The sequence below is a fragment of the Carassius auratus genome, unplaced genomic scaffold (genome assembly GCF_003368295.1).
Source record: "Carassius auratus strain Wakin unplaced genomic scaffold, ASM336829v1 scaf_tig00215723, whole genome shotgun sequence".
In the NCBI taxonomy this organism is placed as follows: domain Eukaryota; kingdom Metazoa; phylum Chordata; class Actinopteri; order Cypriniformes; family Cyprinidae; genus Carassius; species Carassius auratus.
This window is the reverse complement of record NW_020528212.1, coordinates 190685-262773: the sequence shown is the minus strand read 5'-3', so window position 1 is coordinate 262773 and position 72089 is coordinate 190685. Positions and strand designations below refer to the sequence as shown.

The following is a 72089-nucleotide window of genomic DNA, read 5'->3' as shown; positions in this document are numbered from 1 at the left end:
CGTCCCTCCTCTCACACACCCACTCCAGTCGGGAGCCTGGTGAAGGGCGGCGATTTAGGACGGGGTGCCGGTGATAATCAGGGAGGAGGCAGCTGACTCGTCACATTATATATATATATATAATGCCATGCATGGACCACCAAATATGAAAAATAAATAAATTGAGATTTATACATAATGAGAAAGCTTTCCATTGATGTATTGATGAAAACTAAGCTGATTTCTTTGATGTATGGTTTGTTAGGATAGGACAATGTTTGTTTGAGATACATTTATTTGAAAATCTTCTTTAAAATTGTCCAAATTAAGTTCTTGGCAATGCATATTACGTATCAAAAAATAAGTTTTGACATATTTACAGTAGGACATTTACAAAATATCTTCAAGGAACATGATCTTTACTTAATATCCTAATGATATATGGCATAAAAGAAAGATTGATCATTTTAAACCATGCAATGTATTTTTTTCTATTGCTACAAATATACCTGTGCTACTTTTGACTGCTTTTGAGCTCCAGGGTCCCATATAAAAACACATTTACAAATTAAAACATTTTACATATTTACAGTTTTTTTTAGTAAGATCTTTTTATGTTTTAAAATGCATCTATTTGATAAAAAATGAATAAAAAGTAAAGTAAAATTTTTAATTATGCAATTAATTCCTGTGATGGCAAAGGTAAATTTTCAGAAAAAGAAAAATAATACTGTTTAATATTTTTGTGGAAACTTCTTTTTCAGGATTCTATGATGAATAGAAAGTTAAAAAGAACAGCATTTATTTGAAATATAAATCTATATGAATATTTATAAATCTTTAAACTGACACGCTTGATCAGTTTAATGCATCCTTGCTAAATAAAAGTAGAAATGTCTTTCCAAAAAAAAAAAAAAAAAAAAAAAAAATATATATATATATATATATATATATATATATATATATATATATATATATATATACACACACACACACACACACGCGCGCGCACACACACACACACACACACACACACACACACACACAGGTGCATCTCAATAAATTAGAATGTCATGGAAAAGTTCATTTCAATTCTCAAATTGTGAAACTGTAATCCAGTGCACACAAACTGAAGTAACTGAAGTCTTTGGTTCTTTTAATTGTGATGATTTTGGCTCACATTTAACAAAAACCCACCAATTCACTATCTCAACAAATTAGAATACTACAGAAGATCAATTAAAAAAAAATTGAAATCACGCACTAAAAGTGAATTTTTCGTGAAGTGTTGGCCTTCTGGAAAGTATATGTTCATGTACTGTACATGTACTCAATACTTGGTAGGGGCTCCTTTAGCTTTAATTACTCCCTCAATTCAGTGTGGCATGGAGGTGATCAGTTTGTGGCACTGCTGAGGTGGACTGGAAGCCCAGGTTTCTTTGACAGTGGCCTTCAGCTCATCTGCATTGTTTGGTCTCTTGTTTCTCATTTTCCTCTTGACTATAGCCCATAGATTCTCTGTGGGGTTCAGCTCTGCTTAGTTTGCTGGCCAGTCAAGCACACCAACACCATGGTCATTAACCAACTTTTGGTGCTTTTGGCAGTGTGGGCAGGTGCCAAATCCTGCTGGAAAATTAAATCAGCATCTTCAAAAAACTGGTCAGCAGAAGGAAGCATGAAGTGATCTTCTCTACAAGGCTTTTCTGGTCAATCTCATACACAATCTTAATTTAAAGTGCTTTACCTACAAATGATCAACTATTTTTTAATATTGTCGATTTCTCATGGCTACACTGTATGGGAATCCTGCATTTCTTAAATATTGCAGCAGCCTATCCACAGCCTCCACAACTAAACAAAACAACTTCTCTCGAATTAATATTTTATGTCAGTTTATTTATTTGTGTTGTTAAGTAGCCCTGTAATAACTGGGATAATGTGCAGTAAGCTGGTCATTATCACCAAATAACCCCTTACAAGACACCTCTTGATCAGCCCGTCGGAGTCCTTTTGCAATAATGACCGGCTGACTACATAGATTATCCCTTACTTAGAGACGCTGCTAACTGTCAGCAACTCTCTTTCACATGCAAAACGCCGCTAATACGCTTCTCAAAGTCTAATCCAATCATCAAACCGCCCCTATCATAATGTCACAGCTTTCCTGGGGATATGCGTGTCATTTCATCCCATCTCAAAAATCCATTGTTTGTGCAACAGACTGGGATGTCAATACAAAGCCTCCTCTTTCACCCTCACACACACACACACACACACACACTGAAACTGCTGGGCTGCATCTCTAGCAGGTCATCTCTTTGATTCCGTTCCCAGAGCGTCAATGTGTGCTGCTCCTAGCGTCGGAGCATCGCAAGCACATTAGTCACCTTCCAACCTCTGCAACTCGAGCTCAGGCAGTCGATCCCATTTCAAAAAAGCCTGCTGAGAAGAGAACTGCTCGACTTCATTTCCCGTGGCCGTTTACAACGGTGACCTCTTGGTGGCGGTCACAAGCGAAAGATAGGAGACTAATCATAAAACACAAGGCGGCTCGTTGTGCCGTGGCACAGTGGGGGTAATCTGTCTCCGTGAGCGGAATAAACCCCAGCGCGTGCCGCCTGTGATGTGGATCGTCTCGCGCGCTCGACAGAACATTGACAGAATCCTGCGCGGAGCTTAAGGAAGGCAGACGAGCTCTGAAAACGAAAGTGTCCTAGAGCTGGTGGTGGTCGGGAACGCTGTCATTTCGAGAGGAATGCATCTCTTCAGTGCCATGTTCCTGCTACTGATGTTATCTACTATACCCTGTGAGGTAAGATGCCCTCGTAGCATGCGAAATACTGCTCATCATCACAACCTGTGTTGTTAATACGCATTGTGGCGAGATGCACAGTGGCTTATTTGATTATCAGTTTCTAAACAAGGGCTGAGCACTCTTATTAGCTCATTGGAGGTTAGTGGCGGAATCACTGTTGAGTTGTTTGAATAAATCACAGACGCAGGGAAGGTTTTCTAAGAATCTGGCAACTCGATTAAGAGGACGACAGCTGAAAAGTTTAGCGATGAATCACAGTTCTCAACCCCGAACGTTTCATCACAACCGGACTTGTGTTTTTTGGTTTTCGTATCGTCACAGAAGCACTTGTAAGAGCTCTTTTTGTTTGTTCGCCTCGAGTGTGAGATTTCCTCGCGCTGGCTGATGAGAGCTGAAGTGACAGATGTGAATTGAAGTGAAGGACGGCGCATTACCTGACCTGGAAATATACAGGCAAAATCAGACATGCGAAGATTTCTCACGGCTACTTGAGAGTGAAATTTTCATAGACTCGCCAAAACTACTCTTCTGTTAGTCGTTGTCGTTTAGTCGGCAGCTGTTAATTATCAATAGCCAAACTGGACCCTTTGAATTGTGAAAAGTAAGCGTTTCCTTAGGAATCACGCAATGAAAAACTATGGCCAGATTGGTCAGGACCATGGACAGCGCTCAGCCAATGGCGTTTATGTTGGCTGAAGTCGCCTCGGACATTTCCGCAGACGCACTCTGTTTCGAGTGAATTGTTAACTGTGCAACAACTTAATAAAAGCTATAACTAGCAGTGTAATTGGTAAATATTCAGTTTGTTTCAAATGCCGCTGCAATAAATAGTAGGAGAGGCTGGAGAGTGTCGTAACGGGGTGAGTTGTAATTAACCAATTAGGAATGTGCTACAGAGTGACATCATTAACATTCTAACGTTGTAGAATGTTGTAGGTCACATCTACAGTATGTTTTAAAATATAAAGATTTGGATGTAAGATAACAGGTGAAGTCATTTTTTATTATTATTATAATTTGTAGCAGAATAATGCAAATGGCTGTTAAATTAGTATTTTTTATTTTTAAATGACAGAAGTAGTGTCATCTGACTGAGCAGATGGGGACGGTTTTACAGTAAAAAAAAAAAAAAAAAAACCTACTGCATTTGCCACACTTGTAAGACAGCTACTGCACACGGTCTGTTATGTTGTTAGAGACACAAGTCTTTGTTTTGATTTGATTTGCTATTTTGTATTAGGCCTTACATGATTACCATTTTTTTTATTAGATTAGGTGATGAGATGAATAGGTTAGGGGTTATGAAATTTTTATTCTGAACAAGTAAATTTGATTACCAAAATACATTCATGAAGCAAATTTATATTGTCCATGTTATCAGTTAATACAATGAGCTATTTTGAAAGGATGTAACAGCAAAGGATGTTTGACACTAATTACACTGATTACTATTTTCTAAATTTCTGAAATAACTTAATTTGTCAAAGTATATATATATATATATATATATATATATATATATATATATATATATATATATATATATATAATGTTATAGACTCTGAAACAATGTGTTACAACACTCCCTGGTCTTCCATAAATTTGTTCACTTCTGCAAAATAAATAATTAAGGCATTTTCTTAAAACTGTGTTAGCACAGCTCTGCTGTGTTTTATCTTATTTTCAGTCTAGAACTGAAAATTATACTTTTTTTCATTTAATACTTCTAGAACTATTTCTATTATATTCTGTTTTCATTGCATGCTATGTTAATATCATGTTAATGCTATTATAAGTAAAAAAATAAATGAAAATAAAACCCAAGTGACTTCCCACTATGTGACATAATTAGAGACTGGAGATGATGCATTTGATTAGGTGTAACCTGTGTGCTCTATAAAGCAGTATGTTAAGCAGTCTGAGACTGATTTTAATATTAGAGAAAAATGAAATGATATGGTGCAAGATGTGTGCACAGTTTGCAAATTTTAAGATTTTGCTGTTACAGACATACATTAGAATATGTAAATGTGAATGCATCAGTAAAAGATATGAGAGTCCTGTAGGCATGTGCAGGAATGTATATTTCTATTTCTTCACCCCAAACTTCTTATAATTGGCCCAAGGGGACAATTTGTTGTAAGTGTTTGCATTAAATATTAAATGTAGAAGAGAAAATATGGCACCACCCATCTCCCTGATGTAGAAATGTAGACATAAAAAATGGATGAATTCTTCTGGTGTTTCTCTATCCTGCTATAGGACTACTTCACATGGGATGCAGGGAATGTTCACATGCATGGACTTACAAACTTGTAGCTATACACACAAACCTTCAGACTAACACACCCATGCAAACCATGAAATATGCAACGTTTAAATGAGACAGATGCACTTGTTTGCTCACGACTTGTGTTTGTTGAGTACCCACAATGCCCTGGGGCCCTGACAACCAGTGATACAGATGGCCGTCAACTCGACCTTGATGATCCCCTTTTATGATGGGGTTACATCCCTTGCACACTTAGCACACTTCACACGTCTGTGCATCTCTGTGCATGTGTAAATGCTCTCCGATGTGCATTGTGTTTTTAAAATAGGACAAACATAGGATCAAATTCTATTTAGGCCATAAAACTGGATAGAACTGGGTTTAATTAGACTCTGGGAAACAGAGTTTAAGCAGAATGCAGATTAGCAACAATAACAGTTTAACAAATTAAAAGCTCGTTTTGTTCTCAGCTCTCTGCGATGATTCACTCAATAATCATTAACTTGAATCAGCTCACAGACCTTTATTGCTACACTGGACGCAAATGGCATTTTTGCTTTTCCTTTTCTCGGTTCATAGCGCATTGTATTATTTATAGTCAAACCTATTCAGTCTGTATCAACAGATGTACGTTTATTAGAGTCTCATCTTCTTAATTAGTTTTGAGTGGCTGCTCGCAGTCGGGATCGGACATCTATTGACTGCTATCATTAGCGCTGTTCAAAGCGAGGGCTACGACCAGGCACTAACACGCAGGCATCTTAAAGAAACTTTAATTAGTTTATTTTAAAACATTATTACACAGATTGACATTTTAAATCTACACGCTCCACTGTGAATCACGTACTGTATACGTTGACAGCAACGAGCGATGATTCCACAGCCACACAATGACAGACATTAGCCACAAATCTGCTCGCAATCAACATCTCCATCAAATGTAATTAGCTAGTGCGTTAGAGGCAAACACGTTAGCTTAGATATGCAGCTCAAGGGGCCCACTGGATGTGTCTGATCATTCCTTGCTTTAATGGCATCACAGAGCTGTCATGAGAGCATCGGATAGCTCCTTTCAGCTGGAAGGCAGAGCGCTTCCATTTGAAGCCATCCATCAATGAAATTATCATTTTTGATTTTTTTTTAAAGGAATGATATGGGAGGTTCGGTGGACAGACTTTGCCAGGCACCAGAGACATTGAGAGATGCAAAACCATTACTTTTAGCTTGTCAAATGAGGGGGTTGCCTGTTTACTCACTATTTAGCCCTGTTATATCAAACTCTCTGCGGGGGAGAGGTGCTAATTGGTTGCGACTGTGAGACAAAACCCTCATAAGTTGATCAAAATCTGTTCAGGGCCCTATTTTTCACTTTGTTTTGAAAAATACACCGGGGTACGTGCATCAAAAGTAAATGGCTACAATTGTTTAATAAAAGTGTTTAAACGTGCAGGCTTTTGAGAAATGGAGAAGCCACTCACTGTGGAAAGTCGCCCAGCTGGAGAGAAGTGAAATAATGTGCTTCAGACCTGCTGTTCGCTAGAAATTCTCGGTTGTACTTTGGAATTCACTTTAATGCAGTCGTTTAATAATAGGCTAGGTAGGAACTGGCTGCCGCAGTCCCGAGATTTTATTAAAAGGGAAATATGAGATCAAATGAATAATTTCAGTAAAGCTGCAGTAAGATGTAATTTTTGCTCCCCCTGTAGGAGTTATTAGTCATGCGGGGTCAAGCGAAGCTTCCCCTGGATCATGTGAATGGGTGTAATTTTTTTTTTTTACAGCTAGTAAAAACTAAAATTTTGGGCATGTGAAATAATGCCCAATTCGAATAAGCAACTGGTGGCAGCATGATCCAGCCAGAATTGGCCAGGACAGAGTGTTTGCATGGCACTGGACCAGAGCGTGTCAGATACGAGCAGCTGTATCACTACTTTCAGGGCACATCCAGCCTAAAGAAATATGTGCAGTGTTCTGAATTATGATTGGTCCAGTCCAAGTCAGTTCATCTTGCCCACCAGCTAAAAGGCCTATTATACACCCATTTGATCAGATGTGAGATAACGCGAGTGAAGCTATTAGGCCTCCTTTCTAAAGTTAGCTTGGCAATGAAAATGGCCTCATTGTAGATTTTGGATGTTGAGAGACTAATAAATATCAGAAGCGGTGATGGTGCTCTTGGATGGCGGTCAGAAAAGGGCAGTGAAGCTTCAGTCTCCTATGAGATCAAGGACGTGCAGGCAGATCGGACAGGATGTGCTCTGCCAGCCATTGGTCTGACTTCCAAATGGTGAATTAGACAAATGAAAAGGCCCAGGACGAGCAGCATAAATCTCTTCACCAGAACCTTGAGCACGAACAAGAGTGGCCACCAAACCCACTACTGCTCTGCATCCTCACTAACACCAGCAGCTGTCAACTTGAAACTCTGTGTGATGTAATTTTTATCATAAAAAAATCCACTGATGTCAGTGCAAGCTGTTCATGTGAAGGCCAGTTTTGCGTGCACAAACAACATCACTTGTGCGAGTGATCTGAGCGCTTGAAAAGAATAGTCCCCTAGATAGTGTGGATGTGTGTGCATCTGTCCACGCTCATGGTCAAAGGTGTATAGGTTGAAAGGCATGCATGCTCAACTGTGTGCAAGATGGAAAATAGAAAATGAAGTATACCTGAGCCTTAATGCCCCACAATTAGGGCTGGGAATCCAACATCGATTCCAATTCCAGAATCGGATACATAAAGGGGTAGTTCACCCAAAGATGAAAATTATGTAATTTATGACTCACCCTCATGTCGTTCCAAACCCATGAGACCTCCGTTAATCTTCAGAACACAGTTTAAGATATTTTAGATTTAGTCCAAGAAGTTTCTGTCCCTCCATTGAAAATGTCCAGAAAGGTAATAAAAGTCGTGGCCTAATGGTTAGAGGGTTGGACTCCCAATCGAAGGGTTGTGGGTTCTAGTCTCGGGCCGGACGGAATTGTGGGTGGGGGGAGTGCATGTACAGTTCTCTCTCCACCTTCAATACCACGACTTAGGTGTCCTTGAGCAAGGCATTGAACCCCCAACTGCTCCCCGGGCGCCGCAGCATAAATGGCTGCCCACTGCTCCGGGTGTGTGCTCACAGTGTGTGTGTGTGTGTGTTCACTGCTCTGTGTGTGTGCATTTCGGATGGGTTAAATGCAGAGCACAAATTCTGAGTATGGGTCACCATACTTGGCTGAATGTCACTTCACTTTCACTTTCACTAAAAATATCTCCATGTGACATCAGAGGGTCAGTTAGAATTTGTTGAAGCATCGAAAATACATTTTGGGCCAAAAAGAATAAAAATTATGACTTTATTCAGCATTGTCTTCTCTTCTGGGTCTGTTGTGAGCATGTTCATAACACTGCAGTAACACTGCTGACGTATGACGCTGCTGACGTGTTTTCTGGTGCGCCCAATGACAAAGAAAACACGTCAGCAGCGTTGTGAACATGTGAGAAGACGATGCTGAATAAAGTCGTAATTTTTGTTATTTTTGGACCAAAATGTATTTTCGATGCTTCAACAAATTCTATCTGACCCTCTGATGTCACATGGACTACTTTTATGATGTTTTTTTTACCTTTCTGGACATGGACAGTATACATTACACACAGTTTCAATGGAGGGACTGAGAGCTCTCAGACTAAATCTAAAATATCTTAAACTGTGTTCCGAAGATGAACGGAGGTCTTATGGGTTTGGAACAACATGAGGGTGAGTTATTAATGACATAATTTTCATTTTTGGGTGAACTTCAAGGTCAGGAATCAGATACTTGTACTTGAACTTTAAGGTCAGGAATTAGATACTTGTTGTAAAATTAAAATTTTAATTCCGTATACTAATGGATGTGTGCACTTTTTTCTTTTTTTTTCATCTGCCATGACCTTGTTCACTAATCTAGCGGTTTAAGGTTAGAAGGGATATAGCTAAAACTACTGGGCATGCACACATCTGTATAGCATGTTTTGTGTCACACTGCAAAGCAATAAAGTAATTTGACATTTCAAATAAAGATTTATCAGTTACATCGATATGCCAGTAGGTTGAAAAAAGCCTCTGTTAAAATGTATTTATATTTGAACCATTCAAGAGATTCGTTCAAAAATGCTGATTCATCCAGTAATTAAACAAGTAAATCTTGAGTGAGCCATTGAATAATTTATTCATAAATTACATGTGATTTTTATTTAGTTGAGAGAACCAAACACACACAAAAAAACCTGGAATTCAATAATTCATAAATAGCCCCCTTTTTTCTTGTCATTTTTTAATCACATTGGATTTGAAACCGGGAATTGAAAATAATCGATTAATGGGAATTAGAATAATAAGAATCGAAAATTGGAATTAACAAAATTCTAATGATACCCAACCCTACCCATACCCATATCCAACAATAAAGTTGGGGTCAATATAATGGTGCTGTCCTTTGGATGAGATGTTAATCTGTCGTGACTCTCTGTGGTCATTAAACATTCCAGTGAGTGTCTCAGAAGATTAGGAGTGTTATCCTGGCTACATTTGCCATTTGTCCCCGATCAGGCTGACCAGATGTTCCCTATTTTCTTTGTACAGTTCGTGTTTTTGGTGACTAGTCCCTGTTTTTTATAACCAGTCAAAAACAGCCCACAAATTCCTGAGACTCACTGAACAGAAGACATTTAAAAAGTAACTAAACCGCTAGTGACTTGTCAAGTTGCTGTGCTAACAGGGGCACAGAGAGGACAGAAGATTATATAAATGATTAAAATAGCTTCGTAGTTATTGCTTGCCAGTGTCAGTTTATTTGTAGTTTGCCTCATTAGAATCATGAAATAAATAATTAGATGAAGTACATTATTTGAATTCATTTAGTTTCATTAAGGCCGGCGGTCAGCCAATATCGAGCCATAGTTGAGTGTCTGTCGGCCTAGTTTTTGAGGTGTGTTCAGCATCATTGGCATTAGTTGGACTCCCATCGGCAGCTTTCTGGCCAATTGAGCATTTTGAATGGGAAGAGGAGCCCACTGGTGAACAAGATACGATTTTGATTAGCTGATTAGCTCACTGAACCATGCGCAAGGAGAAAACTGCAAGTGACGAAGGCAAGCAAATGGCAGAATCATTTATAGAGTATACATTGATGAATGCCATTTAGAGAAATATGAGTGAGCATGATAAATCATGGCTAACCATAATACTTCATTTATTTAATTTATGGCAAAATAAAAAATGGAAAGTCCTCCAACTCTGACGTCCGACTTGAAAGGTCCAGTTTTCATTTCAGTAACTGATCACCTCAGTCTGCTGTAGAATATAAATAAAAGAAACTACTAACTAATGCAACATGACCTTCCCTCCATCCTGTGAGTGTGTGCTTTTGCATATGTATGTGAGGGCACACCTGAGCCATGCAACAATCACAGTGGCAGGTGGACAGAAAATAATGTTAATATTTTCATATGCGACACATGCAGGGGTGTCTGCTTAAAATGATACTATAGCTGACATCATAATAATGTCACAGGCAGCGTATGAGCTGCACTAATAAGCAATGAGTAATGAATAAACCCTCCTCCCTTCGCCCACCTTCAAATGTTCCCATTAACATTCAGTTGTAAGGCATTACAATCAGGGAGCATACGCGGATGCATGGCTAGATGAGGCGATTGAATGGCACAGCCTACACTGAGAGGTGGCTGATTAGAAACCACTGATGAGTCTGTATTGTGTGTGGCACAGCGGAGGGCCGAATGTGGGCAGAATGCATGCATGCGCGTGTGTCTTTGTGATGCACATGTCCGGTGTGAACAGAGATGCTACTGCTGTGCGACTGTGGAGGTGTTTGTGTTGTCTGCAGGAAAGAGGGACAAGAGAAGTGTGAGATTAGATTCTAGGTTTTGTTCCCTCGCATGACAGTTGTGCGAAAACCCGCTGCTATCAATATTTATTTATTTATCCACATAAGAGCAGGCTCACAATGTGTGCTAACACTTCTGTGGGTCCTCACAAACACGCAGGCCTCAACTAACAACACAGAGCTGTTTAGATTGTAGTTGCGAAGACCTACAAAAATGTTAGCATTTTAACCATTGTGGTTTTTGATTTATGAGTAAAATAAGGTATGTTGTGAATAGTTCCTATTTTAACATTTTGTTATACAACTTAAATTACACAGTACATCAAGTGTGAATATTTAAACCTTAGTGTGCTTTAACCCTTGTGCTGTGGATTATTTTGTCAATGTTAATTTAAAAACAGACGCATAAACTCAGATTACTAATGCCAACTACATGTATCAGTAAGGCTGGTTAATTTTGACTGTGAATAACAAGGAACGGAAAAGTCCCTATTTGAGCAAAGTCAGTATGTTTTAGACCAGTGGGCTAACATTAAGTAGCATTTTTTTAAACATGAGATTTAAAAATGGAAGTTGCTACAATTGGACCATAGATCTTTTTAAACCCATGTAAAATTCACAGGGCAACTTAATGGAAATCAAGCCTTCGGGTTGTCCTACAAATTTACATTATCAAGTCAAGTCACCTTTATTTATATAGCACTTTATACAAAACAGATTGTGTCAAAGCAACTGAACAAAATTACTTAGGAAAACAGTGTGTCAACAGTGCAAAATGACAGTCAAAGGCATTTCATCATTGAATTGAGTGATGTCATCATGCAGCTCAGTCCAGTTTAAATAGTATCTGTGCAATAATTTGCAATCAAGTCATTGGTATCGCTGTAAATGAAGTGTCCCCAACTAAGCAAGCCAGAGGCGACAGTGGCAAGGAACCGAAACTCCATCGGTGACAGAATGGAGAAAAAACCTTGGGAGAAACCAGGCTCAGTTGGGGGGGGCAGGTCTCGTCTGACCAGACAAAACCAGCAGTTCAATTCCAGGCTGCAGCAAAGTCAGATTGTGCAGAAGAATCATCTGTTTCCTGTGGTCTTGTCCTGGTGGTCATCGGAGACAAGGTCTTTACAGGGGATCCGTCTCTGGGGCTCATCTAGTTTTCCTGATCTCCGCTGTCTTTCAGGGCAGTAGAGGTCCTTTCTAGGTGCCGATCCACAATCTGGTCTGGATACGTACTGGATCCGGGTGACTGTAGTGACCATCTGATCTGGATAAAGATTGGATCTGGTGGCTACAGTGACCTCAGAATAAGAGAGAAACAGACTAATATTAGCGTAGATGCCATTCTTCTAATGATGTAGCAAGTACATTGGGTGTTATGGGAAGTGTTCCTGGATCCGGTTTACCTAAATAATGCAGCCTAAAAATCCTTTAATGGATTTGGATATTAGAAGCATATTAGTGTGTTATGTGTAAGCCAGGTTAAAGAGATAGGTCTTTAATCTAGATTTGAACTGCAAGAGTGTGTCTGCCTCCCGTACAATGTTAGGTAGGTTATTCCAGAGTTCAGGCACTAAATAGGGAAAGGATCTGCCACCCACAGTTGACTTTGATATTCTAGGTATCAGAGTTTCGAGAACACAGTGGACATGGAGAACTACAGTATAATGTAACAAGAGCTCGTTGAAATACTGAGGTGCTAAACCATTCAGGGCTTTATAAGTTATAAGCAAGATTTTAAAATCTATACGATGTTTAATAGGGAGTCAGTTTAATGTTGACAGAACCAGGTTAATATGGTCATACTTCCTGGTTCTAGTATGAGGCTGCTGCATTTTGGACTAGTTTGTTTATTAAGCGTGCTGAACAACCACCCAATAAAGCATTACAATAATCTAACCTTGAGGTCATAAACGCATGGATTAACATTTCTGCATTTTACACTGAAAGCATAGGTGATAATTTAGATATATTTTTGAGATGGAAAAATTCTGTTTTACAAATTCTAGAAACGTGGCTTTCTGGGGAAAGATTGCTATCAAATAGCACACCTAGGTTCCTAACTGATGACGAAGAATTGACAGAGCAGCCATCAAGTCTTAGACAGCGTTCTAGGTTATTACAGGCAGTTTTTATGTCCTATAATTAACAGCTCTGTTTTTTTCAGAATTTAGCAGTAAGAAATTACTCATCATCCAGTTTTTTATATCGACTATGTATTCTGTTAGTTTTTCAAATTGGTATATTTCGCTGGGCCATGAAGTAATATAGAACTGAATATCATCAGCATAACAGTGAAAGCTAACACCGTGTTTCCTGATGATATCTCCCAAGTGTAACATGTAAAATGTAAGGAGTAACGGCCCTAGTACTGAGCCTTGAGGTACTCCATACTGCACTTGTCTGATACCTCTTCATTCACTGCTACAAACTGATGGCGGTTATATAAGTATGATTTAAACCATGCTAATGCACTTCCATTAATGCCAACACAGTTTTCTAGTCTATGCAAAAGAATGGTGTAGACAATAGTGTCGAATGCGCTAAGATCCAATAGCACTAATAAAGAGATACAACCACGATCAGATGATAAGAGCAGGTAATTTGTCAGTTGTAGGAGAGCAGTCTCAGTATTATGATACGGCCTAAATCCTCACTGGAAATCCTCACAGATAAAATGTTTCTCTAAGAAGGAATATAATTGTGAGGATGCTACCTTTTCTAGTATCTTAGACAGAAAAGGGAGATTTGAGATTGGTCTGTAATTAACTAGTTCTTTGTGGTCTAATTGTGTTTTATTTTAATTTTTTTGATGAGAGGCTTAAAAACAGCCAGTTTTAAAGTTTTAGGGACATATCCTAATGACAATGACAAATTAATAATAGTGACTTTAATAATTAATAATCTCTGACTTCTGGAATCACCTCTTTTAGGAGCGCAGATGGAATAGGGTCTTACATTCATGTTGTTTGTTTAGATGATTTAACAACTTTATACAATTCTTCCTCTCCTATAGTAGAGAATGAGAGGACCTGTTCCTCATACTTAAGCTGACAGCTGCATGGTTACAATTTTATGTCTCATTAAGTTCATAGAGTCATTACTGCTAGACTGTTGTGAAATGTCAACACTTGTTGATGCTTTATTTTTTATTAATTTAGCCACTGTATTGAATAAATACCTGTAAATAACAGTGTCAAGGTCCATAAAAGGTATGAAAGTCGTCGTCAGAATACTCCATCTACCATCAGACAAGCAATCTGTGTTATAAGAAGCGACGGGAACACTTTTTGTAAGCGAAAAAAAAGTAATCTTTTATCAAGTAATTCTTTTATCAACGGTCTCCTCTGTGTCACTCCATAACACTGTGCTGTGTGTGCTCTTCTATGTCATCCACGCCACAAGGTTTCTACGTGTATTTAGCTTTGATTTAAAATAAAACAGCGCATCCTTGTGGCATGGAGGACACAGAAGAGCATACCCAGCAAAGTGATATGAAGTGACACAGAGGAGATAATGGACAAAGGAATTATTGAATTAAGTTGTTATTATTGTTTTCTTCACTTACAAAAAGTGTTCCCGTCGCTTCATATTACCCAGATTGCATGTCTGATGGCAGATGGAGTATTCTGACCACGGTTTTTCATACCTTTTATGGACCTTTTAAGAATATCTTCACTTGTGTTCCAAAGACGAACTGAGCTTTTACAGGTTTGGAACGAAATGGGTAAGTGGGTAAGTAATGTTAAGTGATTAATGACAAAATTTTCATTTTGGGGTGGAGTAACCCTTTAAAGTGTCCCCCCAAAATAAATAACAATTCAATAAAATGTTTCTACATTTAGTGCAGTGAATATTACAAGATACAATGGAATTTTGTTTGCTGGTGGGCCAATAAAAACATCCGAAAAATAGATTGAGCCTGCTAATCTGATTAAATCTCTCATTTTGTGAAAACAACTATTGTCATTCTGTGTACAATAATCATCAGACAGTCTGAGAACAGTCTGAGGCGACCATTTAAATAATGGATTCAGTATTTCTCTTTTACTAATTACTGGTAATGACCGAGTTTTTCCTCTCAGTGTTTCTTTCCATTTTAATGTGAGTGTACTACCTTTTGGGGTAAGCAGTGGCAAACCTCAATGAAAAGTGAGCTATGAAAGGCTCTCAGAAGCAGTTAGTGAGGATTTTATGAACATCTGCTTGATGATTCTTTGACAGGTGTAGGGGCATTGCGGCAGGATGTTTGGGTAAATTTGTGAACTCTCTGTGTCCTGATTCAAACCTGGCCCAAGGACCAAACAGGAAAAATATCTTCCTCATTTGCTAATTTTTCTACCTGAAAGCATGTTTGTCCTGGTGTGACACCACACTCCAGCAGGGCTCAGGGGAACAACGGCCTGAGCTGACCACTCCAGGTGTCTTGACTGAGCTTTTATAAGCCTCTAGGTGCCTTTTTTGAATGTCAACGATTTGCAGATGCCCTTGTTTGACTATCCCGCGGCCTAATGGAGCACCTAACAACGCGTCCTTAGATGACAGCTTGAGTGAAGGGTCTGTTTCCATCTCGTTCCCCAGGCGAGACCCCCAGGCTCTACTCTGCTGCAGAACGCTGTAACATTAAAGCGCTACAACTCAATCCGACCCCAAATATCTGTCACTTCCCTTTAACGAATGGCAAAATAAAAAGCCACGGGACTCTGCAATTTCACCCCGTGAGGAAAAAAAGAAAAGAAAAAAAGCACAGCGTGGTCGGGTTGACATTATTAAATTACATTTAGTACAGCTGGTACATGAAATTCTTCTTTTAGTTCTGCTGAATCTGTTCCGTCACCCAAGCGGCAGATTAACAGAGCATCCTGTTCAAGCAGCATGTCATCGTTTCCTGCCTCTCTTTGTGTCGGGCTACGGCTCTGTCTGCTTGGTGGCGTGAATATCAGGCATGCGGTATCAGGTCTGCTGGGCTCCCTCGGCTCTGTGGCCTTGACTCTAAGCGAATGTGACATTTTTCTGACAGCCGCGAGAGCAGCCAGTGAGAGGCCCATCCTCCTCTGCTCTGGCCTACTAATACTGTACGCCACCGCACATCTTGACCTAATAAAACACGTGCACAGATGTACCCTAACTAGACAACACACAGCGAGCGAAGGCAGGGTCATCTGTGACCAGTCAAAAGTCTCCAGGAGGTTATCGTAATAATGGGACGGTGGGGATCTTGCATGGCCGCTTTGCGTTTGCCAGACGTTGGTGTGTTGTAGTAACTACCTTCTGACCGGTTTCCTGTGCGACCTTGCTTTCCACCGCCGAATGAATCTTTTATGAGCTCTGCAATGTGGGTTTTCGGTGTGGGAGATTGGAATATAAATATGGCAGTTGCACACAGGGCCTCAAGCCGTGTGATATTAAACTCTTTATGCTGGGAGTGTGCTTGATGCGTGTCACCTGGCGACATGCTTCACATATATGTGTGGTGTGAACCATAAACGTACTTATTTTTATGCATAAGGCTGCTTTAGAGTGATGGAAAGATTTCACGATTTTCTTTAGCAGTGGTATCTATGCAACAGTCTCATTTTAAAATAAAGCAATCTGCTTTTCAATTTTGTAACAGAACAATGCACACTATAATTTGCTCTCCAAACTCTTAGCAACAAGGCTTGACAGTACTAAATATATTGACAACGTGTTTTAAGCCTACTATCTCTTTGGTGTCTCATTTGTGTCAGCCTGCGTTATGTTTTGTACTACAAATAAATGTGGCCATCTGCTCGCGATAAATTAAAATTTGATATATGATGGCCATCGATGGCAAATGTGACACACTGCAAGGGTGCAAAGCTAATTAAGAGTGAACTAAATGTGAAAGGTCACATTTACACTGTCAGCCAGTTCCGCTTTTGTTTGTTTTCATTAATATCTGGCACAGATTGGATCTTGTTGGATGCGTGTAAACAGCAAAAACATGTTTTCACATCTGATAGTTATCTGATGTCATCTGAAGTTTTCTGCATGTTTATGTGACACATACTATTCAAAAATACAGTAAAATATAAAATATAATACAGTAAAAATGTAGCAATATTTTTACAATATGAAATGACTGGTTTCTATTTGAGTATACTTTCAAATGTAATTTATTTATGTGATGGAAAAGCTAAATTTTCAGTATCATTACTACAGTCTTCGGTGTCACATGATCCTTCATGATGAGAAATCAGTCTAATATGATGATTTGCTGCTCAAGAAACATTCCTTCTTATTATAAATGTGGACAAAATGGTGCTGCTTATGTTTTGTGGAGTATTTTTTCAGGATTCTATGATGGATACAAAATTCAAAGTTTTTAACACCAAACTTTAAAAAAAGTAAGCGAGTAAATGATGACAGAATAATGCACTATTGCTTTTTTGGAACATTTAGAACAACATTTTTGAGATTGAGAGCAATTTTTATACAAAAATACAAAAAGGACCTCAGCAATCTCATGTGAGTCTCAATTTAATCTCAATGCACTTATTCATGAAACAAGTTAAATAATTTTTAAAGTAAATCATAAGTAAAATGGGAAATTTTACGTGAGATTTATATAGAAATTCACCTGACACCAGACCTTTGGTGTGTGTGGCAGAAACAAAATGATTTTATTTTTTCATTTTCTTTATACTAGCAACCCATTCCCAAGTCTTTTTTTCTTCCCTTGATTTCTCTCTTTATTTTATCTCCCCCTGTCCCTGTTTATTGTTTTTCAGAGCATATTTTTCCTCTCTGCACCCTCAGGTGTGACAATGCAGAATCTCCTGCAGAAAGATAACCTGTCAAAGAGAGAGAGAGCGAGATAGAGAGAGATTTGAAGGCAAGAGATGCAGATGCCGTAGAGGGAGAGAAGCAGAGAGAGAGGAGATTATTTTTTTATCGACATGTTTGTTCTGCCATAAGACAGACAGCCAAAGAGATACGCTGGCCACTCTGGGTGCCGAAGCTGTGGCAAACTCTGATGAGGAAATGTTCGTCCCTCTGTGGCGGTGCTTAAAAGCAGACTCAGAAGTAGAATATCTGCAGTGGCTACACCTGAGCCAGGCCCTGTACTGAGGGAATTCCTTTACAGAAACCAAGAAAGAGAAAGAAGGAGCCCTCATTTGATATTCTCAAAGATATCAAGCCTCTCCTGTTTCCACACAGCAGCACAACCTGCTCGCTCTGATACTTACTCCTGGGATTGACGTGGAGCACATGAAGTGCACAGACATTACATGTTTGAGGAGCAAGTAGCTGATGCCAGCACAGGAAAAAAACTTGACATGTCCATGCTGTAAAACATTTCCACCTGATTCAGCCTTCACTTTAAAAAAAATTGTGTAGAAACAATTTTTACTCAGGAATTGCTAGTAAATTTGACAATAAATTACAATGTGGCAGTAACTAACGCATTGAATTAAAAGTGAAATTTTGAAGAAGACTGAAATAGTATGTTGCTGTAGAATGTACTCCAATAATCTGTTTTTTTATTCATTCTTGTCTAGTTGAATCTTGTAGAACTTAAATGGAAATATATACAGTATAAATGAGCCATTCTACAGAACTGATCCAAAGTCGGAGTTGGAAATGTCTTGAAAAAAAAAGAACAAAATAAAAATCATCATCTTTTTTTCAAAAATGTGTGCATGTATGCAAACTGTATAATGTCCAATGTACACATTTCTAGTAAATGTGCACTTACATACTCATATGTGACCCTGGACCACAAAATCAGTCTTAAGTGCCAATTATTTTCAAAATTTATAGATTTAATAAATTTAATAAATAAGCTTTCCATTGATACATGTTTTGTTAGGATAGGACAATATTTGGCTGAGATACAACTGTTGTATTTGAAAATCTGGAATCTGAGGGTGCAAATAAATAAAAATACTAAGAAAATCGGCTTTAAAGTTGTCCAAATGAATTCTTAGCAATGCATATTACTAATAAAAATTAAGTTTTGATATATTTACTGTAGGAAATTTACAAAACATCTTCATGGAACATGATATTTACTTAATATCCTAATGATTTTTTGGCATAAAAGAAAAATCAATAATGTTGACCCATACAATGTTTTTTTTTTTTTTTTTGCCTATTTCAAAAAATATACCCCAGCGACTTAAGACTGGTTTTGTGGTCCAGGGTTACATATTGTGTTTTCAGAAAGTGTTGAATATTTGTTCTCTCCCTAAATTTGTCATTACTGAAACTACTAATTAGAAGGGTTACACTGACCTATTAGGATTTTGCTTACATCTACATTGTAATATATATACATACACACACACACACACACACACACACAATATTTAACAATATTTCAAGTGTAATCTATGAGATTTGTTGTATTTTGAATCCAATTTTTCTTTGTAAAATTCATTTTGATCATATTTATTTCAAAGTGAAGGATTCATTAGTTTGAATAGATATTGAAACAAAAATCATAACATCTTAGTTGATAATTCAATATACTTAATGTTTGAAAAACATCCCATGTTTTGGTATGGTCTGCACTTTTTTTGGTAAAAAAAAACTAAAAAAAAACTAAAAAAACTCCACCAAATGTTATGGTAGTGGCGATGTTAGATATTTTTTAAACTAGTTCAAAGATGCTAATCAGCACATGGTTATCCAGCACAGTTCTGAACAGTGGTACACATATAAAAACTAAATGGTTTCTTAATGGAAAAGCTGTTATGGATCTGCACAGCCGAATCCCTCCATAACTTGCACAGATTTGCAGAAAATTCACGTCTTTTGACAAATAATTTACATTTAGTTGCATGCATATTCCCAAATATTTATTATGTAAGCTTTATGTTACACTTCAAATAACAAGGGAATTTAAAGTAATGTTAATAGTAATTAGACAGTCTGCAAATTCATTAGCTTGGGTATGTGGAGAATTTGCTGCATTCATTATATGGACCACATGGCCTTTTAAGATGTGGAGGTTCGGTTCAAAGTAAAATATTCTCCATGTTTGAAATGTTCTGACTTCTTAATATTCTTTAGAAATGTTTGTCCTTCAGTCAGGAATATATATTAATTTAATGTAAGAGATGATTCTCTTCATTTCATGTGAGAGATGATACTTTCATCAAATTAACTGGACCATTTTTTAAAAAGTTAAGGGTTGCAAAACATTCTTTTCAGCTGCACATCCTCGTTCGAATATTTCAGCACCTCCAACCCCAAAAATCGTCTCGTATTTCTGTCAGATATACAGTTTTAATAAAACCACAATATCATAAGTAACTTTAAAGACCCTATGAAATGAAAATACGAGAGGCCATCTAAATGCTAATGCACTGCTTATTGAACCGTCTGATGCATGAATTATTAAATCACAAAGAAAAAATAATATTTGTTTTACATCAAAACTTTGTAAACTTTTTTTATACATTTATTATTTATTTTTATAAGTAGTACAGTTACACGATTGTGCATTATAGTTGACATCCTACATGTAATATAAGTTTAGACAATAACAAAATAATGAGTACTGGAGTACCTGAAGAACAGTGATCAACAGATATTGATTAAAGATCAAGGTAACTGGTGCTTCACCATTTCAGTCAGCCATGTCAATTTTTTGTCATAAAAAACACAATGACATATATTAGAGAGGAATTACAGGATAACAGGAAAGATAACATGGCTCTCCAAACCAATTCTTAGACTGGAAGTCTGTAATGGTTGGCTGCAGTACCTGTGATAACCTGCTGTGTTAGAAGTGAACTGTAGCAACAGAGTCATCTCTGTATTAAAGGGGAGAAATTATTCTGGAAAATATGTGTTACTTTATTTATGTTCTTAAAAGACACTTTCCTGCTAATGCACTTCACAAAGCACCTTTCACTAAAATGTGCACGTACATCATTCAGTGCTAAACTAAGAGATACCAACTAATAGATAGCAGCCCAAAAAAGCAGCAGCATTCATAATAAGTATTCAGAGCAGAACGTCCAGTTTCTTCCTGCAAGCAGTCAGACTTATGAACGGCTGCGTCTAACAGCTGTATAATTTATAGATATATAAATCTGAACAGAAATTGAATATTTGGGTGAATTTTAATGACTTTGAGTCATTAATTTTATCCGAAATCCAGAGTCTTCACCAGCCCATACTAACAGGGGGGTTTTGGGAGCCTCAGTAATGATTGAAATCAAGATTGGGAGATTTGTTCCCTGTCAAATCGGTAAGGTTGGGGGGGGGGGGCACAGGGGCATGACACTGCTAATATCACATTTTATACGGCTGGTCTTTTGTAATATACTTTTATTTAATTTTTTATATCCTGTAGATTTTCTTGTTATGGTGTAAATCAGTGGTTCCCAACCCTGGTCCTAGAGGCACCCCAACACTGCATGGTTCCCTCTGACACACCAGTTTCAGGTCTTGGAGTCCCTACTAATGAGCTGATGAACTGAATCAGGTGTGTTTGATTAAGGAAACATGCAAAACGTGCAGTGTTGGGGTTCCTCCAGGACCAGGGTTGGGAACCACTGGTGTAAATAATCCAGTTATACTATAAAAAGTCGAGGTCTGTTAAATCACAACACAAGCGCTCGTTTCTGCTGCTCCACTCCTGCACATTTTATATTGTTCTGTTTTACACACAATGGTGGAACGCAAGACAAATCGGTTAATTTCAGTGCTGAGCAGGGGAAGAGTGTGTAGACGTGCTGAATCCATAATCCTGCTGAAGGGATTCTCGAAAAAATAAATGTGAGTGAAAAGAAAGAGACAGAGACAGACAGAGAGAAATAATGACAGAAGTTGGAGAGAATGTGCCTCTGGGGTTATTATCTTAAACATCCTTATAAAGAACAGAGCAATAATTAGAGCCCTATCACTCTGTCACTTTGATTTTATTTTGCTGAATAGCACTGGCACTCCTTACAGTTTGCTTTTAATTAGAATTATATTGTTAAATCGATACTTGCACCACAAACTTTTAACAATAGTGGGTGAATGTGTCTTTTTACTGTAGGAAACGGTGTACTGAAAGGAGAACCAAAAACAGTGGTGTGTGATGGACTTGTTTCCATGTAAAAGGCATAGACTTACCTTACACCAAGGTTCAAACTCTTTCTGTTTTAGTGACAAAATGATCTGTGTTTGACCCTTTCTGTATACAACCCTTTCTGGAGGTGACATCTTAACACCACGTTCGCATTTCTGAGATGCGCACAGTTAAAGTAGACAATGTGCAAAGCACATTCAGATCACACTTTAGAATTCAATTAATGTTTAATTAACCAAAGTTTAGTCAAACTGGCAACACAGACTAACCATTGCTATGTAAATTCAAATATGTTGATTAGAACTTCACTCCCTCCTTGTGCTTATCTAACAGTCGAATCAGTCTAGCAATTCTTTTTTACTATTTTAGTAGAATTTCATCTTTGTTTATAAGTCATTATTTGTAAAAATCACTATCAATCAATCAATTCCAGAATATAATATAATATACTTTACTATATATATATATATATATATATATATATATATATATATATATATATATATATATATATAGCTTTTACTAGTGCTGTCAAATGATTAATCGCATCCAAAAGAAACATTTTTGTTTACATAATATATGTGTGTACTGTGTATATTTTTATGTATACATTATATAAAGACATACATACAGTATATACTTTTAAAATATTTACATGCACAGTATATATTTATATAACTTATATATAAATATATTTAATATACAAACATATTTTTCTGAAATATATACATGCATGTGTCTGCAATTATATACACATAAAACACAGTGGACACATATTATGTAAACAAAAACTTTTAATTTGGATGCGATTAATTGCGATTAATTGTATGACAGCACTACTTTTTACATATTTTGTATTGTTTTATATATATATATATATATATATATATATATATATATATATATATATGAAATATTTATTTAAAATAGTTAAATATGCATCAATATAAGTGAGCTACTGTATTTTTTTCCCCTTGCTTCTCCGAGAAAACGCCCATGGAGGAGGGACAGGGAGTGAAATCGAGTATGATAGGGATCCTCTGATTTGATGAATGAGGCGACTGTGATGCATGTGACATTTCTCTGAGATTGAGCTTCAAGGCTTTGTCTCCCGCTGATTGCCATGTTCTCTGAGCGATATGGCTTCACTGCGATCCAGAGGTGCAAGAAGAGCAGTGGAGGAGAGAAAATACTGACACAGACAGACAAAGGCAGAGATTAGATTTAAGCAATGACAGCATCCAAGCCATTACGATGCATGATGGACAAGTAAAACCCAGAAGAATTCTTGCAAAACAGTCGCTAGCACATGCAGCGTGCCTGATCAGGGCTGTACCACTCCCTGCCTCGCATGCTGCCATCTTAATTCTGAGCTTGTAGCAAGCAAGGACAGGACAGATATGTCAGCACTCTGCCAGACTGGGGGGGTGAATATGTCTGCCGCAGGAGGAGGCCCCCCCAGCCACTCAGACGCCCTCAGAATCTCTCCACACCTCTCTCCCGCAATCTGGCTCGTGAAGCCGTGGGAGAGGAGAAGGGAGAAGTGGAGTTTGACAGGAACAGAGACAGAGAGCTCCTCGCAGCCTGACATACACATTTTTCTCGTTAGGCTCGCCGGGGATCGATGGTTGCAGTTGGGCTGATACCTTTGTTGGTGCTCGAGCCCTCTGGAAAGCTTTATTAAAAACGAGTGACTGAACGGATCCTCTGCCTGTCTTTATTTCTTTAGCGTGTCTGCCAGTTTTGCGTGTGGGGACTATAAATGGTTTTTAGTTGTAGTTAAAGCAACAGTTTACCTGAAGATGTCAATTACACAGCTTAATATCATTCTGTTAATACAATGTCTGTAGTGCTCTTTTCCATACAACTGAAATAAACACTGGGACTGCTGAAATAATAATAAAAATATCATAGAAGTGGTCCATTCCAAGTCTTCTAGAACCATACAATAGCTTTGTGTGGGAAGAATATGTTGATATGGATTGAAAATATTACTGTCTACAGAAGTTTGCAAATCTCATTCGCTGTTTTACACTGCTTAACTGCTTAACTTAAGCTTAACTGTCACTGGTAGTGTTGTTTTATTATAATTTGTATATTATTATTCATTTGATATTTTTTATTCATATTTTGAACTGACTTTAATTTCTCTTTTTTTTGCTTTTTTGTTTTATTTAAAAAACTTGTTTATAAATGTTTACATTTATTTAGCTTTTTGATTTTGTTATGTGCTTTTGTCGTTTTATTATTAATTAATTAATTGTTACACTATGCATTTTAAATTTGGTTATAATTATTTACAACAATATATAATGCACATTATGAACAATAAAGCAATATTCACTTTAATAACACTTTATTATGGATTATACATAAAGGCTTTAAGTGTTATGCTTTTTTTTGTCTTTATTTATAATTTAAATAACTTTATTTTTTTACGTTTTTTCAGTTAGTTGGCAAGGCAATATTTAATTGTTTTAGCTTTAATAATTCTGGTCAAAGGTCAGTCTATGCTTTTATTGTGTAAAAAAATGTCAAGGTGTTTATCAACAGAAAAGCATTTGAAATAAATAAAAAAGGGTGAAAAATAATTTTGAACCCCATGAGGGAAGTAAATCAGAACAGACAGTTAATTTTCTGGTGAATATCCCTTTAACTGTGCGTTACAGAAATGTAATTCATGCAGACATATTAAAAACCATATTCAGTAAATCAGTAAACCATTTTCAACTTTATTTCATTTACATAAAGTAGAATAAATTTAATGGATACTGCACTTCCTAATCCTCTCACATATTCACAGAAACAAACCCCATGCAGGTTTGACCGAGGTTAGTCATTAGACTAACATATTTAACAAATGTACCACACCAGTGCTTCCAGTTTACTTGATGCTTCAAATTACCAACAGACCCTGAGAGGGTGTGCAAACAGACATCTATTAATGAGGAAAAATGGCATGAAGTGTAACATATTAATAAAGGGAAATTTGTCTCCAGGGAGGTCTCATTTCACATTCCCTGCATTTTTCTGAATGGATTAGCAATGTGATAGCATGCTACGGAAGCAAATCCAGGGTCTCATTGTTATGGGCCATGGCTCTTCACCTAAGTGCACTGCTAATACACTGAATAGAAATGTAAAGCTACAGGAGTATTTGCCTGGCATTTGAGAAATCTCAAATTGCTGCTTACAACCCTGCAGAAAAGACCAGCTTAGACTAGCATGAGTTCCCATGCCGGATCAAACTGGTTTATGCTGGTGAAACAACACACAGTAGTATAAAACTTTACTGGGAATAGTTTTCTAGGAAAACTGGTTGATTAAAGAAGTTTTAGATGTTAAGAAGCTTGGTGGCGTCCCAGCATCCCATGATCTGACATTCAATGCAAAACATAAGCTGGTGACCAACTATGCCAATCTTTCCATGCATAGTTTTAACAGAAACATCTGTGCAATAATTTATTTGGATATTTTTATATATGGGATAATCTGACTTTTTATGACAAGACAATGCAAGTTCAGGTTGTAATGTCATCGGACATGAATTATCAAACACATTCATGATGTTATGATGATATTAATTTATGATGCATCTTGGAGACATTGCCACAGTTCTTCTGGATTGAGTCTGTCTCAGTTTGTTCTGTTTCTTCATGTCATTCCAGAAAGATTGATGATGGTGAGATTAGATCTCTGTGTGGAGCACCGGCTGTTGTCGTTGAGCGTGATTTCACCAAGTACAACATGTTCCTGGATCAACATCCTTGTTGATTTTGGAAAAACATTCCAATCAACCAATCAGAATTGAGATAGAACATTTTAAGAAATATATTTTTTAGGCTTACAATCAGAGTTAGGTGCTTCTATGCCCTTGTTAATCAGCTATCATTTCCCACTGATTTTAGGAATAAATTATGGGTAGGATTAGGTTTAGGGGTAGGGATTGGGTTAAGTTTATATTTTTGGACAATAATGTTGATCCAGGATCATCAAAAGATGTTGATCCAGGAACATGTATTACTTGGCAAAATCACAGCGACCGGCTGTTGTAAGACTCCTTGTGCAAACAAAAATCTCACTGGATTTTTACCATTAATGGCAAAATGAATGTTTGGAAATGTAAACTATTGACACACTACAGCAAAAGATAGAAATAACTGACTTAAGACCATTTTTTAGCTGCTGAAATATTAGTATTCTAATAATTATGGCCACCACTGTATTTAAAAACATTTTTGAAAATAATGAATAAAAATATGCATATAAACAAATATGTTAATACATTTTACTTGGTTACATAGCTTTTTTTTAATGGTTTACATTTTTTTCTTAAAAATTGTATGGTAAATTGGTAAGACTTAGAAACCAAAATTAACAGAGAGACAAATTTTTCCCATTTTTTCTTTACTCTAATGTCACTGGCCTACATCCATATGAACTGTACAAAATCACAAGGTCATTGAGCAAGAAGGGACAAATAAGTTCCTGCATGTCACGCTTTGATGACTATGCAAACTATCCTCTTCATCACATGAGGACAAATCTTGTTTGCCTGCTTATTTTTTCCTATACTTTCCCCTTTTTTCGTTTGTGCAATCATGAAACAAATCAATGAGCTATACATGCAATTACTGAATGTCACCAGTGGGACACGGGCCAAAAGAGTCCTCCAGTAGCCACAGGATTAGTAGGACAAGAGGAGTGAATGGAGACACACTCTCGACTTAGTACCATCCCTGCCTGCCTGTTTAACTTCATCTTATCTAAATTATCACTTTATCGCCTGTTTTTACGCCCACAACTGAAAAACTGGCATGTTAATGCATTTCACTCATGTTCTCATTAGTCACTGTAATCTTCTGTCCGGCAGAAAATCCAAGTCTAAATGTAACCAACATTATTTCTCTGAAAGGAAGCTGTGTGTAGCAATAAACAAGTTTCTAAATGCCAAACTAAACACACAAATCCTTGTAGAAACCGCAACACATTATTCATTTTGAAATTATGGATGTTTACTCTACACTGCATTAAATGTGGAATCCTTTTTTTTCTCCTCAAGAACATTTCCCATTAAGGCGCTGGTCTGGGTATGTGTTGTGATTTATACGTCCGTAGCTGTTCGAGTAATTACAGCAGCCTCCTCATTAAATTAAACAGTCCACATTCGCATTCATAACCTGCAGAGAAGCAATCTCTGGAAGAAAGTTTGCTCGTGTTGCACACCAGAGGCGTCTCTGAATCTGCACTGACCCTCACTTTCAAATACCTTTCGGTCTCTTAATAGCCATTTGCACCTTCACAGTAGCATCATATAAACAACTACCATTTAATTAGTGGGATTTATCTATTTCTTTTGCATGGGAAGAAAGTTTGTTCATGTTGCACACCAAAGGCATCTCTGAATCTGCACTGACCCTCACTTCCAAATACCTTTCGGTCTCTTAATAGCCATTTGCACCTTCACAGTAGCATCATATAAACAACAACCATTTAATTAGTGGGATTTATCTATTTCTTTTGCCTTGTCTTAATGAGCACTCAAAGAATGTGCTTTTGTCTCAAAGGGTCCAGTAGGGTCTTTCTGTGCCAGCCTCTCGTCACCTTTTAGCTCTAAAACAATGGTAATCTAATTAGTAATTAGTGTATTATGAGCACTTTTATTATCTTTTACCACTGAAAACTGTGGCAGTTTATGGCTGGTTTCTGAAATGTCACTAGTCTTTCACACTCAGAGCACTTGAGAGTAAATACATGTACTGTAGCCCCATGGTCTGAGGAAAAAATGACTCCTGCGAGACCAGGATTGACACACAATCTTTATAGCCCACTTGATGTCATCATGTTTGATGTCCTGGAGTGAGCATTTTTTTCCATCTATAGAATGCTAGAGGCCACTGACCTATTTTACACAATCATACGCACTTATCCAGACATGTTTTACAAAAACAAGAATATATATCTCTGTGTTTTTTCTACTTTTCTATACTGTAGGCTAGAAAGGATTGAAAACTATGTTTACATGTTATCTGTGACCCTGCTGCTGCTGCTGCTAAAGCTTCAAAACAGTCTTGTGGTATTATAAAATAGTATAATGTACAGTTTCATGTACATACACACACACAATAATACAGATTATAATGTGACAGATTATAAAGTGACTTACAAATGAAGAACAATTTGTCATGAGCCCAATTGTATTTGTAATATATACACAAATCTATACATACATGCATATGAAGTATACATACATGTGTCATACACATGACATTTTAAGCTGAAGTGATGATGTCTATGCAGTACATGAATGTGGAATTGTAGTCATTGGTAGACCAACTAATGCAGTGCAGTTGCCAATTGCCAAAAAAAGGGAAAAAATGTCTCACCAATTGAGTTGAGTGTACCTGAAGGACCCCAAAGCAATTCCACTGGCTGAAAGCACTTTTAATGAATACTGTATTTAGAGCCTTCATGACCATAAATACCTTTTAAACAGTTACATATAATAGTATATAACCATATTTGTAGATTAAATACTGTGAAATTAAATACTTCCCAATCTTTTGTTTTTAAGTAAGCTTAGCAAACCAATAACCGTTTTTCCTGTTGGCTTAGCATGTTCTCTCTTTTGTTTTATTTTTCAACCTTTAATTCATGTAATGATGTTCAACTATACATTTAATAGGTAATATCAAAGACTATATATGCCACAACAGTGCACTGGTATTGTCAAAAGTTTTGAAACTTTATGATTTTTTAATATTTGTAAAGACTTTGTAAAGTTTTCTTTAGTAATACATTTTAAAATGTATTCCTGTTATGCAAAGCTGAAATTTCTGCATAATTACTCCAGTCTTCAATGTCACATGATCCTTGGTGAGCCTTGGTTATCATGACAGAATTCATTAAAAATATTTCAAAATCATGATGTTTGCAAACTTTTGACAAGTATACCATATGAACAGGTAAAACTGCAACACATAATGTGGCTCCAGGGTGACTCTAGTAATGCAAGTCCTATCTTCTAATTTAAAGAGCCAATTGGTAAAGTCATCTCAGAACTGCTGTTAGTAACTCTTGTAAAACTTGCACTTTGAGCATTGGTGGGACCGGCCTGAAATATGCTTTGGGACAGTTCAGACTTTTGGCTGATTTTAAATATATTTTTTAAATGTCCTTTAGCCAGCAGTGAGACTTGATACAACATTTCATGCTAGGGCCAATGTAAGCACAATACATCCATATGTGATCCTGGACCACAAAACAAGTCTTAAGTCGCTGGGGTATATTTTTAGGAATAGCCAAAAAAAAAAAAAAAAAAAAACACTGTATGGGTCGAAATTATTGACTTTTCTTTTATGCCAAAAATCTTAAGGATATTAAGTAAAGATCATGTTCCATGAAGATATTTTGTCAATTTCCTATTTGTAAATATATCAAAACTTAATTTTCGATTAGTAATATGCATTGCTAAGACCTTCATTTGGACAACGTTAAGTTTTTCTTAGTATTTAGATTTTTTTGCACCCAAATAGTTATATCTCGGCCAAATATTTGTGTGTATGTATAAATCTCAATTTTGAAAAAAGTTTTGAGGTCCAGGGTCACATATACTGTATGAATGGGCCCATATGAATCTCATAAATAATCTGACTGGGGCTAATTCATATAGAGCTGACATGAAACCTATTTGAGTCTGAGGATGTTCAGTGAACTGACTGTCCTTGATAATAACTTTTGTATTATATAAAAAAAATATTTTGCATATTTTCTTTTGATCAGGCATTGCAAACAGCTGTGCAGCATAGGTCTAACTCTTTGTGACCAACCTTCTTTGCCCTCGTATAATGTGAGATGGCTTTAGAAGGGCACATCATGTATTTCTTGGCTATGGTATTGTTTGGATGCAGTTCTTGGCAGAAGTAGATAGAAACCACATTCAAAGGGAAACAAACAATGCTGCCTCTATGGCAAGTTGCGAGGACGATCTTTGGATATTAAATGAGTGGTTGCCACAGTATACAGTCAGTCTTAACCTCTTCTAGAACCTGATTAAAAAGGTAGGAGCTATAGGTAGTCTTGTGATTATGAGACTTTTTTTAGAGAGATATAGGAGGTTTTCACAGCACTGGGACCCTGTGAGTTGAGCAAGTTCACTGTAAGTTCAGAAGTTCAGCACAGGGCTTTCTGTTGCCTACACCATCTGATCCCGAGGCTTTGTGGATTTCAGCTGCTTTGTGGATAACACAATCTGAAAGGTTTAAACAGAGTTTACAAGCTTTATGTAATTTCAGTTACCTGTCATGATAATTGCCAATAACGCTACTGGTTCATTTAACTGTGTGCTGCTTCGGTGAGGAAAGCATCTGCTGAAACATAAATGCAAATGTAATGGGGGGTGCCAGTTTAATGTGATTTACCCAGTTGAATATGTCAACATGTTTGCTGTTTTTGGATCCACATGCCCAATCAGATTTTATGGTTAGGTTCAGTGTTGCATTTAGGAGCTTGAGTATTCATCTTTATCATCCAGTCCTTTCCCTTTTATTTCAGGTGTAGGTTAGGGTTAGAGATCAGGTTAGGACTATGATTGGTTACTAGCAATGGTGGTCCATGGCAAAAAGTTAAAAGGATGTTGATTCGGGAACACATTTTGCTTGGTAAATCAAGTTGTGTGATTGGGCGTAAGGGACTGAATGTTGCCGTGTCAGAAGGTGGGTCAGGCCACCATAGCAGGTGTAAAGAATTGAGTTCACTGGTCAGAAAGACTTGAGCGTTACACGCCATCTTTTGTTCTGCTTGTTCAAGGCAGCCATCTTTAAAGTATTATCTGTTCTTGTCTCTTTCTGGGTCCCATGTGAAAAATAACCCAGGGTTTATTGTTGAGGGAGTATTATCGTTTTTAATCAAAACTTACTCATAGAAACATCACAAAAATTGTTCAAGTAAATAAACATGGTTTACTCTTGGTATGTAAAAACTGATCATACCATAGTACCTTATCGTGATCTACTGAATCAAGGATGACAGATCCACATCTTTATGTTTTAACCATGTTTTCATTTATGTCTTATCAATCAGTGTGCTTATTTTAAAAGATCAGATGCATAGTTACATAATGAAGTTCAGTTTGAATAAATTCACACATTTTTCTATAACCATGTATTGGTATCTTCTCTGTTATAACTAGCTGTTGACAGCTTTTGATTCATTGGGACTATTTCCCAACTTATCATTCTGAATGTACTGTTTATATGAACGCTAAGTAATCATATTAATGTGTGAGTTATTTGTTGTATACATTTATATTTATATCATAGTCAACCCATCCTGTTTTTATTTAGTTAAGTTGCCCAAAGGCAGGAAATTGTAGTCTTGGGCATATCTTAGTCATGCTGCATAATGATTGAACTACACATCACAATTATTTGTTCATCAGATAAATGTTTGTTGATATTTTCAGGTCATCAGCGCTTATTCCACAGTGTTGAGAGAGTGTGTGCATGGTTGCCAGGTTGGATAGATAAAGTAAATCTCTGGGTAGACAATGTGTCATATGACAGAAGGATTTAAACTCTTCACATTTTGTAAAACCCATCAAGGTCTGCTGTTTTTTTTTTTAATCAAGAAAATATAAAGAGAGATTTTACATTTTACATTTTAAACAACACTGGCCATTCGTTTACACAACACGAGTGTTTAGACAGCCTGAAAACTCAAAGTTTTGAAAACGGGTTTCAAAGTGCATGTTTTTGAAAATTATATGTTATTGTCTCTGTATAAACAAAAAAAAAACATGAATTTGTGGAAATGGTGGAATCATGCGCTGCACATTCCCTGTGAATGGGGATTGTTTTGACAATACTGATGTCTGTACCTGAACCTTCCCTAGTGAAAAATAAATATGCTAAAATGTATTTGAAATACATTTATTTATTTATTAAGTATACTACAAATACATTTTCATATCTATTTACTTAATAAAAAATACCCTGCAATTGTACTGTTGGTATACTAAACTGGTAAAGTCTGCTAAATTAGTCTTGTCTTGTTTATAGTTAGAGTGTTTAATGTTGTTGGTGTCGTCTCATTTAAGTATACATGCATGCTAGTATACATGCATTTCAATGATATGTGCTAGCCATTGTCTTTCATGCTACAAAATTATGGATGAAACCATGGGAGGAAGACCACTGCAGGCAAACATTGCACAACAGGAAGTCAATGTCGGCTTCTCACGTGACAACTTACTAGATACATTTTCCTCTGTAACGCTAAAAGCACTCCCCTCAAGCGAGTTATTGTCCTAGAAGCCGACATTAACAATTGGCATATGTTTTTTTTTCTTTTCAAACTGTGCTAATAATCTGATTATTAGGCTCCATGTAAGCACAGCTACTGAAAAGAGCCTTTTAAGCCCCATTAGCAACAAATCCTTGGCTAATGCTGCACGTGTGCCCAGTTCGACCGATTAATTGAAAAAAAAAATTGAGCATGAGCATTGACTTAAAAGCCCCACTGGGTCCTCATACTTTCCCAGAATCTTATTAGTACAGGTGCCACGTGTAACATATGTGTAATAGCTTTCCAGTGCTTTCTCCTTGGTCTAATGGTTTATAGTCACATGGTTTGTATATAGAGGTATAGTAGTACATATAGTGTTTAGTTTGCAACAAGCATTTAGTAAGATCGCAGTTCCCTTATCACAAGGGTGTATGTCAGTGCGCAGGTTTTAAATTATGGGATACTGGAACATAAATGTGAAAAGGCTATTTTGTTGAACATTCGTTCATCCCTGAATTTATAAATCACTGGTGAGAAGGAAGCACTCTTAAGAGGAACTTAAGAGCAAACATGACAAGTTACAAAACCTACTCATATTGTTAAAAAATATGGCATTGCTACTTATGGCTATACAGTTTCTAGAGGGATATTTCATGGTAATTAACACCATTACTGTTTATTTTAGCTTTAGCATATAAGGGGATCCACTTTATATTTGTCAAATCTGGCACAAACAGACCCCAGAGAACAGTTTGAGAAGTCATATTACACCAGTTCCTATTTATTTAAGTGATTTTTTCTTATTTAAGTTATCTTTAAACCTGGTTTTGAGTTGCCAAGAGTACCAACCTGCTGTCAGTAGTACAATACAATCCCAGCAGTTTCAGTGAGATCCAGGCTAGCTTGGAAAGTCTTTCAACTTAACTTTCAACCGTTTACAGGTTAAAGGTTTACTTCCATTTTAAAATATAGCGCCATTTAAAGAGAGTAAGACCAGCTCAGATGTGGAGTAGCTTTCATTCAGCTTCAGACTGAAAAGCCAATTATTTTCAAAGACAGCGTCAAGGCTAAACCCAGAAGCGGCCAGACAGGCATTTAGACGACACGCATAACCGTGTGGAGTAACCTCAATTAACAGGCCTTCTCATGGCCTCGGCTTCCTCTCGCTCAGGCTTAAGACACTCAATTTTCTGTCAGTAATTAGTCAAATTACAAGAACGGAGGGGATTTTTTTTTTCATTTCCCACCACAGAACGAATGTTTGATTAGTTCAGATCAGCGGGAAGGGTCAGCGTGTCGAGTCAGTGTTCACGGGGAATGTTATTCACAGAATTAATCTCCGTGGCTGTGGGTGTAATTGGGTCACTGAGGCGCGGAAAATGCGAATGGTAATCATTGTAATCGGTTGTGAGATGAATGTGCACAGCATCATTAACTCAAGGGGGAGGAAAAGCAGTCTTATTCTCACCTAGAGAGACAGCGAGGCATTCTGCTAGTTCGCCACTGCTCCGGTTTAAAGATCTCTTTCTCTTCGTGCCTATTGACTCATCGTGGTATACAGAGGGACCACTCACAAACAGAACAGGCCAGGATGCTATTGCTATGGCTCTGTGTCCCCTCACAACAGCAGCGTTGAGCCATATTGGAAAAGGATGTGAGGAGAGGAGACAGCTTGGCTCTATTTGCAGTTATGTTCTGCCCAAACCACTGTGTGCATGTGTGAGCTGCTGCATGCATGTGGGCAAGGTTAGAAAAACATCTTAGATAAATAACATTGTTGTTTTCATACTCCTTAAAGGTGAAATAATTTCTCTGCCACTCGTGGCAATAAGGAAACTTGTAGAAATAATGTTTGGCTATATTTGAAACGGCACGCTAGCATGTTATAAACTAATGCTTATTTACTGTATTAATGTGCAAATGCATATACTTAGATGACCTACTGCATTTGCAGTATTCCACAGAGCACACTGCGGGGAGTGCTGTATCCATCAACTTGACCATGCATTTCAAATGGAACAAAATTCAATTGAGATGGGTTTTTTTTTTTCGTTTTTTTTTTTATTAAGATAATATAAAAAAAAAAATGTAGCTGTGGATGCACTGTGTATCAATACCATTTCAGTTTTGTATAATACCATTTTCATTGTTATTTTGTTTATTGAATAGATTTGATTGCTGAATTGTTCATATGCAATCCCGTTTATAAATCTTTAGATTACCTTCGCTGTCATCTAAAGCTTACCTAAAGTTTAAGAAAACAGACAATTTTATTGAACATATATTTTCATTCTGCACATTGCAAATGAATTTTTTTGTATATTATTTTTATCTAGACAAAATACAGAATATATAGAATTTTTCATAGTATAGAATTTGTATTAGATGAAAATAATGACTATATCTGCTTATAGGCTTATTATGCATTAATAAGGATAGTCATTTTTATTTATGAGATGGGCTCCACATGCTGAATGAAACGAGTTTATTTTTGCATAATGCATACGCTTTCATTTTCCTTTTAAAATTGAAATCAGGGAAATCAACCTACAGGTTGTATACTTTTACGGAGTTCATTTCACAGTAAAAGCTAAATAATTTAGACACTTACCAATGAATTTTAAAACTTTCCATTGTGGTCCTTTAAATTAACGCAGTGACAATGAAAACTGTTTGACAAGGCATTGACAGAATCTGGCCTTTATGTAACTTCACACACATATACCAAACAAATATGTTCAATGTATTAGAATAAACACACACACACACACACACACACACACACACTCACACACAAACAAAAAACAACCTGAATCTGAAATACTTCTAGTTGACTCTGTACATTAACCTGGGATAGTAGAAAGTATTTTAACATCAGAAAAATTATACATTTTAGCTTTAAGCTTCTACTCACAGCCATCACTCATAAGAGGAAATTACACACTTGCATCCCTACAGCATCAGCTCTCAAAACCTCTTCTGCCTCCAAAGTGCTTCATCTCACAGAACATCCTGTTCCCCGCTGAGCACCAGCTCAATAATGCTGCCATTTTAGACATTTATCATGGGAAAGGTAACGCTGACATAAAATAGGAAGACAAGTTTAACCAGCCAGTCGCCTCAGTCATCCCTCATTCAGCACTGTCACAGTCTGTTTGTAGCACATGGCTAAATGCATAAATGCAGGCCTACATCACGGCACTAATATTTCTCAGAACACGTAATGGGAGTTGATGTGTTCGGGGTGCTGTGACGCTGCTGGATCCAGGGCTGGCTGTGACAGGCTGCATTATTAAGCGAGACTTGGGCAGGAGTTAAGTGCTGGCTGAGGGAAAGCGAGATGGACGTTGCATGTTACGTGCACGGTGGTCTCTCGAGCGGCTGCTGTATAGCACACGCTCTCAGGAATCTATGTCGTAAAATCCCACACGCACAAAGCATTTACTATCCATATACTGATCTGTATGCAACCACTGCGGCACAAACCTGAGCTGCATATAAATGCATTTTTGTCAAGAGAAATAGGTTAAGTTCACGCCAAAATAAAAATAAAATTTTAGTATTCACTCACCCTCATGAAGACTGGTTGTGAATGATGAGGAAGTTTAATTTTATTATAATTTTTTTTTTATCTATCCCTTTAAAAACAGTTAAGCACTTGATGTAGAAAACAGTGCCTTGTGTAGTTTGTGGTGTTTGCAAACTGAGAGTGGTGAATATTTGATGTGTTGTTGACTGAATTCTTTGTGCATGTGCAGGTGTAGGAAAGCATTTACAAGACAGTGACTGTGGTCTTGGACATGCCGAGCGGACACATTTATTATGGTACAGGTTCTTGAATAGGAAATCTGTGTCCTTGGATTGGTTCTGAGGCCATTGGTAAGCTCTAGATCTTTACTGCCATCTGCAGGTGGCCAGAGGCACTGCGCTCTGCAGCTGAAGTTCATTTAAATTGTGTGAACTGATTAAAAATGCCCTTTAAACCAGACGCCCTGAAGGCAAGCACCACAATCAAATTTTAAGTGAATGCTTAGCATTGCGTGCTCGATAAACACGGCAGCCTGCGTTTGAACAGGTATGTGTGCCGTGCATGTTTGCCTGTGCGAATCCATTCTTAAGTGTGTATGTGAGAGCGCATTAGTGTGTGAGAATATGAGTAAGATCATTAATGAGGATGGGATGCTGTGGACAGAAATAGCAGACTGAGAGGCCTGCAGGGCAAGAAGGTAACAGCAGCTCGTGACTGCAGCACAAAATGCATGGCTGTATGGTTCACATAGTCAGAGCTTGGGATTTTAAACTGTATTTACAGGTGTGATTCTCAAATAGTCATGTAGTCTGCATATAACAGCAAACAGGCACGGATTGAATGGCGTCTGCATTAACGAAGGGGATAAAGTTTGGCTGGTAAGCCTGGCCCTGTTAGTACACTCCCTAATTAAAACACTTGCCCCCGGTTTCACAGACCATGCTTAAGTCTAGTCCTAGACCAAAATGTAAATCTGAGCTGTTGCAACTGAAAGAAACCTTTGCTTGCTCTTAAGATGCACACCAGTAATGCTTTTTTCTAAGGCATGTATATAAAAATGTGGTCTTTCCTGGAGTGGCCATCTGTTGAACAACAGCATCCTCTAGTGGACATTAGCACAGGACAAGCTACTTTATAATGCAAAACCTCATTACCACAGACTGTCTCATAAAATGTACCTGACACTGAGAAGGACAATTTTGTGTTTACTTTAATGATTAGAAGAATGAGAAGGTTGTTTGTTCTGTCTTTCCAAAATCAATTCTCGCTCTGATACATTTTATGAGGCTATCAAACATAGGCCCAAAGTAATATACTCTGGCACTGGAGAATAATACAGCAAGTGCTAAGTACATCTGACAGTATTTGGATACAAAGTGTAGTTCCATTTCTAAATAACCTCAGATGAACTGTAAGCATCTCTATCTGAAAAGAGTTTTCGCTCAAACAGAAAGGCTAATGTAGCTTTGGCGACAACCTTCAGTTGGTGAGGTTAAGTGTTCAGGGGCGAAAATTATTTGTCCTACTTAAAAAAAAAACAAAAAAAAAAAAAAACTACAATGAGTCATTTAAATGAAACAGTGTTGCTTGTGCTCTCTTTGCATGATAGTAAAAGCTGTGGGTGAGGTTTTAGACTTGTGACGTGACAGTTGCAGATCAATTTTACTGATTTTTACATGTATGCATTTGGCAGATGCTTTTATGCGAAGCAACTTTTATCAGTATGTGTTTTCTATGAGTATAAAAACCCATGACCTTGGTATTGCTAGCACCATGCTCTACCAGTTATATTTATATATATGCTGTATATGCTAGTGTATGGTAAAGATGGAAGTATATGCTTGTTCAAATGCATCTTAACCTGATGTGTATTTAAGAACACAACACAAAATTTACATTTCAGCCTTTTTCTGATAGCTGTTCAAGTAGGCGCTACTTACACAGTGCCTTCTGCTAGTTTTTAAAACTTTGAGAGCCCCATTCATTTTCATTTTTTGGTCATTCTGCAAAACAACTTATTTTGTGTTCTACAGAAGATAGATAGTTTTACAGAAAATAAACCGCATTCTGTTTAAATTATGATTTTTTTTTATTTTTGGTTTACATGTTTACATTTGCTTGTTGCTAGGGAATTGTTTTTATCATCTCTCACTGAAAATCCATTTTAGTGTGGTTTATTTTACTGAGAAATCAGGTCATGCTGTTCAGTGTAACCTTTGAATTCCCATTGATGTGTCAAAAACAAATAAAACCGATTGCTCTGGAAGCCTAGCAGCCAAAAGGCTTTGACTAGTTATTACTGTACAGTCCACAGAGTGTGTAAGATACACGTGTATGTTATGCAGTATTACTCCTGCTCTTGCAAAATTTCAAGCTTGGGTGTATAATTAATTTAAACAGAAAAAAAAAAAAAAAGGTCAGGTTTGCCTAAAACTCCTGTCTGCCAGGTAGTGCCATAGCAAACTCAAAAAGGACTATTTTAACGCTGAAAAAAATTACACATAGTACTTTCAAAATGTCACAGTAGTTGCAGTACTCATATACAAACACATGATGGCAGTGTTGAGCTGATCCGACTCTATCACTACCGATGCATCAGGTGAGTTGAGACCACACAGGGTCTCAGGCAGCTGTCACTTTTCATTCACTGTTGTTATTATGCTGCAAAACTCAAAGTCACTCTTAACATATTTGTGAGGAAAAACCTGAGGTAATAACTAGTGAAGATCAAACAAGCTATTTAGGCTTTATAATGGAACAGGTTGTTTTTGTAAGTAAAGAGTGAAGAACTGTGACATTGTGCATACTTGGAACTACTTAAGGTTTGAACGACACAGTTCTCCAACAGTCCATCGCTCAAAGTTAAACAGCCTCCACCTAGCTCATCTGTTTAATTATGTGACTTATGTGGCTTCAGGCTGGAGATGATGGGAGAGAGCGAGAGTGGCCTGCATGGCTGGGCTGCTGATGGACTGCAGTCAGCTCTGGTTAGTGCCGAGCACCAGCTCCATGCCCATCCACATTCAGATGTCCCATTACTCTTTGATTAAGGGAGTGCCAGATGCACATGTGATTGATGAGCTGTCGGGGGAAAGCCGCCGACTGGAACGCCTTATCCTCTTCCTCATTAGACACTCCAGTAGTACATCTCCTCTTCTTCTCGCACATACAAACAATACACCCATGGAGAGAGATCCTAATTTAGCTCGAACTGTGAGCCGCCTCTGTGCGGTTGTGAGGGAAGACAACCCCTTCAAACAGCGACGGCTTCAAACAGCTGATTGTTGCACAAAGATCTGGGGGTGTGCATCTCCCCTGCCTCTCTGATTTTTTGGTGCTCACAAAACAGGGATCAAGAGGCGAAGAGGAGCCAGAAGAGAGGGAGAAGAAAGAGGGATGGATGTGAAACAAGGCTGGAGAGAGGCAGGGGAGGGGAGGGAAGGGAGAGAAAGAGAGAGACAGATGCAGCCAATGCGCAGCGCGGCATCTTAAAAGAGCGAGAGAAGGGAGAGAGAGAGAGAGGAGAAGGGAGGGAGAGGGAGCAGAGGAGTGCGAGTCAGGCACTGGCAGTTGCTCTTTGGCTGAAGAATAATGTGTGTCGTGCATCGCATCGATGCTGTCGGATCCCAGCAGCTGGTACGTGTGAGCTGGTTTTGAGACTCTCTTGTACACGTGCAGCCGATTGTCCCTTGGTTGGAGGAAGAGGGAGGTTCGTGTCCATTTTTGCGTACTGCATCTGGACCCCGGTGCCAGGGAGTGTGGGGGGGCACTAGGGCCAGGCGGCTGGCCGGGGGACGACATGAGCGTTCCGCTCCTGAAGATTGGCGCGGTGCTCAGCACCATGGCCATGGTCACCAACTGGATGTCCCAGACGCTGCCTTCGCTGGTGGGGCTCAACGGAACCACCATCTCCCGCGCAGGCACCTCGGAAAGGATCGTCAGTGTGCGTAACCCTCGGCTTTTCTACTCTTTCTGTCTGTTTATCTCTCGGTGTGTCTGTTTGCTCATGCGAATAAGCCAATAAGTCAGGACCTTTTGTGTTAAAGAGTAGTTGCACTCCTCTGTGGTTGCAATCCTCAGAGATTTGCTAGACAGGCTTTTAGAGGGATTTTCAGGGTGAGAGGCAGCTAAATTGAATGCGTGTCTGGCTTTGGGGGTTGGTTACAGAGGAATTGATGGCTGCTGTGGGTGAATGATTCTCAGTGGGAGATGATAGACGAGGAAGTTATACCCGGTGAGATTCATGACTCCTGCGAGGACATCCTCACTTGGCAGGGGGAGAGGAGTTAAGTGCATCATGACTGATGTTCAGGTCAAATAGAGACAGGGAGGCAGGATTGTCTCCATGAGGCAGTGTCTCGTCTGCTGGAGATGATGCTCCTCCTGAGACATGAGGTTAGACTTTAATAGCATTTGATCCAACTCTTTTCTTCCAAAGAGGCACAATTTCTCTTCCCTCTCCATGCTCTGTTTTTAATCAAATCCACTGTACTTTTTCATGAGAACTGTGCGCTAGGTTTCTGTCTTTAACAGAATTAAGTGCCTTGTGGGAGAGGGGCCGAGCCTTTGGCAATGTCAAAGCTGTCACATTTTTATAGTAAAACACCGGAAGACAAGAACAAAATCAAAGTACGACTCTAGAGCTAAGCACCTCGTTATATCTTCGAAGGCTGTTAAGTAAGCAATTGCTGAAATTTAAACCTTCACAATTCTGCCAGCATGCGAGTAATTCGATTGCATGTGTGAGTGTGTATGCTTTTGTTGGGTATTGAAAAATGGGACCAGGTGTGAGTAGGTGGAGGAGGGTGGATAGAGAGTGAGATGTGATCCCTGTAATGTTTTCTGGATCATTAATGTTGAGAGACCATGGGGTATCTGCTGTGTAGTATCTGAGCATCTGCCCCTCAATAAAAGCTTTGCTTATGGCCAGGGACGACACTCCATCTGGATGAGAGAGGAGAAGCTGTAGGGGTCGTTTGGGTCGGTCAGGATGCCTATGCTGATTTCCATCTGTCTTAGAAAGAGGAGTCTGCAGAAACTATCACAGCTTTGTCTTACTTGTTCACACTCACTCTGGAAGACTGTTACTACTCACACAAGCTAAAAACTGTAGGAATGGATGTTCCTACTCTACACTCAACGCTAACACTGCTTCTTATCAAGCCTGATTATTCATCTACTTTAGACATCTGCTTGTGTGCACCCAATGATCACGCCATAAAATGGTCCACTGAGTATTATACTGTACATCCACATGCCAGTCACCAGAAGTTAAGCTTGGTATGTAGGTAAATGAGAGGAAGCCAAGCAGGAAATTCAGAATTGGCTCCTTTTCAATTAATGAATGTAAATTTAAATTGAATCAGAATAACAGGATGAGTAATTTACCGAAACTGCAATTCTGTTAAATGAAGCAGTCTTTCATTCTGATCTTTCTACTTTCAAAACTTGACAAACTGTGCTTTATTAAAAATTATAGTCACGTGAACTTAAGGAATTTCAGTTCATTTTAATGTATACTTGTTTACAATCAAATTTGGAACTGCAGTTGTACATCCTGCTTGCTATTTTGATTAAAATTTCATTCCAATTTGCGACAATTTGCATTTAAAAGCCATTTTCAATTCAGGGCTTAAAGCTACACAAATCGACAGCTCAGGTTAGGTGCAAGCTCCATAAATTTGATGATGCATGCATTCAATAGTTGCAAAGTGGAAACTACAGGAAAATGAGCCAAAATTGTTCAGGACATTTATTTATTTAGCTAAAGTGGCACCCATTGAAGCTCCGCTATCGGTAGTCATCATTACCCAAAACACATTAGCATTTGTGAACTCCCCTGTATCTCATTTCAAGCAATCACTTTAAAACATTGCCTCACTTCACCTCAGGAAAAAACCAAGGGGAAATTAGCATACGTAAAAAAAAAAAAAAAACAATCTTCCCTGAAGCGAAGACTTTCGCTTTTAGATTTGAGGCATTAGACAGATGTTACTCTCATGCCGGGGACTAATTTATTCTCTGTGATAAGTGTGAACCCATCCAAAGCGATCTGGCTTTGTAAAGACTCCAAATCTAATCTCAAAAGCAGCTTGCTCTCAGTCAGAAAGAGAGATGCATCCCTCTGTTCTTGAGATGAGGTGATGATCAAGTGAAATGAGCTGCAGGATGGAGGTGTGGTCTGTGAAGCAGAGTGACTGATGGACTCATAGCAGGCTGCAGGGAAGTCCTTTCTTCTCTAAAAAACGACTTGTCTTCCATGCTGCCTTGATGATCTAGGACCCACATGACTGTCCAGTCTACCGTCATGTCAGTGCTGCACGTTAAGTGTGCCACATTCCATCAGCTCTGAGCAACAATCACACTGCGCTTCACTTGCTCTTTTTGCCCTCCTCAGCTCAGCTGCTAATTCATGTGAACTCGTCACGTGTAAAGATCATCCCTACACTTGGAGGTGAAGTGTGCAATTTCTCCGCTACTAGTCATACCAAACCGAATTTTAAAAATGCTTTCTCACTTTTCCCACTGCCTATGCTGTCCTACCCTAATTTTATCCCAATGTTCAAACAGGTAGTCTCACCCCTAATTAATGGAGCTGTTTAAACATGAAGCTGATGTCAAAGGGATGGTTCACCCAAAAATGAAAATTACCCCATATTTTTTTTCAGACAAATACATTCTGATTGATATTAAAATATGTCCTGTCTATTCCAAGCTTTATAATGGCAGTGAATGGGAATTGAGATTTTTGAAGCCTAAAAAAATGTGTTCATTCATAATAAAAGTCCTCCACATGGCTCCGGGGGTTAACTCAATCCCTGCCAAACATGGAATTTCCCATTATTCACGAGACAACACTTCCCTGCCAAACACAGAATTTTGTGTTTGTGTTTTCACTGTTATACAATAGGTGGCGCTATTACGCATCTCTTGAATGAGAATAGAAATTATCATTTAGCCTTTTTCACACTTCTGTGTATCTGGCTTCCAGATTGGCGCTTGCAAGGTAAAGGTTTTTCCGATGACAACTGCGCTGTACTTAACAAGAATGAGTTTGAGAATTTAAGTCTTCTTATAAAAATGAGAGATCATGAAAATGCTTGAACTGCCAGTACTTTACTCTACAAAGCGCAAACATTTCAATTAACTTTTGCGTCAGCTTGTGTGGCAGTTAGTAATTCAGTTAGTTTTGCCTTTCTCGCTGTGCATTATCACTCTCCACGTGAATTTTTTTTTGGCTATTTTATTATTCAAGTAATATTGTATTTTCTACTTGCTCTCCTTTGCATTATTAACTTGATAGTTTAAATGTACGTTGTATAAATTGCCATGGGAAATAAATATTAAACAAAAGATGACTCAGACTCATGAGTTTATTCCTATTTTATCAGATTATGTTGTTGTGTCGAGTTTAATATGCTTCAACCAGACATTGAATTGTTTAATGTAGTCTTGGAAAAATATGTGCATCTGGACATAAATGATGTCATTTTAAAGTAATTAATCATGTGGTGATTCGAGGGAAACTGAGATAATACTCTCAAATGTACCATAGATCAAGGACTATAAAAAAAGGGAGAATAGAAACCATGTTGAGCATATTATCTCACTAGTCAGCAGTCTTAGTGGCCATACAAGTTACTAACAAGTAAAATGTTATTTCTTTTTAAAAAGGTTAATAAAGGCCTTCTGAAGAGATGTGTTTATAACTGTAACTGTCATACACAGATTCATTGATATTTTTCTTACGCAAGCTTCTTCAGAAAGCCTCTATTCACTTCCAGAGCCATGCAGAGTATACTTTTACGATGGATGGATGAACTTTTTTTGGGTTTCAAAATCTCGACCCCAACACTTAGGATGGTTTGAAGGTGAGATACTCAAAAATGTGACAAAGCTACAATTTACTTGTAAGTTACACTTTAAGTTACACTTCACCTATAAGGATCAAAAACTCATGTAGGTAAATAAACTACCTTTACACATGCACAGCAAGAGCAGCAGAGCTGTAGAGGCTGTAGAAGCAAGTAGACAGTAATGTCTTAATACCATAATGATTGCTGGGTAAAGATTTTGTTCCATGTATGCGTGTAGGCGAATGTGTGTGGCGAATACTGCTGGTTCAGGGGTGAGTCTGACACTAACTGTCTCCTCGATTATGAGAAATAAATGAGAGGCGAGTGAGAAGCTGTAGGACAATTTGCAAGAAAACGTGTAATGAACACAAACGCTTAACAAAGCCACATGCCCATGTGGCTGAAATCAGCCGCTGTATCTCATTTCCATGGGACCAAAATATTAAAGGAACGTCATGGAAACCGATATGCATAAATAAGCACCAGAAACAACATTCTGCTAAACTCTACTGACTCTTTGGGAATTGGAAACATGGAGCTTTGGATTTTTTATTTTTTTTCGTTGAAGCGGCTCAGATGTGTCTGTTATGAAAGCACCAAAACACAGCTCTGCTCAGCTGTTGCTGCCCACCAGGGATCTCTAAATGAAAGTGAGGTTGAACCACTTTGGCTGCTGTCACCGTCACACACACCCACAGATGACAACGTTGAGATTTACAGCCTTAGAAGGGACATCTAATCAGACTCAGACTTCACGTTTATTTACTCTTTACAGGCTGATAGAAAAGGTCAAAGTGTTGAGGTCAAAGCCTCGTTAGCCCATGTTGGTAGATGCTGTTACCATCTGACTGTGAAAAGCACATTTCTCCATTTGCGGCCCTTAAAAATTAGCTGTGTATTTTGACTACAGTTATATTTCCAAGCACATATATTCATTTTAATAACGTCAGTGTTTGGCCAATGCACAATTATGATTTGGAGTGCTCTTAAAAGCATGAAACGGACCTTAAAATGTTTATTCTTTCCATTCTGATGCCTTTGAGTCACATCTCAGAATATCTTAATGAAACTTTTGGGACTATGTTTGTTACTGTGGTGAATCAGCCAATCAGCTCTGGCATGACATCATTTTGCTGCAGCCCTAGAGACACTATGTACAGATCAAGAGATTAGCTTAAAATGTTATGTGGTTTAATAAGCTAAGATGGCAGAACAGCATCTGCCATTCAGATGAATTTAAATGCTAATGCCTAATATGTTTCTCAATGTAATATAAACCTCATGGTTCCACCTCAGAACGGTGCTGATTAACAGGAAACTACTCTTGATGTCTTTGATGACAAGCTAAAGGACTGTGAGAAAGAAACCTTCACATGAATATTAATATTCCCGTAGATAAAAAACTGTAAGTCATGTTGATGCTATATCCCATCAGTCCCTTGAGTGGCACCTTTGCAGATATGAGGAAGCAGGACCGTATTGGAGGGAAAGCTCTTCCAACATTTCAGTCAAATTATCAATACCATACTCAAAATTGCTAGCTGAATCCTTATTTTCAGAGGCAGAAGCAGGGCAGTCTTTAAGAGCGCCTGCAGGAAATTGAGCATCTAAATATTCTCAGAGGGCAAACATAGTAATATCTCGTCTGCTCTATTTTTTTTAGAGCTTGGAGAGGGGACAGTAGCAACTGTGTGTATGCAGGACATTCATGTTCATTTGCATCAGCATCTGTGCTTAACAAGAGTACTGGATATATTAAAGTTGTTCATGAGTGTTATGGAAGTATGCTATGATAGAAGAAGCGCTCCGAGCCATGGCAGAAGCTTGCATCCATGTTTTAGAGTAGAGACAGATGCCAATGTTGGGCTTCAGGGTAATATGTAATCACAAAGCTCCACTCCAAAGCCTTATGTTGATAAAAAAGAGAGACGAAGAGAGAATGGTAAAAAAAAAAAAAAAAAGGTCAGAAAAACGAAAACACACTAAAGGACATCTAAAGAGAAAAATAAGGCAATTTTCTCGCTCCTTGTTACTGTGGAAACCCGGGTTCACAGAGCGCCAATAAAGGTCTTTCTGTAGAAAACAACTCGTGGCCATCTCCCACACGCTTTTTATGAAAGTTGTAATAGACTTCCCGTCACTTTCATGAAATGGAGCCTACAGATTTACGATCTTATTTACGCACAGACTCCAGTGCCGAGCTCTGAGCTCGGTCTAATGAAAACCGCCCTAGGTTCAAACCCACATACGTCTCGGGGGCCAACAGGCCTCTGTAATTGGTTTATATTTTCCGTAATGTGTTAGTAAGCGACCTCAAAGTAAAGGCCAGCCGGAGATCATGAGCAGAAGTGGCAACGGTGAGTGAGAGGAAGCCCAGAGAGGGGAGGTGACCTGAACTTCCTGCTCTCAATGCTTATTGATCAGCTTTCCTTTGTCGCAATTGGACGTCAATACCTGGGTGGTTCTCCACAGTAGGGAGTGTGTGGGATGTGTGTGACGGTTTCCAACCGAGCCAGGGCTGAAGATCAGACTGCGGGATCGAGGCTGGTAAAGGTCGAGCAGCGTGTGGGGCTCACAATGAGGGCTGGGCACGTAATGGAGCTGGTGTCAGGCTTTGGCAGCGGTTCGGCTGAGTAAGAAACTGCCACTCTAGGTCTGAAATTAGACCTCAGCATCTTCCCCCTCAGCAGCTCTCTGCTTTCACTTGGTGCTGTCACTCACTCTCTCTCTTTCTTTCTCTCTCATTCTCAGGGTTTTTTTTCGGTGTTTCTATCCCTCCCGCTCTCACAAACACTAGCTGCGGCATCTTGTTATCTACTGCCCTCATACCAGGTTCTTTCCTCCTTTTGATCTGTTGTTCTGGATTTCTCGGTGAAGCTATCAGTGTGCTCTTCTCCATGCCTTTCACTTGACATTCTTGTGTTGGAGTACAAAGTGAGCTTGGGCCTGTGGGACATCAGTTTAGACTCTCAACTTGCCGATTATTCCTCTGTGGTGCCTAGGACACCATTCAGCCTTGATGTCATCCCTATTGGGTAAAATGTGCCAAATTGATTTCTGATCTCCCATCAGTCTTTGCTCTCAATGCTGCTCTTATCCTTGTAATGGCTCAGAGCTCAAAACAAATTTAGGCTCTCACATAGTGCTCTGACCAGGTACAACAAAACAGCTCTCCAGTGAAAATAAATCTTGCTGTTCAGTAAAAATACAGCACAATGTGACAAACAGGGCCTCAACTAATGGTTAGGTAATAATCTATTAATTGTTATTCTGTTTGATTGATTGGTTAATCAGAAAGATCCAAACGTTAGGATAAAACTAACTGTCTATCATTCTAAAGCAGAAGTTCACTTAAGATTCACTTAATTAAGAATCACTTAATTATAATTGAACAATTACTATGAGGAACACACTTATTTACTCATCAGAACATCCAATTGTAATTATATTCAATGTATAGTGCATTACAGTAGTCCCTTTACTGTGTCAACTCTTAAGAAAATTGAATAAACATATAATTTCTATTAATAAATATTTAAGCACAATGTATATTGTGGTCTGGTTAGTTTGCTAATGAAGCAGTTAAAGTGGACATAACACACACAATTTCACCCAATCTCATGTTAGCCTTGAGTACCTACAGAGTAGTAGTGCATCTTTCCTATCTCCGAAGAGTTTGAATCATGACCGGGATCTTTTATGGCAGGAACAGCTCCATCATTCAGTATCAAACAATATGCAAATCCAGTGCCGAAATGGGCCGAATAAAATATTCGTCACCAAAATGACAGGAAGAAATAAACACTTGCCAAACTCTGTTTGTGCCCCGGAAAATTAAACTACATTCACTGTTCACATAACGTTAGGTTCTTTGGGAAGCTGAACAAAGTTATCTTTCCCTTACATCCAAAAACACACTGCTTTAGAGACATCTATCTTGAGCGAGTCCTGTGCAGCGCTGCCGATGATGTTGATGGGCATGCTCCTGCTCTCGCTCTCACTCTGGGGTGCGTTTCCCAAACACAACTATGGTCACAAGTTCCTCTGTTACAAGCAGAGTCAAATAACATGTTGATGTGTGTGTCTGTGGACAATTCTGAGAGAAATGCCCATACAAGAAATCCTGCCCTTCATGATGTCATGAAGGTCCATGCTCGAAAAAAAAAAAAATATATATATATATATATATGAACCTGGAAGGGGTGCATAAAATACAGAATTTCTCCGTCATATCTCCAAATCGTTTTTTGAAACATTGGCCAATTCAACTCTTTAACTTTGTAGATTACACTGAAACATTCTCATGTTTTGTACTGAAGAGAGAAGAGAGGGTCTTATGCTTAGATTGTGCAGTTTTTCTTTAGCAGCTCAGTCTTTGTCCTCCATTATTTTCCAGATGCATTTTGTCCATAGAAATGGATTTTTTTCTTTTATATAGCTGTATAGTGACATGATTGATTGAATGTTTTCCTTGCATGTTACGCAGACATGCAATTATTTTTATTTTCAGCTGATAATTACAATTGATAATTGATTTTATCAATGCATTACAAAATCCCCCAAAAAAGAGTTTGTGCATTGGTTATCGTGACACGTCACATATTCAAGTCAGAAACAACACAGAAGTAGTTTCTGTTGAAACTAACAGTTAACCCAACTATCTGAATTCTGACTACTCATTTTTATTACTTATGCATAGCATAAATATGCTATATTGCATGATGTATTATGCATATTATGGATTAGTATAAACATATTATGTATATAATAGATTTGTGTTTCCACCATGTTTCAAATTGAAATGCAACCCTCAATGTCAAAACCCAGCCACTCGTGTATCATCTGGAATTCCGAGTTTCCCACCCGTAAATGGGACTTGCACGGTCATTCATGTGCACGAAACTTGTAATTACGATATTTCAGACTACACTTGAAGAGCTGTCAGCCACATAATTGCTGTCAGCCATGATTAATTTATTCCACAAGTGACTGAATCCTTTAATAGAGGTGAAAGTGAGTCATGTGATTAAACATGGCCGCCCCCTTGAGGTGACCCTCTTAATGTAGAACAAAACTACTTATATTAGGCATTTTCTCATGTAAGTGTATATGATTTTTAACTAGCTCCTATTAATTTCCTTCTGTACAACTAATTAAATGAGGAAAAAATGAGTATCCGGGGATTTTGGACCAATGTGATTTGACTGCAGACAGGGTCTTCCCTGCTCAATGCGACAGAAATAGAAACCAAGCAGCTGACAAAATGTCTTGCTCATCACTTACCATGACCCCGGCAGGTTAGGACAACAACTAAAATGAAGATAGAAGGCGTACCATATTTTGCCTTCTGCTTTATAGTGTCGCACCTGGTTAAGATACACAACATATGATCAGCAACTCATTCACTAGCTCGTCTTCTTAAATGCCAGCAAACAGACTGCGCACTACTGACAGAGTAATCTGATCATTTGCAGGCTGTTAAATGTAAATGAGAAGTAAAAAAAAACAAGCGCACACGGCTACACTCACCCTGCCGTTTACGGATGGCAGCTCAACCATTACTAATTAAACCTTGGCTCATTTCATCTGACCTGTTTGTTCATAAATAACTGGCCTATTCCATAACACGCAGCCTAATACAGTACAGATGCTGTATAAGAAGATCTGAATAAGGACAAGATGCTACACCCATCTGTGAGTGAAATGGTGTGTGTGTGTGTGTGTGTGCCCCCTGTTCTCTACTCTGCCATTAGCAGTAGATGAGAGGAAATTACAGCAGAATGAATTGGTGGGTGGTAATGAGTCCAGGGGTGATTCTAATCAGTTCTTAAATTAAAACTCAACATTTATGCAACATTAATGAACAGAAAGCATATTTATGTGAAAGCACAGCTCCCCATTGGCCTCCCGGCTCATATCTTCCACCCGTCGGATGTACACACGTGCCTAACCGATGTTTAACATGTGAGGTGCATGTACTGCACCGATGATTGATGAAGGGGCTGCAGGCAGCAGATTGGCGTATAGATTGAGCCAGAGCTCAACGGTAACCATATCTGACGTGCTCAGACACTAAGTCGCAAGTCTGTCGTGACGGGAATGAGACTGATGAAGAAATGTTAGGGTGGTAATACACTCGAAGAGCGCATTCTTTCAGGCCAGGGCGAGACACGCTTGGGCTAGTTTCACATCGGCTACGAGTGGTCAACAGAGCGGGCCGTGTCTCAGAGACTAACCGGCAGACCTGTCTGTGTTCATCTCACGGAGAAGGCTGGATTTATGTATCGGCTCACCTGGGAAAATACCATCCAGCAGTTTCAGCGAGTGTTTGATGATAGTGACACGAAGCACAGAAAATCTCTGCTAATGGAAGTGGAGACCCTGCTAGGTTTGACAGCCGCTGAATTCCGGACTGGACAGGAAAATGGCCATTTATAACAGTATGTGGCATTCTTATGCAAATCAATGTGTACTGTACAAGCAAGAGGTTAGATGAACAGAAGGAACGAGGCTAATGACTTTGAGCTAGAGCAAACTTATCAAATCTGAGTGTGACTCTAAACCACTGGGAACCATGTATGTGTGTGTGTTGTTTGTGTGTGTGTTGAGCATCAGCAGTTGTATGTGTGTCTGCCTCTCATGCCTTCAGGCTATGCAAGCACCTTAACCGCAGTGAGAGGGGAGACTTTATGTGTGTCGTAATCTACTGGGTCAAAAAAAAAAAAAAAAAATGAAATTTGGAGTTTGGTGCATTTTTAGACCTTTAATTTTCAATGTCATTTCATCGTGTTGACATTGGGTTTTGTTTTGCTTCTTTTGAGAGAGAGAGAGAAAGCTAGGTTGTTAATGCCAGTGTTAGGTAGCCAATGCTACCTAAACGAAAATGTGCTCCAGGGGAGAGACAGAGATGGAGAATAAATTGGAGAAACGGATACCAAGAGAGAAATGTTCTCAAGGCAGGATTAATCAAAACAACAATCAATGTTTTGCCTGCATCTTCAAATTCAACAAACCGATCAAATTGAAAAGACAAGCGCCATTAGATGGTTCAAATGAATTGCAGCTCCACAACGAATGAAAACAGACCTTCAAAGGGATCAAAATTGTGCACATTCCTTGACTAATAAAGAATTCAAGTCGAATGAAACTCAACTGACAGTCAAAATGCAAAAAAAATCGGGAAGGCTAGATGGAAGCAGAGTTGTTTTTTAAGGGAGCATAGCGCTTCCATTAGAGACAAGCAGAGGATGAAACATGGCTGTTTTCCAAAATAAAAATCACTTAAAGTTGTTTTTCCTCAAACAAAATCTCTGTGATGCTTACAGAAAAACTCATCAGAGAAACTCATAAAATTATAAAACTGCACTTCAATATAAATGGCAGCAAAATATATCAATTATCAAGTAGAATTGTTTTTTATTAGCATAATAATTGTTCGTTTTTTGTTTTGATTTCACAATTTCACAACAACATGTCATCATTCATAAAGCCGTAAATTGTTCCGTCAAAACGAAAAACATGCAACAATGAATGCAAGTCCAACTTCTAAGCTGCTTCGAAACTGTGTGCTTTGTGTAAAGAGGTATACAAACAAATTTGACTTGAATAACATCCATTGTGATCATTTGTGTTTGTGAAACCTGTATTCTTTATTGCCTCTGCACCTAAATTTGCAAATCAATTCCTTTTGATTTTGTGAAATTACATTTGCCTGGCAGGCTAATAAAGCATTATTGAGTTGAATTGCCGTAATTTGAATTACATTGAGTGAGCGAGAGATTGCTCAGGGACGAACAGAGCTGAAAGATACAGGAAAAAGGGACAAATGAGAATGATAGGAAGGTGAGAAGAGGACAGACTATGGAGGAAAAGGAGTGATGTGGAAGGAGTGAAAAAGGGAAGGAGACAGAAAGAGGGCAGAGAATGGCAGGGATTGGCAGGAGTGACAGGATGTGACCGTGAGCTCATGGGGTGGCTGCTTTACTCTCCAATCACATAGTCTCTCTGTCCACTCGCCCATTTAATCTGATCGGGGAAGTGTGGGGAGAGAGAGGGTGAAGCGTGAGAGTGAAAAACACAGAAGAGGGTTGCAGAGAATGAAAACGGGAAGGTTAGAGCAGAAGGAGACATTTTATTGCTGCTCCTTTTTCTTGTAAATGCTATTTATCTTTAATGACATCCTCGTGTTCTTTTCCAAACTGGCTTTATTCTTCATTTACTCTTAAAGGATAGCCTCTAAAACATAGAGCTGCTCAATAATGGCTAAACAGTTAATAACAAATAAATCTAATTATTAATCATGATTTTTCTTTTTTATAATTTTCACATATGCACAAGTCAAGAGAATGTCAGCTTGCATGTTTTGCTCGCAGATTTATTCACAACAAACCATGTGAAAGAAAAACCGACCATTACACATTTATTTGAGCAGAATATCTCAATACAGATTGCTAAACTCCAAATTGTTTACCGGTGATTTTAGCTCATCTGGGCTTTTTCTGTAAAGTAGAGTGAGCATGTGCACATGGTTTGGGAAGATTACGTAGACAGAAAGCAAAAAATGCATCGATTTATGGAAAAAGCTCTGATTGAAATCTGGCAAATACAACCATGAAAGCCTGTGGAGGCTTGTTACCAATGCAAGATAACACAAATGGCAAATTATAATATAGGGTAACACTTTAGTATAGGGTCCAATTCACACTAATAACTAGTTGCTTATTAGCATGTCTATAATGAACATATTGGGTGTTTATTAGTGCTTATAAATTGCATATAATGCATGACATTCATAATCCTACACAATAACCTAAACTTAACAACTACTTTATGAACTATTAATAAGCAGCAAATAAGGGGTTAATTGAGGCAAAAGTCATAGTTAATGGTTAGTTAATAGTGAGAATTGGACCCTAAAATAAAGTGTGACGAAATATAGTTCTCAGGATAAATATCCAGTGGGCAAATGTTGCAGATGATTATGCTTAATAAATCGAGAGAGAAGCAGAAATTGTATTGTGCAGCCACAGTAAAACCTGAAATCACCAGCATCATAAACATACCTAATTGTGTTCTCTACAAGTTAAGCTCAATCAAAGGCATTTGTGTAAATGATGATTAGCACAATCATTTATTTCCATTTGTCCTTCCTGGGCTACAGAGAGGCACTTATTGTCAGAATACAATAAAATATTCTATTAAATAGCTAGAAGAGATAAACAATGATTAGTTTAAAAATTTATTTCTAATTGTGTATTTCCACTTTTACAACTTTGTTGTCAAGCCCACACTATAAACCAAACTGTAAAAATGATTTAAACAGCTTTACAGCTCAATTAATACACATTCTTTACAGAAGAATTCATGTAAGTGCCTTTAAAAGCTTGACATTTTTGTGGTTTGCCAAAATTTTCCCCATTTACTTCAAATAAATATCTCTCTATCACCTCTTTTAATGAAAAGTATGAAAGGTTAATATTCAATATTACTCCACAAATTTTGAGTTTAAATTGTTGCTACAGTATACTATTAATGAAAAATAGAAGTCAATGGAAAGTCTCCACTATGATAAAAAGCAAACATCTCTCTGTGTGTTTGTGTGTGTGTGTGTGTGTGTGTGTGTGTGTGTGTGTGTGTGTGTGTGTGTGTGTGTGAGTGTGTGTGTGTGTGTATTTGAGTCTATGCATTGTTTCAAGACATCCATCTCCTGACTCCACCCCCAATGAAAAAGCAGCATTATCGATCCGAAGCAGCTCTATTTCCTCCAAGTGTCTAAGCTTATCAAAACATCCTCCTCTCACAGATGCCACATTCTATTCTGCTCATGCATTTTGCTCTGTCTCTCCATGCACCTTCTGCTATCTCTCTTTTTACATCTCTCCATGTCTTTTTCTATGCAGGCCCTGTATCCGAGCCCAGAGGAGGGCTGGCAGATCTACAGCTCGGCACAGGACGCAGATGGGAAATGTATCTGCACAGTTGTGGCTCCAGCACAGAACATGTGTAATCGAGACCCACGCAGCAGACAGCTCCGTCAGCTTATGGAGAAGGTGACATTCGTCTCTTACATGCACAATAACCTAAAGGACACACACTTGTCAAGAGCAAATCCTAGTTGAGTAATATTTTGTACATATATTTCGCAGCCATTAAACATGGATCCCAAACATTGCATAATACTGTTCCCCATTAGAGAAAGTTTGTGGAAGTACATGATGCAAACAACCGGCTAAAAGAGGACGCGTCCTAAATACTGCTGTGAAATTGGATTCATTCTGCTGAGCCGTTAGGATTTTTTTTTGTGCTAATCGTGCTCATTAGACTAAGACCAGGCAAAGAACAACTGAAAAAAACTGTAAAGTACATCCTAAATCAGGAAATGGAGCACTCAATGCACAGGGCTTTACTAAAAGCCTCAGATTCACACATAAAGCCTGTTCGAGAGTATGAAAATTAGCCTCTACATGTGAGCAAATGATGACAGAATGTCTTTCAAAGTCTGTGTCATACATTTCTTTCATCTGTGGAACACAAAAGACTCTATTAAACCTGAATGACCACATTCTGACTTGGTGTGAAGTAAAAAGGAAAGAGATGGAAAGCCCTGTTAAAAAGACTATTAGATCAGCAAGCATTTCCTTGCTGGTTCAGACTGGATTTTGCTGGCAAGTGGTGGTTTTATGCCGGTCTGTTTTGTGAAACTCAACTTTGTTAGCATAGCTGATGGAGCTGGTCAACCACTGGCAGTATCCAACACACAATATAACCTTGTTCTTTTCCATATGTAGTGAGGGACAGAATTTGAAATCTAAAAAAAAAGAAATCAAGAAGTGAGAGAGAGAGAGAGAGAGAGAGAGAGATGTTTTGCTCTAGAGAAACGACTGGGTATTGAGTCTGCTGATATGCACAGTTCAATCGATTGGCAGTTAAATGCAGAGTGTCGGCATAAATAGAGTGTTAGACTCTGAGATAGTTGACTGGCCCCCATTTCCTCCTTCCTCACCAAGCCCTCAGTGGTTTCCAGCCTCATCTGTGAACAGCAGCCCATTAAGAACCGCACGTCCCCATCAACATCATGCTCAATGAATCAGAGAGAGCATTGGAATCACACTACAATGAGAAGCAGCTGTTTGACTAGCTAATGAGCACAGCTGATGGTCACAGAAGCAGAGATGAAGAGCGAAGCAGAGAAATAGAGACTGAAATTAAAGCAGTTTGGAGAGGGATTCCTGAAAAGACTAATTTGGGACTCCAGACAGAGTGAGTCAATAAGGCACAAGACTCAGTCACAGTCAAGCCAATCTACCACAATATAAATACAACAATATTTTTATTAATCACTTACCCCCATGTTGTTCCAAACCTGTAAAAGCTTTGTTCGTCTTCAGAACACAATATAAGATATTTTGGATGGAAGCTGGGAGGATTGAGAAAGTCCCATAGACTGCCAAGTAGATAACACTGTCAAGGTCCAGAAAAGTATGAAAAGCATCATCAGAACAATCCATCTGCCAGCAGTGGTTCAAAAACAAAAATAACGACTTTATTGAACAATTACTTTGTGAACAGTTTCTCGTACAAAAAATATCCTTGTCATACTTTTTCTGGACCTTGACAGTGTTATTTTCTTGGCAGTCTATGGGACAGTCTCAAGCCTCCCAGTTTTCACCCAAAATATTTTCAATTGTGTTCAGAAGATGAACAAAGATTTTTTTCAGGTTTGGAACAACATGTGGGTAAATGATTAACACATTTTTTTTTGGGTTGGAGTATGCCTTTAAGTCGCTGTGGTATATTTTTAGCAATAGCCAAAAAAAAAAAAAAAAAAAAAAAATAGTATGGGTCAAACTTAGTGATTTTTCTTTTATGCCAAAAATCATTAGGATATTAAGTAAAGATCATGTTCCATGAAGATATTTTGTAAACTTCTTACCATAAATATATTAAAACTTTTGATTAGTAATTTGCATTGCTATTTGCTAATTTGGATAGCTTCAAAGGCGATTTTCTCAGTATTTAGATTTTTTTGCACCCTCAGATTCCTGAATTTCAAATAGTTGAAATACTTCTCTAAAATATTTGGCAGGGGAAAAAATACTCCTTAAAAAAAAAATTAAAAAATTAGCAAAAATGCAAAATTAATATATTAGTACAGGTGCTGGTCATATAATTACAATATAATCAAAAAGTTGATTTATTTCACTAATTCCATTCAAAAAGTGAAACTTGTATATTATATTCGTTCATTACACATAGACTGATATATTTCAAATGTTTATTTCTTTTAATTTTGATGATTATAACTGACAACTAAGGAAAATCCCAAATTCAATATCTCAGAAAATTAGAAAATAACTTAAGACCAATACAAAGAAAGTAGGGGTGCGCAATAAATATCGTCTGATAATTAATGCGCATCTCGTCATTAAAGCCAGTTCTCTAATCAGTGGTAAATTCCATAAGTTGCGTGATTTCACATAGAGCGGCTGTTACTACAGGTAGCCGTTGTGTTAACTGACTAGCTGCGCAAATAAACACTGATAATGAACGTGCTTGAATTACTGCAGCAATGCGGCATGGCATGGAGTGGATCATTCTTTGGCACAAATCAGGTGTTATGAGAGCCCAGTTTGCTCTGATAGTGGCCTTCAGCTCTTCTGCATTCTTGGGTCTGGCATATCGCATCTTCCTCTTCACAATACCCCATAGATTTTCTTTGGCGTTAAGGTCAGGTGAGTTTGCTGGTCAATTAAGAACAGGGATACCATGGTCCTTAAACCAGGTACTGGAAGCTTTGGCACAGTGTGCAGGTGCCAAGTCCAGTTGGAAAATGAAATCTGCATCTCTCATCTCTTCCTCCAGACTCTGATATCCAAAGGAAATGCAAAATGTACTTTCATCCGAGAACATAACTTTGGACCACTTAGCAGCAGTCCTTTTTGAGGCGAGATGCTTCTGACGCTGTCTGTTGTTCAAGAGTGGCTTTACACAAGGAAAGCGACAGCTGAAACCCATGTCTTGTATACGTCTGTGTGTAGTGGTTCTTGAAGCACTGACTCCAGCTGCAGTCCACTCTTTGTGAATCTCCCCCACATTTTTGAATGGATTTTGTTTCACAATCCTCTCCAGGGTGTGGTTATCCCTATTGCTTATACACTTTTTTTCTACCACATTTTTTCCTTCCCTTCGCCTCTCTATTAATGTGCTTGGACACAGAGCTCTGTGAACAGCCATCCTCTTTTGCAATGACCTTTTGTGTCTTGCCCTCCCTGTGCAAGGTGTCAATGGTCGTCTTTTGGACAACTTTCAAGTCAGCAGTCTTCCCCCATGATTGTGTGGCCTACAGAACTAGACTGAGAGACAATTTAAAGGCTTTGCAGGTGTTTTGAGTTAATTAGCTTATTATAGTGTGGCACCAGGTGTCTTCAATATTGAACCTTTTCACAATATTCAAATTTTCTGAGATACTGAATTTGGGAATTTGAATTTTTAAGTTATAAACATCAAAATTAAAAGAAATAAACATGTGAAATATATCAGTCTGTGTGTAATGAATGAATATAATATACAAGTTTCACTTTTTGAATGGAATTAGTGAAATCAACTTTTTGATGATATTCTAATTATATGACCAGCACCTCTATATTTTTCAAAGCTTTGTCTGGATATTCAACCACGGGTTAAGAAAAATTGACACTTAAGACTGGTTTTGTGGTCCAGGGTCACGAACGTCAACTTACATGGTTGGTTAACCCACTTGTCCAGATGTCATTGATGTTTGAAATTTGTCACCATGTTTGTTTTGAGAGAGAATAATGGATCAATCTGTTTATTATACAAAGGGATTAGTGGTTGACAGTTTTGTACACCACTGACCTCACTGTAATACTATCATTCTGTTTTATTATCATCAATTGTATCAAGTCACATTGGATAAATGCGTCTGCTAAATTACTAAATTTTAATGTAATATTATATGGACAGAAACAGTTGACATTTCCGCAATTTATCATAAATTACATTATATTAAATTAAAATTTTGAGAGTTACATTTTTTATGGACTTTCCGTTTATACCCCACACAAACTATCTTAAAGGGATAGTTCATCCGAAACTTTATAATTCACTCATCACCATGTTGCCCCAAGCTATTTCTTATGAAATACGTTAAAGAAGGATTTTTGAAGAATTTTTCAACATAAAGAGGTTGCATGAAATGAATACATTTGACTCAGTTGTTATATTGTCTTCTTAAGTGATACAATCTCTTTGTTTGAGAAACAGATTTGAAATGTAATCACTCTCAAAACAAATCAAAGCATCAGTTGATGTAAACGTTTACACAAAGTAAAGTGTAACTTCAACTAACATCAAGGTTTAACAGTTCTTAATGTCATGTGACCAAGATACTTGATGTTTGCATTGCTATATTTGATGTTATCTGCATATATGTAATGTACATTGACCAATGTTTTGATTTGATTTGAGAGTGAATAAAGAATCAGCTGGTTTTCAGAATGACTGTTGTCCTTTTTAGAGTGTTCTCAATACTGTATGGACAGAAACAGCTGAGACTTCAAAATAACTTCTTTTGTGTTCTGCAGAAGTATTAAAGTCATTAAAAAAAGATCGGAACAGCAGGAGGGGCAGTAAATGATGACAGAATTTTAATTTTTGAGTGAACTATCTCTTTAAATCCTGCCACAAATGCTATCTTAAATCCGTCCTTACCCCTTTGTAAGGGTCTAAACACCTTATCTAAAATCGTAGAGCAACACAACTCAACCACTTAGACAATAAAATGTGTGTGGGGCTATGCAAGCAGCAGTGAGGCACTAATGCTACTGCCTAATAAAACGCAGACTAATGAGGACACCTGGGTCAGTCCTTCTCTGAGAGAGATGTGTTCAGAATTAAACTACCACCGCCCAGCCTCTTGTGTTTGTGCGAGAGCGTGTATCTGCTCAGTCCTCCTGAGCAGTCAGCGACATGCATGACAAACAATAACTGAATGCAGAGTGAATATGTGATCCCACCTAACCCTTGCCCGAGTCCAAACATCCACAATCCTCAGTGCTAAGTGTGACCATTGGGTCTGACAGCTATGCAGATCAGCTAATTAGACAAGAGCCCTCATGCACATCAGTTTGGACATGAGGAGAATACCAGCAATGCAATCCTTGTCCTTTCTGATTCTCTTAAGAGCAGCCAGGAGGAGGGTGTGTGAATGTCTACGTGTGTGTTTGCGGCCTCTGAGAGTATGTGGGTGTATATTGGAGCTAGTAAGGTGTGTGTGCTGATCAGCAATCTCATTCCCATCGCCTGTGTGTTGATGTGGCAAGATGCACAGTGGGTGATCTGAATATGTAGGATGGCTGATTTGAACTACAAAAAATTGAAGGCGTCATACTGTCGTGTCCTCCAAAAGCATGCCTTGATGACTCACACTGTTTTGACTTTGTGTTTTGTGGTATTTAACAGGTCCAGAATATCACTCAATCCATGGAGGTGCTAGATCTGAGGACGTACAGAGACCTGCAGTACGTGAGGGACACAGAGAACCTCATGAAAACAGTGGACGGCAAATTGAAGACTGCCTCTGAAAATCCACGCAGCCTCAACCCTAAGAGTTTTCAGGTACATATGCAACCTAAAAAAAACAAAAAAACAATCAAATTAGTTGTACCTTTTCTCATAAAAATGCCTACACTTTTCACAACGCCTACACTCACCCTCCTAACAAGTGCTAGTCACAAGTGCACCTCTTGTGGTCAGGGGAGTAAGTTTACTCCACATCCTTTACCAGTTAGACTCCATTAGATTCACCCCCTATCCGGTTCATGGCACCAGTGCAACCAGTTCCACTTGGCCTGTTCCAAGCAAGACTTGATCCAGGTGACAGCCAGCATTAGAGGCGGGTGTGCTAACAAAGAAACATACTTTAACATCAGTCGAAAGTGTGCCTCTTGTGGTCAGGGGGCCTTCACCAGCTGGACTCCATTGGATTCACCCCAATCCGGGTAAGGGCACCAGTGCACAAAGTTCCACTTGGCCTCTTCTGAACAAGGCTTGAACCGAGTGACACAAAGCATGGAAGGTGAGCTCGCTAAAAAGGACACTAAAGACTGCAGCCTCTAGCGCCAGTCACTAGTGCACCTCTTGAGGTCAGGGGATTGAGTTTTACTGCACAGCCTTTAACAGCCAGCCTCCAGTACATTACGCTTTAAATAATAAGTAGGTAACATGACTGGAGATTGAGCAACATCAGTGCATGCTAAATAGCATTCACAGTCTCTGTATTTTTATATAGTGACATCACAACCTTCCCACCTCCAGACACTCTACTCTAAAACTCTTTCCGGCGCCTCTGCCCCTACATGAAATTGACACTGACACTAACCTTCAATACCTCTGATTTTTGTGCTTAATTGAGACACACCAAAAGGTCTTCTGAAAGAATTCAAATACACCTCAATTATTTATACCTAGAGCTTGGAACTTTCAGTAATGAGTGTGTGCGTGTGTGTGCGTGCATACAAAAGGTTATGCTTTTTTTTTTTAAACTAGCAGCTGCTTTCCCAAAGGCTAAGATTCAGGCCCATTTATCATTAAAGCTTTTTATCCCTTGAATACATGGGTGTGCTTGTAGCTCGGCACAATCTCAGAATAGTAGAAGGACTCAATATACAGACGACTAAATGGAAGAGCACACTTTAAGATGAATAACATGTAGCCGTCTGCTAAAGAGAGTGGAATGGAAGCCACAGACACTCCTCCCAAGAGTATCACTATCATTCAAAAAGCATCACCACCACTTACCCATCCACCCCACTCTGCTGCGGTGTGAGTCATCTCACCAAACCTATCATAGTAAATTATTCTAAAATGTTCCAGAAATCATTCCTCTTCTATCGATACATGTTCAAAGCACCATAATCCTTTTCCCTCCGCTTTCTCTCTGCTGGAGCTGTGAAAAATTAGCGAGATGTGTCAGTGTTAAGAGCACTTTTTCAAAGAGTGGGAGCCTCAAAGCCTGGCATTATTTCGGCGAGGCTGCTGATGAATGTAGAGAGCTCAAAGTCGCCTATGGCAGGTAGGGAGATTAACGAGACTAAATTTTTGTGTCTCGGAACTGGAAAATGAGATTTATGATGTGGCACCGCAGGGCTGAGAGGAGCTCCATCACCAGATTTACGATAAACTTTAACAAGGAGGAAACAGCCCCTCCTGTGGTGAGCATGCTTTATTGATACACCTGCTATTCAGACCCCCTTTATTGATATGCCTCAACCTATGCCAGACCTGCCAGTCCGCATGGCTGTGGTAACTGATTGCCCACACTGAACTAAGATCAGCCCACAAGTTTTAGCTCTTTCGTATATGCTTGGTAACACCGAGGTGGAGAGCTGACAGCGCTTTGATGAGTGGGCCTGTGACACTACGCCGGACAAGCAGTAGATTGTGAGAGATTGCAAATTCATGAAATCAATATTTGGTTCTCATGTGAGGATGCATTCGTATCCGGGGCAGGAGACTGGTCATGCAAGATTAAATATTGGAGATGAACGTGGTGAATAGTTAATAAAATCCATGCAAATTCCCAAAACATCTGTGAGAGGGAGATTAACGTTTCTCATCTTTCCTAACCACCATTTCACACCTTCCTTTGTCCGTTTACCTCAGGAGTTAAAGGACAAGGTTACTCAGCTGCTTCCCCTGCTGCCAGTGCTGGAACAGTACAAGGCAGATGCAAGAATGATCCTTCGCCTGAGGGAGGAAGTGAGGAATCTGTCTCTGGTACTAATGGCAATTCAAGAGGAGATGGGAGCCTATGACTACGAGGAGCTCAGGCAGCGAGTGCTACTTCTGGAAACTCGCCTGCACTCCTGCATGCAGAAACTCGGTAAGACATCTAGCAGCAGTGGGTTTGAGTTGATTTTAATAATTAAGGAAAGGCAGAAACCAATCTATTGACTATGTGACCTATTACAGCAAGAAAATAGACAGAATTTTTACTTGTTGGATTCTCAGTAATTTACTTTTAAATGTAAAAACAAAAGGGAAGTAGACATGCCTGATGGTTGGGGAGACCACATTAGACCCAATTAAGTCAAAATGTGCTTGCTGTCCAATTACATAAGTCATTTAATGTTAGAATGTTAAAAACAGCCAGATACCAGGCCTCAAACTGAAACGCCCAAAGTATTTTTGGCTGAAAGAGTAATTGGCTTTCAGATGCATGATGAGACAAGCTCATGTTCTAAACTGATGACTTCACAAGAAAATCCAAAATGATTATATAACGGATATTCGTTAACTCCATAAATGTCACTTTTGGCAGTTTAATGCTGTTCAGTGAAGTTCCGCTGAAGCTGTCGTTCATAGCCTCGTCTGTTTTATCACCAGGTTGTGGGAAGTTAACTGGCGTCAGTAACCCCATCACCGTCCGCGCTTCAGGGTCAAGGTTCGGCTCATGGATGACTGATACAATGATCCCCAGCTCCGATAATAGGGTAAGGTTGACCGCACTGCAACACTCCATCACTCCATCACTGCCACTGCTATGATGAGCCGTCTCTCCCCGGAGACACACACATATACACACATTGTGACTGAGTCAGTGTTTTGGTACAGTGAAGCTGCTCCTCAGTGGTGAGAGCTGAGTCATTGATGGATGGTTCTTCCACCATTTTTCTCCGTCCCACACTCTTCCCTTCTCTATCATGCTCATACTCTCTCCCCCACACTTCGTTCTTCTCTCAATCCTTACATCTCCTTTCAAAGCCACAGTCCTCATATTAATTACTCCATCAGGGGGTTGGGTATTAACAGCTTGTTTAGGCAAATGTTTCACCAATCAATGCCAGCTACTACTAGCAGCTATAACCATCATCAGGGGAAGACACATACTGTAGGAATGCGTCCTGGGCCCAGTGATGAAAGGCAGTGTTACCCAACCCTGTTTCAGGAGGCATACCAAAACTACGCATTTTCAAACTTATCTTAAACTTGCTATTCGGCTGAAAATATCACAAAAAAATCTATTTCGGTGTTTGGAATAAGAGAAAAGACTGAATATATTGTACTGAATGATGATATGACACGATGAAATAGCAACCAGCGCAGAGTGAGAGGCATGCACTCTTTATAATGCAGCACACGTCAACAGTGTGGAAGCATTTAAAATGGTCCGAGAAAGATGCAAAAAATTATTATAAGCATCAACAGCGAGAGACTGTCTAGAACTGCAACGCATGTTTCGATGAGAAGAGGAAGGGGTAATTGTTGCTGGTTACTATATGATGACTGAAATCGCAAAATGGCCTTATTTACTCAATTAGTAAATAAACAGCAGAACGTTATGTTTTCTAATACACACACACGCATTGTATGTATTCTGACAGCGCTGTACGAACCCGCCACGCTCTCTGCTTGTTAACCAGGGTTCAAAGTCCAAAGCTTGAGGAAAATCTGTGCTGAACAAGTGTTACTCGTCATTTTCTCTCACATTTTTATGATTTTTAACAAGACATGTGACGATGCGATACGTGTGACGTATTTGTAATGAGACTCAATTATAAATCTGCTGTTGTGAACAAAAAGCATTGAGGTCTTGCTGCACGTTTTTTCACCAAAATAAAGTTAAGCTATATATCTCCATCAACATTCATAAACATTAGTATTGTAATTTTACTGTTTCTGAAAAAAAAGACAATAATAGTGATAATAATAATTACAACAGCTCTGTAAATACATTTATTTTAACATACATCTGTAATCTGTAATATTTTCTAATGTTTTAAAAGAAGTCTCTTTTATTTGTACAGTAGAAAAATACACACACACACACACACACACACACACACACAAAAAACATGCCTAAAGGGTTCTTGGTGGCCAAAATTTTTTATTTAACTAACTCATGCATTTTAAGTTAAATTGTGCTTTGTTGGTATAATGTCTGCTAGAATGTTAAAAAGTTAGTTCAGTGTTAAATATATTCCAAGTAGCCGCTTTTCCACTGTCGGGCCAGTGCTTTAAACGGGCCAGGCTGGGCTAATGGCCAAATAGCGCAGCGTTTCCACCGTTGGGCCAGAAGCTCTGCTGCGCTTTACCAAAACCCGCCCTTTACACGCCTCTCAGGAACAACGTCATGAAACCACATCATTTTACAAATAAGAGAAGTTATAAAAAAAAAAAAGGAATAAATCACTGGAATTAGTGCAATCACAAAGCGAACATGATAAAAGCCGTTTTTTTTGCACGCTTTGTTAAATATTTAAACCTAAAAATGCATTAATGTTTTACTATAATAATAGGATTCTAATAAAATCCTAATAGAATAGGATTGAAAACTAGTTACACAGAAATAAAGCGTCATGAACAGAGCCTACCTGTTTATTCAGTCGAATCGGTTTCTGTTTATTTGTAGTCACAGTAGCCTATTTATAGACTTGAATCTACTCTCGAGATGAGACATATGACAGACACAAAATATGTTACTAAATAAATACACTATTGTGAAAGAGAATAAGAAGCTGACATCTGATTTCTTCAAGTGGAAATTTTACCATGTTTGCTATGGCAACGTTAATGCCTAGTCTTTTGCATCGCCTATAAATATTTCTGCCTTGTATGGTGATTATAATCCACATCGGAAGTTATTTTAAACATTCCGTTGCTGACTGAAAGTGAGTTTTGAGCTTCAACTTATTTTAAAAGTCTTTAATGCTGGAGTTATATAGCTGTTATCTTTCTAAAATTATCCACGGCGCCGACGCTCTCCAGATGCAGAGAAACTCTGCCTTTGTTATAACCACTCCTCTAGCCCAGGCTGGCCCGCTTTGGCCCAAAGTTTTCGTCAGGCCAGAAAACCCAGGCTGTTGGCCCCCGAGGAAGCACAGGCGAGGCATGATCAAGCCCCGTAAGTGACCGTGGAAACACGACTGGCCCTGGCACACACTAGCATGCCCGCTTTTGGCCCGAAAGTGGAAAACTATTGTTGTTTTTTTAATTGATTTTTTTTTTGCTTTGAAAAGCAAGACAAAACAGTAAAAAGCACATTTTGGCTAGTTAATTTATGCAATGTTGTCAGGCTGTATGTCATGTCACTTTCACTTTGTCCCTGGAAAAAAAAATAGGCAAAATGCATGAAAAAAAAATACCTATATGCACTATATGCGCACACTGTTTCTGAGCACTGTCAAAGAGGCATACGCACGTGAAGAACGTGTTCATAGAGTGTGGGAGAATTTATTTTGAAATTATTAAGTTATTTTGCCACTTTGTAGGCATTGAACTGTTAAATACATGCTTTGAAGTGTCAAAATGCCTGTCTTTGCAAATATACTCATAAGCACAACAAAAGAAAACGTCTAACAGTATTTTGGATCTGGGCAGCTCTTAAACTGACAGCAGTAATATTCTAGCTGTCTGTCTGTCATTCATGTTAATAAAACAAAAATGAGAGAATATCAATTTCGTAACTATATTGTGATATTTATTTTGTTACAGTGAAATAAAATGATTTGTATCGTGATATAAGCAATAAGTGCGATGTGTAATGTCAGTGTGTTTCCAGGAACATTGTTGGAAAACACTTTATGTTGTAATCTACTCATCGGTCCATTTACGAGAGGGCCTACCGAATATTGTCCATGGGCTACATTAGTTTTTAGCAACAGCCCTGTCAATCTCAATGGAGAACAGGATTGAAGAATTTAATAAATTGGCTCTTTTTAAATTCATCAGTGTGAAGCCGAAAAGGAAATGGAATGGCAGGTAGAGGAATTTAATTCCAAAGACATTCAACACAGGTAATCTATCTACTGTTCCCTCTGTCCAGTCTTAAAATTTCCACTATAAAAGGACTGACATGGAAAGCACAACAAGCAATGATCATCAATTATTCAGTTTAAAGGGGGCAAGTCAAACGTTCATCATCAATTATATAATCCTTTATCTTTGGCTTTAATGATCACATCACTCGTTAATATCAATCACGATCACAAAATCACGAAATATCGATCAGGTAAAGGGACAAATAAATCACTGCAATTAAGATAATGGTCATATCAATCTGGCAGGCATCTGAGCATTCACTGTCCCTAGATTTACAATGTCGCACACTCATCATTGCAGGTTAATCTAGTAAAGATCTGGACTCCAGCATCCAAAGCACAACATATGCCATTCTTCTCAGAAGGGAACACGGAGGTGGAGATGAATGCTCCACTCACAGATCTACAGGGACTCGTTTAGCCCACAGAGGAAATGCTATACTTAATGTTCCAATTATCCTGCCTGTCCAGAAGTCACCTGCTCTCCTCCTCTCCAGTCACCACGCAGCCCCACAGTAGCCTAAAAATAAAAATGCACCGCATCTCTCAGTGGAATGAGAAATGGGGAAAGAGGCAGGGAGGGAGACTGCAGGAGGGAGGGAGGGAGGAAGGAGGAGAGGAGGCCAAAGATAGCAGGGGAGCGTTAAATCCTCAGAGGGGCTTCATTATGCAGGAGAAAGAACATAATAACCATCCTAAATAAGCTGACTGTCTGAAGTTTTATTACGATGTGTTAATAAACAGTGCACAGCGCATGGCTTGGTAAAGATGGGGGCACAGCATGGCTGTTGTGTGCCTGATAGATACTTCAGCCTCATACAGTGACGGCGAGTAAGGAGAAGAGAAATGAAGAGAGATGGAGAACTGCTAACAGGATTGATTTCCTGTGAATGTGGGGTGGAAAAGGGCAGGGAACAACTGCTGCAGCCGAGTGCAGAGCACACACAGCATCTCCACTCCCACACAAAGAGCAGATCAATAGATTTAACAACACGCACAGACACACCTAGACTGTGCACAGTGAGAGTCACCGCTGGTTACACAGGAAGAAAGGCTCTGCTGTCACTCTCTCAAAAGTAAGTCAGGAGATGGCGTCTTTTGATGTACTGTACTTTCATCCGGGTATATGCTCTTTCTACACCATTCTCGGCAAAGAAATCTCAGCTTTCATTTCTAATCTGATTCCTCCTTCTGCTTACACAGGGGTCAAAAAGTATTCTATTTCAGATTCTTGTTCAATCTGATGTTTTTTTTTTGTTTTTTTTCAATGTTTTAATATCCTGTATGTGCCCATTTAGTTTTAATGTCACCAGCACTCAAGCTGCATGAATGACAAGTTTATGTAAAACTCGATCCTCCAGCAGATTTGAAAATTATCCAAAAACCTCTTTAATGGAAATGGAAACATGAGTGATTAGTGTTTTTGTACAAAGGAGTTCACGCGGTCATGAAACATTGATTAGTGACTAAGAATTTTTTATTTTAATTTTTTTCATATTTGGCTAGACTCTTTCATTCAAATTAAAAGTTTGTATAACCATTTGCTATTTTTATTTATCTTTTATATTTACTCATTTTATTTTTAGTTTATATAGTTTATTATTTTCAGTTTTTCATTTCAGCCTCAGTATTTAGGGCTGACAAAGTTAATCAGTGTAGATTATATTATAATAATACACTGGTATACTGTATACACATTAAGGATGTGCATCTCCGTAACTGATGCCGATGCAATGCATAGCAAACGATATGATACAATGTGATACAATTTCCATTGTGATGCGATATGTTTCACCCTTATTATGATGCAGTGCAATCCGATGTTGATTCGGTTCAACACATTGTGATGCAATGCAACACACTGTAATGAAAAAAAATATGATGCACCCCTTGGTCTCCATAGTGCTGTAATATGTCATATCCATGTAGCAGCAATGGTAATGAGAAACAGTTTAGAGAGGAGAAATCAATCTACATATAAAATATTTGTCACAAATTATTGGTCACTTTCTAAATAATAAAAGTTAGAAATGATGCATCATGATACAAATGCCAATTTATATCTAATGCACACTTTTTTAAAATTGATGCATTGTTTCATAAAATGTAATGCCAATTCACCGATGGGAATCTGTGAATTTTACCATCATTAATGTTTTTTTTTTTTCATTGTTTGTATCATGCAAGTTACATTTATATGTCTTATTGTGTCTCAGGTGTGGTCAATGGACGGTTACTTTAAGGGACGTCGTGTACTGGAGTACCGCACAATGAACGACTTCATGAAAGGCCAGAACTTTGTGCAGCATCTCCTGCCCCACCCTTGGGCTGGTACGGGTCACGTGGTCTACAACGGCTCCCTCTACTACAACAAATACCAGAGTAACATCCTCATCAAGTACCACTTCCGATCCCGAAGCATCCTGGTGCAGCGCAGCCTTAGCGGCGCGGGCTACAACAACACCTTTCCCTACTCCTGGGGTGGATCGTCCGACATCGACCTCATGGCTGACGAGAATGGGCTATGGGCTGTCTACACCACCATTCCCAACGCTGGAAACATCGTCATTAGCCGTCTGGAGCCACAAAGCCTGGAAGTGCTTCAAACGTGGGATACTGGCTTCCCTAAACGGAGCGCCGGCGAGTCGTTCATGATCTGCGGCACACTCTATGTCACCAACTCCCACCTGGCCGGTGCTAAAATCTACTTCGCATATTACACCAACACCTCAACCTATGAGTACACAGACATCCCTTCCATAACCAATACTCCCACATTTCCATGATGGACTACAACCCCCGAGAAAGAGTGCTCTACACTTGGAACAACGGACATCAAGTCCTCTACAACGTCACATTGTTCCAGGTCATCAAAACAGCTGAGGACTAGGTCATGCAGACCTTACAAACACATTTGCTTATACACAAATGTACACACACTGATATGCCCACACACACATACACACACATTTATGTGGAGGGGGACATTACTAAAGCTTAGACTTTTTTTTACTGCATTCCAAACTTCATAGAGTGCTATTATTCATCTTATGTTCTGAAGAGAGCAAGATTGGTACTGGTACAGAAACTGAGCCTTTATTTCCTTTCCTGTGATGATTCAGCATGAGTACTTTCTTTTGATTTGTGGAAAAAGAATAAATAAACATCAAACTTTACCATTTTCAAGATTCTCCTTTTTCTTTCCCCCCCATGGTTAATAATGGCCACATTCTGTAGTGAAAAGGTTTGAGTAAATGTTTGTTCGCCGAGCATTCTTTGTGAAATCATTCACAAAGCCTTTTTCTAAACTCCAGCTGTAATATAACTAGAGATGTGCCACAGCAGGATGAGCCAAGCTCTTCTTGACTGCCTGAGGAAGTGAATCCAGCTCCTGTTTGGTGTCAGCCATCCTGAGGAGAGACGTCAGTCAGACGGAGCTCCATGACATGAAGGGCTGAAAGGTGAGGTGGCTGAGAAGAAATGAGAGACAGCGGAAGAATGAGAAAAAAACAGCAAAGCATTCAGTCGGACAGATGAGGCCCCGGGCTACACTGATGCCTGCTGCTGCTGCTGTTGTTGTTGTGTGCACCTGCCAAGTTGCAATCTGTTTCCATGTTTCTTTCGAGGCATGCCTCCTCAGCAGGCTATGTAGAAATATTAAATTAGAACCTGTGGGCTTGTCCAACTACCTGTTGGATGTGTTCTTTATTCAATTTGAGTTAAGACGGAAATATACTTCCCTTGTCCGACCTGCAGACAGTCTGTGTGATGTCATTTTGTGACACAGACAATGTAAGTTCAAATGTTTTGAGTACTTAGAAATATTAACTGTACACACCGAACCCATCAATCAGCATTCACGATAAACAGAGCCTCCATACTGTTATTTTATTAAACCAAAAATACTAAAAGTAGTCCAAACTGCTAATCGACTATTCTGATGCCATACAGTATTAAAAGGTGTTAATGTATAACCATCCTCAATTCCAAATTAATTTTTACATTTGAAACAACTATGAAGTAGGACACTATTATTCATGAACACCAGTAAAATCTGAGAAAGTCCACAAAACTCTAACGCTATTCCTGGCTGTGTGTAGCACCTACTGCTCTGCACGTGTATTTTTAACATGAAGTCTTAACAGGTTATGTGGCACATTTCAAAGCAGACTGTTTTGTGAATCTGTCGGTTTACACAAGTCTCAAATCACAGTAGCAAAAAAAGTAGCAATTACTTCAAAGAGACAGAACAAACAGGGTCAGACTAAATGGTGAAACTATAAACATTGACTAATGGTATGATATAACCCCTTTAGCAGTTATAAAGGTAAAGGTACTACTTGTATAAGACAGGAAGTCAGACAAGTGAAGGAGAAAATAGTGCACATTTTCAGATCCCACTGTCTCCTCTTCAGTTCTCCTCTGTGAGTTCAGCAAACTGTTGTTGCAAAGAGCAGCTCTGCATGAATCTCAAGGTTTGTTTCACACTGCATGCAAAAGAAGCACGCAAATGATGCAGCAGCCCAATTACAACAGCAGGCACACATGATCCATGAATATTAGTTGTGTAACAGAACTGTAGAAATACACAGTAAAATAAAGTGATTTTCAAGTTAAGTTAAGTTAAGTTTTTTTTTTTCCTTCCTAAATTATGAAATGACTATCGGGAGTTAAGCCTTTAGGAATTACAAATTTGATCGTTGTGAAAGTGAATTTGCATCCAAATTGTAATTAACTGACGCATGAAACAGAATCTGATACAGTGTATACCGTATGGTCTATTATGTTTCCCTTTTTTACAAAATATTCCCACAGTGAAATATAATAGGGAAAAAAAGCAATGAAAATTAGGCAAATTCACTGTCTCCACAAAAATACACAGAGAAAATGAGAGTGAGAGAAACAACACACAAGAAAAAAAGTGAAATCCAGTGCAATAATTCATGGGTTATTGATTAATAAATCAAGTGTGCAGATCACAAGAGAACTGTGTCTTTCTTAGACCAGAATAAAAAGACACCGCCACAGCCCCACAAAACAACGCCTTAACTTTTCAGTGCATCAGTGGCGTATGTATAATGCTTTATCTGCAGTTTCAAACTCTTACCAAGCCAAATGTGAAACAATAACACATTTGCTTTTACATCTTCATTAAATGTGGTTACAGTCTTTCTCAGACCCTCTCCAAATGTAATTTCTAATGCATCTCAGGTGCATTTACTGTGTACTGGGCTTTTAATGTTAAGTGCCATTCGATTATAATCTGATCGCCAAAAATGTTAAGAGGGCCTGTTCATCATGCATTAAAGTTCTTTTTTTCAAAGAATGTGAGTAGTTTTACATCACTTAAAAAACTTTATATTGCTTACAATTGTATTTATAAATAGGTTTATCAGTCCCTCCAGAAAAACGCATATTATTTTTGTGATTGTTGCGGGCAAAAATCCTTGATTTTGCGGCAGGTTTTCTTAAAAAATGCGATGGAATATGCAGGATATTTTTGCAATCTTATGCGATGAAATTGCGGGAACTTGCACAAACTGCAGTTTGACAAAAAGGTGACACCCCCCCCCCAACACCCTGTTCTCACTTGGCTACTACCTTACTGTAATGAGTCATTTCTTATGACTTCATATGATAAGCATACTAATAGGAATATTCAACAACTTCTGTAAAAATGAATACAAATAAAATATACACACAAATATACAAATGCTGTTTTACAGGAATTGCAAAGCGCAATCTCTTACCGCAACGTAAATTATTTTACATACTACTAATATACTTACAACTGTAAGGATTTGGTACTATTCTGTAACAAAAAAGTACAATCTTACAACTGTAGAGGTGCATCAACTTCTGAATGAAACTACAACAGTCCACTGTGAAAATGAAAACTAACTGCATAGCCTTTAACACTGGCCTATCATTCGCCATCCTCATCCTCTTCCCTCTGTCAAAATAATTTGCCCCCCCTGTCATGTAACACACCGGGTAACTGCTTCGCGTGGTCTTTTGCGCTTAGTTTTGTTAGCAGATGAGAATGATTTGCGTCCTTCACCCTGGTTTCACCGCAGGCTTCACAGATGATGTTCACGTCGCGCAATTACGTCACTTGATAAGGTTCCCATTGAAAAATAATGGCGATTTACTTGTGTGAAGTAAACGCAACATTTTTCAACTTTCTGCTAAGATATATGTGACTTTTTTGCAACGAAAATTATTATTATTATGAAATCATGCTACCTCCGCCTATTTTGCTTCCTGAAATCGGCAATTTATACGTCGAAAGTGCGGTGTATTTGAAAAAATGCGACCCCCACATAAATATACGGCCCTTGGCTGATTATGCATTAAATCACGCGATCGCATAATAGCGTTTTTCTGGAGGGACTGGTTTATAGTGAATTTTCAACATATTTTCTTCTGAGAGTACCGTGCTACGTAGGGCACACAAAGACTCCCTGTTGAAACTCTTTTGAAGGCTGCTTAAGAGTGCAGTGTGAGTGCTGCAAGCTGTTAATAAGACTGATGTTCATGTGGTGAAAAACAGGCATTATGCAATTTACAAGCTCAATAATCGGGGAAATTA

The 72089-nt window shown here is 38.5% G+C and overlaps 1 pseudogene; it reads left to right on the top strand.

The window, feature by feature from the left end:
- The first annotated feature begins 39234 nt into the window (after window positions 1-39234).
- Window positions 39235-68676, top strand: LOC113095432 (noelin-2-like; annotated as a pseudogene).
- Window positions 68677-72089: the final 3413 nt, after the last annotated feature.